Below are 72089 nucleotides of genomic sequence, written 5' to 3'. Positions count from 1 at the left end.
AATTTAAATAAGTCCTAATAAAAATCTATAATATAATTAATTTTATAAAAGAAATTCCTTTTTATATGATTAGTTTAGTGAAATATATTATTTACGCCATAAAAGTCAGTCAAGACCCCTAGAATGTTTCTTTTCCGAACCGGTGGTACTGTTTCAATTGATTTCTATATTAAATAGAGTAATTTGAGTTTGAGTTTGAGAGTTTGAGTTTCACACAAAAAAATATTTATCTATTATTTTTATTTATGTTGTTAAAGCATCATCGTCAGCTCGAAGTTACGAAGTTGGCACTTTTGTAGCGAATATCAATTGATAATTAAGTATTAAAAATTACTTTTATCTCTGTCGTTAGATCTTTTGTTACCACGCGAGCGGCGACTCGGGGCGGGCTAATCCTATTAGGCACAAAGAGAGCTGAATATGTTGTTTTTCCTGTAAGATAACGAAATAAACATTTTATTTTAATTATGTTATTTTTTCAGTGTACAAAGGGTTTGTTTGTAGACTGGGTAGAGCCGCCAATTCAATTTGCGGCAGTGAATCGAGTAGGAAAGATTAGAAATGAACGTATTAAATGTTTTTATAAAGATTTACTTGGTGGTGGAGCTTTGTGCAAGCCCATCTGGGTAGGTACCACCCACTCATCAGTTATTCTACCGGCAAATTACAGTACACAGTATTGTTGGGTTCCGGTTTGAAGGGTGAGTGAGCCAGTGTAACTACAGGCATAAGGGACATAACATCGTAGTTCCCAAGGTTGGTGGCACATTGGCGATTTAAGGAATATTTAATATATCTTTCAGCTTCATTGACTATGGGTGATGGTGACCACTTACCATCAGGTGGCCCATATGCTCGTCCGCCAACCTATATCATAAAGTTGTTTGAAGCAAACTTGAGCTCCAAAAAGACATACGCTACTGTTTTGCCTAGCACATGTCAACTAGCACCCTAAAATCCGGACGAAGCCGCGGGCGAGTGCTAGTACTCTAATATACTTGTCGGGAAAATTTAAAGGTTAAGGTTTTTGTCAGTTGTGCAATCTCTAAACACTAACAATGCATAATGTGTACGAAAACAACACCACACCGTTTTAATGATTATTCAACAGAACGAAACCTTGGACAGATTGCGAACACCCGTCGCGATGTCTGAATATGTAATAGATTGCATCAGCGCCGCACTATAAGATCTCACTCCGTTTCTCGCTCTTGAAATGAAAACGTTACTGTAATAAGCTGTTTTTACGGATCTATTAGGAACAATAATTATAATAGTCTGTAATACTAATAACTTTCTGACAATTCATTTACATTATTCAGTGGTGGGATTTGAAAATTTTATAAAATATCCCTACTAGACAACAAATCTCTGTAGATATTACCGGATGTCCGGTTAGGCATGTTGAATTGCAGGCTTATTTTTGTAACTGAGAGAACATCGAACGGGCCATAAGAGTTTACAAGCTATGGGCGTGGGAGAAAATAATAAATGAGATCGCTTGAGCCCAGTGGCGCTCTAGAGAGTAATGAGAAAATAATTGAAATGTTATATTCGGGGTGATAAACATAAAGAAAAAAATGTATTGTACTTCTTGGTAAGATAAATTATGGAAAAACATCCTCGCTTCGTCTCAGATCAACAAGGAAACGTAATCATCCGTGTCATGAATATGAAAATGTATTTCGACAACAGAATGGCTGTATAATAACGTCGCTGATCCGGGACTACGTGTCTTAACGCTTGTGTTCGGAAACCTCATTACGTCTATCGGTTTGGAATCTCACTCACCATATGATATCCAGTCCATACACGATTGTTTATTAAGCTATATCAATGTAAATATTTATTGTTAATACGATTACAATTTAGAATTACTGCGTCTTAGGCAGTTTAGCCAAAAAGTATAAAAAGAATTATAAACGCCTGTTGTATTATCGCATATGTATATGTGTGTATCTTCGACTGTTCATGTGTGGGTGAATTTGAAATGCAGAATATTGCATCATATAGTTCTCAACATTTTGCACTCATATTCGATCTATATAAGCAACGATACGACCTTATAATATAATTCAATGCGAAGTTGTCAGTAGAGTCCACTTATTTTACTACTTCTCTTGTTGGTTCAGAAAAAGGTAGTTGTTATAATTTTTTTACCTGTAACTTTACCGAAAATAGAAAATAAAAAATGTTTCAATTTTCAAGCAATCAGTCTAGCGTCGAAGATATAAATTGAAATGTCGGTTGCAAAATTGGAATCAATAAAGATTTTCAAAACTTTTGAATTTATATCCAATTCTACATTAATCAATCGAATCTATAATAATAGATGATCGGATAATTCTTGAGATTAAAGATTATCAAATGTGTTTTAGCGAAATTCAATGCGAATACATGCGACAAACAGAATACGCAGCGACTGCCGCAAAACGCAAACATTCAGCGCATTAGACAACATCCCCTCGTGAATTATTTACCGACTCCACCTAGATTTAAGCTGATGAAGTTACACTGCTGAAGCAAACACAACGCAACGAGTTTGCCGAAAGCTGAATGTGTGTTAATGAACCGCAATAATTATTTAATGTCATTCATAAGTTCACAGTCAACCGCAGTTATGTAACGTTAAGAGAACGTTTAAAGCGCGCTCTGAGCGAAATGTTAGCCTTAATCTGAGTTTAATGCGCGTTCTTCTCAAGTCTGGCGTGATACTTTCCAAATCGGTAGAAGATTATGGACGATGAATTATCAAGTCAATATTAAAAAAATGTATTTTGAATAAATGTTTTCACTGCGAATATTTTTTTTTTGTATGTATTACGTTTTGTGTTTATTGTTACGCGTATAAGTATGTACTAATCCTATAATCGTGCTACTCGGGCACGAGCTCCGGGAATTACAAAATTAAGGCTTAAGCTAAGTCTAACAGATTATGCTATTTGGATTATATATGAGCTTTTATTACAAGTCCTTAGGTAAAAAATGGGATCTGAGCACCATTTTTTATCTACATAGGAAGTTTTTGTACAGCTTTTGATGCTTTATACTCGTTAATGAATGATTCCATCACAGAACGGTAACATTATATTTGATATATTAGGCCAGTAAAAGTGATAGGACTATGAAGAAAATCTAATTAGCAAGAGATTGGAACTTTGCATAACATCATATTTAGATATTTCCTCAGAAAACACTCACTTGTCTATGCACATACATATGCGCAATAGTAATATAATTTACATTACACGCTAGCCATCATTACCATCATCATCCGTATCCAGCAAACGAGATGGACAAAATTGGGCTTAATGTTTTTGCAATGACACTGAAAATATTTAAGAGCTAAATGTTATTGTAGAAACAAAGGGATGGCAGCATAATTTTTGATCTGAGAGAATTGGTGTGACTTGCAATAAATCATCTCCTCGCGGGCGCTTTATCAGCTCGAGTCACATCGTCGAATGAAAAATGTTTGCTTCAGCATAACACATTATTTAGCCGGAATGGAATGAAAGCCTCGCTGCTGGTAAATTTGCCGCTATTCTTAATTGGTAAATTTGCACCAACCGAATAAACCGAATTGGTTTTCGCCAAGTACAATAATAATATTCTAAGGTGTACGATGTTTTATCTTCCGTCTGTTATGAAGGATAAGAATAAGAAAACCTTCACGTATTTCATTTTTATTTATATTGTTATAATGATTCGCGAAGGAACTTTGACATTGGGACAGACGAACAGTCCTCGAATTGTGTTTCTTATATAAAATTCTACATAACAGTGTTAAATGTACTAACTTAGTCGAGCGTATATCTTTTTCGGTTCCGAGTAAATATCCAAGAAACAAAATTCGTAATATATTTCATATTCCTAAAACAAGAACACAAATGGGAAATCAAGCACCTATCGCAAGGTTATGCATGAATTACAACACCATTAATAATAAATAAAATTTTAACAAAAAGAAAAACCGACTTCAAACAAAACACGATTTTAAAACAAATGAATATGCACGAAAAAGTAATAAAAATAATTGCGTATTCAACATATTTTTTAGAGTCTTCCTAAGTTAAATGAAATGAAAAATATTAGACTACTTAAAAGTCGATTAACGATTATATCATGTAGTTATAGTTATTGGTATATTTGGAGCCGGTGTCAGCCATGGTGCCCTTGCCCCAACAATCAAAAGAAAGAAGCGATACGAGCCCCTTGATTGATCCAGTATATTATTGTGTAAAAGGTAATTTGTAAAAAACATATTTGTTAAAGTATTCTCGTATTGTTTTTTGATAGATATACTGTGGGGTTTTATTGGCTGACACCGACTCCAAATATAACAATAATTATAACTACATGATATAATCGTTAATCGACTTTTAAGTAGTCTAATATTTTTCATTTCATTTAACTTAGGAAGACTCTAAAAAATATGTTGAATACGCAATTATTTTTGTTACTTTTTCGTGCATATTCTTTTGTTTTAAAATAGTGTTTTGTTTGAAGTCGGTTTTTCTTTTTGTTAAAATTTTATTTATTTTTTGATTTTAAGTGAAGCTGATGTTGACTAACTAATTTTTTATAATATGGATAGATTAAGCGTTCCGTTTATATGAGTCAGAAACTACTTCGAGGACAATTTCAAAGGAAACTTGCGAATAAAGCAAAAATAGACATTCGAAAATGCGGATTTAATACGTCACGCGGCGTAAACTACAAGGATCCCTCGAAAGAGCTGTAATCGAACTCAGCAAAAAAACTTTGAAAAAGACCAACTATATTTCGTACATCATATGACATCACATCACATACACAAAATTTGATTAAAGATAGTAAGAAATTCTGCCCCATATCGCACCCTAACTGCGAGCCGTATAGGAGTTCCATCACTACATAGTATAAAACAAAGTCGCTTTCTCTGTCCCTATATCTTTAAATCTACGCAACGGATTTTGATGCGGTTTTTTTTAAAAGATAGTGTGATTCAAGGGGAAGGTTTGTGTATATAATACATGAACAATATAGTAAAGAAACACTGATAATTTTAGAAGTTTGCGATGTGATGTCGTATATAAACAAATTCTGTAGTATATTTAGTATCAGTATCGCACCCGTGCGAAGCCGGGGTGGGTAGCTAGTTGATTATAATATTCGACTATGATAATTACATAAACATAACCACATTACGGAAGGTGACTCAAATATCCAAATAACCTATAAATAAAAGATTCGACCGAGTATCGCTAACGTGCTCCTCAGAATTGTTCCGTTCCCTTCCGTTCCGTTACTTTGTCATGGATCCTGTGCTCAGAACCTTACCAAACTTTCACCAAATGACCCTTGAAGTATATATTTTATAATAAAAAAAGAATTATCAAAATTGGTTAACGTGATTTTCAGTTATTCACCTATTTGTCGCGCATATACATACGGCAAATTTAAGACTTATGTCGTTTTCACATGGATACCATCATCGGAAAAAAAAATAAAAAAAATGGGACCCCACGGGAAGCACTACCTTTCAAACAAAAAAAAATTATCAAAATCGGTTCACCCAGTGAAAAGTTATGAGGTAACAAACATAAAAAAAAAAAAAAAAAAAAAATACAGACGAATTGATAACCTCCTCCTTTTGAATGTCGGTTGAAAATATACCTGGCATTGACATATTTAGTGATTCCTTGAATGCTTTTAAAAGAAAACTTTTCAATCATTTTAATTAAATAATTTTATCTTGTTCAATTTCTTTTTAGGTATTTTCTATTAGGTTTTAATTTTTCTAATATTATATAAAAAAATTTAATATATATGTATAATTGTTCCGTGTCGAGTTGTTTGCGAAAGTCATGTACGCTAGTTATTGATGTATATATTAAGAACATGATTGTCTACTACTGAAATTATGTAAGTGTGTTAAATATATATATTGTTAGCGTGCTCAAATAGATAAATAAATAAAAAAAAATAAAAAAGACATTACATGGTTTATATCTTCGAGGGTTCAAATTAAGCAGATATCTTTACTTTTGAAATGTCTACTTTTTAAATGACACATATAAATTTATCAACTTAATTAAACCTTATCCCACCAAAAACATTAAATGTAAAATATTAATGCCCCGAATCGCTTCGAAAAAAGATGGTATACGGCCGGGCCCGTTTTGCTCGAGACTTGGCTGGGGCTGAAATGGCCCAGTGGTTAGAACGCGTGCATCTTAACGGATTATTGCGGGTTCAAACCCAGGCAAGCACCGCTGATTCATGTGCTTAATTTGTCTTTATAATTCATCTCGTGCTCAGCGGTGAAGGAAAACATCGTGAGGAAACCTGTATGCGACAAATTTCATAGAAATTCTGCCACATGTATATTCCACCAACCCGCATTGGAACAGCGTGGTGGAATATGTTCCAAACCTTCTCCTCAGGAGGAGGCCTTTAGCCCAGCAGTGGGAATTTAACTGGTTGAAATAAAACTGGTTTTAGCACTTTACAGCGTTCGTGGTCACGGATAGACTGACCTACCGTGACCTACCCGTGACCACGAACGCTGTAAAGTGCTCGAAACGTCGGGATGTTAAAAATAATTAATATACGCGATTCAAATCCGTTAAAACCAGTTTTATTTCAATGACAGACTACGCTTGGCGAAAGCTAGTGTAGGTCTAAAATATAGGCACTTTGAATGAGAAATCCTTATAGAATGTCATGAAAGTAAAAAAAAATAAAATAGCAAAATATAAATAAAATTTGAAATTCATGTCCTGATTTGGTAAAATAAGGGATGAACTTCTTTATGGAAAATCGCCATTTCTTAACTTTGAAATATGGAATAAGGTATTTATGCACCTATTCAAGAGATAAGGACGAAGAAGGTTTAAGCATTTTAGCGTTATATATCCCCACTGACTAAATTGGTCTGAATTTTTTGGTCACTTTGACCTTAAAACTTTGTAAAAGTAGGCAAGCCGGTGAAATATGACTCATTTGAAACTTGAATATAAACGAGTGAGGGCGCGCTGTTTCCTCCGGCGGTTCAGCTCCGCTACACCTGAAGCGTCTCGCACGGCTTTGTACGTAAGGTCATGTTCTATTTCAGTAAACGCTTCTTTAATGGCCGACTTTGTGTCAACATCAATATAATTATACCTCGAAGAACTCGAAACTGGTAATGAGATGGTTCCCCATCTTATCACATATAAATATGTACAGTCGGAGTAAGAAAAGGTTCTATTTTCAATTTTCGTGTGTTCAGTATGATTGAGAATGACATATTGTGTCGCAATGATTTGATGGTTACATTGAAAAGGTACTAAGAGTTTATGACTTGACAAGTAAAAAACTGACGAAGGTTTTCTTACTCTGACTGTACAGTATAAGGCGAGTAGAGAGAGGTAAAAAATAGCACACACGTGAACAATTAAAAAAGGGAAATAATAGTTAAAATATTCTTTATTCAAGTAGGCTCATAAAATCATACGGAGTCGTGATATTACAATGTTTAATTAAATCAAATTTAATTAAGCTACCGGTTCGGAAAGTAGATTTTACCAAGAAGAAAAGTACAATAAAAATATATGTATGTCTTGAATAGAAATCAATAAATACGAAATTTACGCCTTTCATCTTCAATAAAAGTTTCTTTTTTTTAAGAATAACTGATGAGTGGGGGTACCTAACCAGACGAGCTAGCACAAAGCTCTACCACCAAGTAAGAAGTAGTATTTAAATTTCATTAATTAACATTCTATTTAAATGGTAGGGCTTTGTGCTATGTAGGTACGACCCATTCATCAGGTATTCTACCGCCAAACAACAGTACTCAGTATTCCGGTTTGAATGGTGAGTGAGCCAGTGTAACTACAGGCACAAGGGACATAACATCTGAGTTCCCAAGGTTGGTGGCGCATTGGTGATGAAATGGTTAATATTTCTTACAGCGTCATTATCTATGGGTGATGTTGACCACTCACCAACAGGTAGGTGGCCCATATGCTTATCTGCCAACCTATAACTTAATGTGAGTTAATATTAATATACGCGATTAAAATAAGAAATAACTAGATTTATTTAAATGTTATTAGTTTACCGTTCTTCCTCGTGTAGATACAATGAATGTCACCGTTTCTTTCGAAAATCTTTTTAATTATGAACGCACATAATTTCTATATAATATTGTTGTCAACATATTCGAAAGCAATTATTATTTTTTATATTAATTGCAAAAATCTGTTTCTCTTAGTATTACGTATAAAATAATTTCAGAGTTCATTGGATATTTATTCCGATTGAACAGGTCACTGGAGACAGCCTCAATTCTGTATCTAGATTATAGTTTTCTACAGATTTTGGCAAAATGCCGGAAATATACCAACAGAACCGGAACAAAATAGCACATCTGTTGTTGAGAGGTTGGGTTTGATCTCGCATTCAAATGCGGGTTAATGGATGCGACTACCTCCGGTTGGGAACGTAGGTTCTAACAAGAACAGTAATAGTTTCTGGCAATCACATAAGAGACGCACGAGTATTTATTTATCACATTTACAGACGTAACTCCACGCTCGATAAGACATGTTATAAACGTAATATGAATTTATATTCCAAATTCATTAACTAACACTAATTTGCGACGAAGTTTGTCATGACATAGTATAAAACAAAGTTGCTTGTCTGTCCCTATATACGATTAGGTTTTTGTATATAATATGGACAATATATTAAAGAAACATTAACAATTTTAGATGTTTCTAATATGATTGTAATTAAATAAATCCGAAGTATATTTAGTATCAGTATTATACCGTGCGAAGCCGGGCGGGGCGCTAGTTCTCAATAATGCTCACCACTTCCAATAATTAGTTACACATTCACTCACAGCGCTCGCGGCACTGAGTGCTATAAAAGTAGATACCAGTTAACGGAGCGTGATTTGTTAAATGCAATAACATCGCGAAACGTGTTATTACCGTTGCAATGAGCGCGAAAAGCTCATTGAAAGCAAAAATAATTCAACATTAAACATTAAATCATTTTCGGGGCTAAAGATAGTAAGTGCGCTTATATTTATAACAACATATTAAAAAAATACTTGGAATTTAATGTTTATATATATTTGTTCTGAGAGCTGAAATGGCCCAGTGGTTAGAACGCGTACATTTTAACCGATGATTGCGGGTTCAAACCGAGGCAAGCACCACTATATATGTGTGCTTAATTTGTGTTTATAATTCATCTTGTGCTCGGCGGTGAAGGAAAACATCGTGAGGAAACCTGCATCGTTTGCATGCTGCAAACATTCATCGAAATTCTGCCACATGTGCATTCCACCAGCCCGCATTGGAACATCGTGGTGGAATATGTTCCAAACCCTCTCCTTAATGGAAGAGGAGTCCTTATCTCAGCAGTGGGAAATGTACAGGCTGTTACTTTACTTTTACTTTTATATATTTGTTTTACTGACGTAGATTTACATACACCTAATTGAGTGACACTGTTTTATGAATAGACCACCACGCTTAATCTTTTGTTACAACCTGATTTCACAAATTAACGAGTTTCTAACGCAAGATACTGATAAACATCACTTATAAACGATTCCTTGCCGTGAGCGTCGAACGCAACGTCGAGCATTCACAGGAACGTTGCATGAAAATTCTCGAGGAAATTCTCTAATCTAGACTCAACTTTATATTGCATTACCTTAACCAAGACCATATCTTGTTTTTAGTGTTTTAGTACGTATATATGCTGATTTTTAAATATATTCAAATCGGATTTTATAATCGATTTTAGTGTGAATACATAAAGAGGAGGGGGTGTATATCGTTGTATGCTTGTCTTAAAAAGTATTATGTTTCTATACAATCAAATGTTTAAGATAAATCACAGAACACTCATCAACTCCAATAGTATTCAGTATTTCTCTCACACGCCGTATCTATATCTTCTTGTTGTTCCCGCGACGGTTGTAAAAAGATCCCCACCAAAGTTCTATAGCGCGCTATAAAAAATTGTCCCGAGGTTTATAAGAAGTTCACAAAATATTTAACTTATATATAGCATGGCCTCTTAGTACCTCAGGGTCGGTGACTTATTGCCTATGTAAGGAATTTTTTACATTCCTTACAATCTCTATAGATATGTGGTCGGTGGTGACCTCTCACCATCAGGTGGAAAATTTATCCACCCACTAACCTATTAAATAAATAAAAAATCAATATCTATTATAAGAAGCTGCGTTTATATTTTTATGTAAATACCTGGCAGTTCGTTTGATTTTTACATCAAACTTTGATAAAGTGGACGACGAAGATTGATTCTTTACTTTGATGCTGTTATAAGATTAAAGTTTTTAATTAAGATCCCGAAACTTGGTCCTTCGTTTTAATATTTTCGAACTAACATCGTTTTTAGGGTTCCGTAGCTTTAAAAGCAAAACTCGAATGACTATACTGTAATCGTGTAAAATTAACATAAAACCAAATACCAAAGTCTGTGGTGTCTTAAAGATTTGAAAAAGAAAACATCTGTCTTCTCAAATATATGGCCGTTTATCGCATTTCTCATACATTCAAAGGGAATTAAAACCTATAGGGTACTCTATGCCCTAAAATCATGAAACTTGGCCAGAAGGAATATCTTGTACAAAAAAAAACCGGCAGTCTTCGTTTCTCTTTGTCTGATTATCTGATGGTACGAAATCCTCAGTGCGCGACTCCGACTCAACCTTAGCCTGTGTTTGTATAATATTTTATACAGGTAACTTGATTAGAATCTCAGTTTCTTTGACGTTGACGGAAACGTCGGCCATTTTAAACTTTTAATAAAATGTTATCTGAAAAACAAATCAATTTAAAAAATAATATTTGCTTGAAAAATATATTTACATGTTTTTATATATTATACGCCAAGCACGAGATGAATTATAAACACAAATTAAGCACATGAGTATTCAGTGGTGCTTGCCTGGGTTTGAACTCGCAATCATCGGTTAAGATGTTTTAACCACTGGGCCATCTTGGGTCATATCTCGTACCAATGCTATAAAATATGATATCTATACAAAATAAACACAATTATAATTGTAACAATATAAACCAAAAATAAAAAATAATAGCCAGTAATTCAGATTCTGAAAACGAAACCTAAAAAGAGTCATAGAAAAAATATTTACTGATTATTCACAGATATTATGAATGGAACAGAGATACGAATGAATTAAAAGAATTTTATAAATATTTATTCGCGTTTTTTGTTCTCGCGAAACAAAATAATAAAGAAATCAAAACAACTCAGATCGGAATTAAAACACGAATAATACATACATGTATAACATACATCGAAAGCTTTACGATATAAATTTATTTTAATTATTACCAATAGTTTATTGCACGACATATAAATAACAGATAAGAAGATAATATGTCGCAGATTCACATGGATTGTAATCTAAAGGATCAGTTTTTGTCGTCCGACGTGTTGTTATTTTAATTCAGTCAGCACGCACAGTCAGTCTGGCGCTGCCGCTGTCCCAGGACCAAGAGATTTTTACAACTGACATCTTTCAACTGACAACCTATGAAACTTTAATCACGTTGTGTGTTATTGTCATCCTAATACCCGTGTAAAGTAATTACATTTAGCACATATATTTCTAAAATATGTCGGTTGATAAACACGATGATTCACCCAATAGTAATCCGTCACCGCTAGATAGCTCATCCGCTAGATATTGCCGCTGTAAGATATAATAAAGACTCCTTATGTCCTTACAACACAGCAGTGCGTACAAACTCTTGTTCCTGTAGTTGCACTAACGCCCTCAACTCACTTTCACTTTCGAAGTGAAATTAAAAATCAGTACTAAGTATTGTTGTTTGGCGGTGGAATATATTATAATATATAATGGAGTAGTCAGACGGGTTTCAGGTTTGCCCTTCCAAAAAAAAATTAAAAAATAAACCTCATGGGTATGATTAAAAGATTCACTGTGGAATATTGCTTGAGAACCGACAAGTGTGGTTATCACAGATTGAGTATTACGTACAATACAATGGCGAGGTGAAGCTGTAAATTACCTGTTTCTCAAGAGAGCTGAGTGGTGTTTGTGACCACTATTCGACGGAGTTGGGCGACAAATTTGGTGCTTCAATATCGCTTCGTTAAGTGCCACATTTCGTGCTGAGTTGATCTCAAATTCGTCGGAATTCCAAAGAGCAAAAAGCACCGTCATTTACATGGAATATTAATCAAAGCTGTATCAGATTGAGATCGAATCGGATCGGATATCAGGATTGGAAGGTCGCGGCAAATTGAGTTACAGGACGAATAAAATTCCTTTCAGATTTATACGTAAGTACAGAGGCAGGCTCTTTTACAGGCTGAGCAAATGTCTGACAGCAGTAAAGCCCTTTATTTATTTCCTTTAGGTTATAAAGAAAGTTTTGGATTTTATGTTGTAATGTTTTCTTTACAGTCTGATACTTTGAAAGTGTTTAATTGACCAAACGATACGTTAGCTATATTGAGGAATTCGATTTTATTTGATTTGAAGCCGCAATCTTCGGCTTCTATTCACGTCTTCTAGCCACTTCGCCATCGGTTTACTCGGATGAAAGTTCATCATATAGATAGCCACAATTCCACGTCTAAAGTTTGCAGCACTTTATCGCAAAAATATTGCAAGAATCGTATAACGTATAACGGACAGTGGGGGAAGATTGCGCTCGCAAATCATGCAGTTTATAACTCGTCGGGCGCTGCGAGCGAATAAACCAATCTTTTGATATTTTATATAACTTGTTTGCAGAAAATTTCATCGAGTGAGCGGAGGATCGCTTTGAGTCTCATTTATCGGTTATATCGCAAAGTGCAGCTTACGCTGTTACGCTATTTGCAGCTGCTCACTTAAATTATAATGTTCGAATGTTTTCAGTGCCTTTGACCTTGATTATAAAGCTAATTCTTAATCTTTAAACTGTTTTAAAAGAAAGTTTTCAAGGAAGATCATCATGTTATTCTAACATCTCGAAGTTAATTCATTTAAAATGACTCAGTCGACTAATTCAAGTAAATTATCGACATGTATAATGTATATAAATACAAAAAATCTGGTAGTCATAGGATCTTTGGCATATTATGTGGAATGTCGAAATTTTTACTATTAGAAAAGTAAAGCTACTGAAATAGTTTATAACTAACTCGTTGCCACCCGCGTGAGGAGAGGGGAGGGGGCGGGTGTTAGGCACATTATTCCGAGACTAAATGTTCTACTCGTATTCCAGACTACAATCTGTGTATGTTACAAATTTTATTCAGATCCGTTTAGACTTTAGTCGTTCATTGGAGTAACGAGTTCCAATCCAATCAAACTTTCGCTTTATAGCATTACCAGTTGTCTCCCGCGGCTTCTCTCTTTTTAGGAGGTGGTGGTTAGTTGTCATCTTTTAGGCAAAAAAGTAGCCTATGTCCTTCCCTCGTCTTCAAGTTTGCTTCATACCAAATTTCACCAAATTCGCATCATCGGTTTGGTCGTGAAGCGGCAGACAGACAGAGTTATCTTCACATTTATAATATTAGTAATGATCACTTTAATAGAAACCAAGTAGGTCTAAAATAAATACATTTTTAATATATATATAATGATAGTAGTAAAGTTACCATGTTATGTATGTGACCACCCTATGGAGGTATGGAGGGAGGACGACGGTCCGGTATCAGCAACCCTTGCTCAACATCACGCCGCCCAACAACGGACCACACCGATTTTTCCTTATATTTTCTGTGTCTTAGATCACCACCATGAGATCACCACATTACATAAAATTATAATATAAATAATACAATAATTGGTTCAGAGAGCATTCTGTGTTACAACCTCAACACATGAAGTAGTCTAATTAAGTTAGTATTAATAAATAAGTTTGTGAATTAAAATAAATTCAATTTTAAAGTACATTCGGTTTTTTTAAGTCCTTCGGCTGCGAATGACGTAATTACCACTTAAACACAAGACTGTAAACAGCGCAGCTGTTATTAATAATCATATCTTATCGATATAGACGACATTCTCATACCTGACAGCGGAGACGTAGCTCACATCGTGATGCTCTGGCTTTATACATTTCCGAACATTTAAAACTCTTCATTAGCAAAAATTAAATCATAATATGGTATCACATGTCAGACTATTTTCAGTTCTCTTCAGAGCGATAAAAATCGCTTGTAGTGTAAATTTTAAAGTACTAATATGAAAATATAAATATAAATTAATACAAATATAAATACAAGTTATTCAGACCGTAATGAAGGCACGACCCTAGATTATATAATAACTAGTTTTCACTCGCGGCTTCGCTCTCGTTTTAGGTTGTTGGCTGTCATGTGTTTGACAAAAAGGAAGCCTTGGATTTCAAGTTACGAAATTTCATAAAATTCGGTTCAGTGCTTTGGTAGTGAAAGAGCAGGCAGGCAGACAGAGTTACTTTCACATATATTATAGGTACTGATAATAATTAAAATCTATTTTATATTTATAAGAACCATTACAATAAGTATCCCTTGATACAAAAATGTAATAATATCGAATGATAAACCGTTACGTCGCAATGACATGACGAGTCCGAAATGGGTTCCCATTCGGCTTTCAAATGGTTCGTCAGCTCTGATTTTTAGAACAGCCCTTTGTGGTCGCGACGAGCTTTGACAAGTGAGATTATTGCGATATATAAGCTCTGCAAATCATTACATGGTATAAAACAAAGTCGCTTACCGCTGTCTATCCCTATGTATACTTATATCTTGAACTTTTTTTTTATGGTATAGGTTGGCGGACGAGCATATGGGCCACCTGATGGTGACTGGTCACCATCACCCATAGACAATGACGCTGTAAGAAATATTATTTTATTTTTTATTTATTTTTTTATTTTTTTTATTTTATTCGGGAAACAAACAGTACAAATTAACATAATTAAAAAAAAACATAAAATATAAATCATTGACCAATAAAGTTTCCACAATTAAATAATACATAGAATAATGCGAGCAAGTAAATTACAATTTAAAAAAAAAATCTAATACATTAAATAAAAAGTAATATCATATAAACAGAAAATAATTAATAATTATAGTAGAATTTACAAAAATATAATCATATTAATAATAAAATGCAAATGTAACTTAATATGAATAACAATAATTACTAAGAATTTTTCTTAATTTGTTCAATTAACTTTTGTAAGGAGCCTGTAAAGTAATCAATCAAACAGTATTCTTTGTTGTATAATAAACAAGAACGGTAAATGAAGGCATTTTGTGCATAATTAGTACGTGTAGTATGTAAATTAAATAAAGATTTATTTCGCGAAGATTGTCTTGGACATCGGAAGTTAAGACAATTAAGAAGAAATGGAGAGTCAATAATATTATGTAGTAATTTCAGCAGAAATGTTTGATTGAATATTAACTATTCTTTACATCGTCAATGTGCCACCAACATTGGGAACCAAGATATTATGTCCCTTGTGCCTGTAGTGAACTGGCTCACTCATCCTTCAAACGGAACACAACAATACCGAGTACTGTTATTTGGCGAAAGAATAACTGATGAGTGGGTGGTACCTACCCAGACGGGCTAGCACAAAGCCCTACCACCAAGTAACATATGTTCATATGTATAATACATGAATAATATAGTAGAGAAACTGATAAATTTTAGTTTCTAAAGAGATGTCGTAAGAGGTAGCGGTAGCGGACCTGAAAACGTTGTAAGACATACTGTAGTATATTTATAGTATAAGCATGGCACCCGTGCGAAGCCGGGGCGGGTCGTGTAGTATATATATATATGTATCTCGAACACAGAATACACAGCAGTGCAACGCCTAAGGAGATACGGTGCCGCCGGTTGCAAGACGTGATTACAGCGCCAAGGCCGGCCGGCTATGATTAAGCCGGCACCGGGCAGTTTGTCACGATTTACGAGCCGGATTAATGGGTTATTAAGTTGATGTTTATCTTTGCCAGTTTAATCTCATAACTCCAAAGATTAAACGAGGCTCGTGAACGAAGTTTGCTTGGACAAGTATCAATATAATTAAATATGTGGGATATAATGTTTTTAATTAAAGATGATCAATATTTATCCTGTGAATGAAACGATTTCGATATTAATAGCTTTATTTGATTGATGTCCAGCACTTGAAAACTTAAAGTGACGAGTTCATTCTTCAGAATTTTATATTTAACTATAAGACGAAGAGACTTAAAACCTTAAGTTATTTTGATTCGTATTATGTTTCTCTCTGTCATATACAAACTCAAACTCAAATAACTTTATTCAATATAGAAGCATTACACTTTGTTATTGATGGTCAATTGAAATAGTACCACCGGTTCGGAAAAGAAAATACCCTGAACCGGCAAAAGAAACTCAGCGAGTTTTTTTTGTTAAAACTCTCTACAAACTACAATTTTCAGAAAACCCTCTAATATATTACCTTCATAGGAAACGCGGGGCGAGTAAAATAACAATTTCATAATTGTTATTTTTGTATAGCATAACAAAAATGCTTTCTTTGATTATAAAATATTATCTTTTATATATTGATGCTTAGACGAGATGACTCAATTTACTTTTATATTAAGAAAAAAATCTTATTTAAGATAGCGATCCTGTACATACTTTGTCGAATGTACACAAGACAAGGGATAAGTCGGTACACAGCCTCTACTTTGTGCGTCCCGCGTGTTTGCGCCGAGCGTGGCAGCAATAAGAAAGATATAAACGTCACATATCTTAAGTTATCTCCCTCTTTATGCCAAAACATCGGCCGATAAAACCCTCTGTACACAGTTATTACACATTCAGTCGCCGCGAAAGTGGACTAACTCATCTGAAAGTGATTTTTTGTTATTGGAGGTGTCGATTGTTGTAATTTTAACTGTTAGTAGCCAAGTGACATAAGGCCCGATTTTACAGGGTTAGAAGGAACAGATAATTGTGGCTTTTAATTAAATTTTTCTTAATTTTTCGTAAGCTCCCGTTGCACAGTATACCTGTATATTACCGCCACAGTATTTAATACGCAAACTGTAACTATAACTAATTATTCAGTTACAATAGTAGTGAATAAGTAGTAAGTATGTTAATTACTGTGTAGAGTATGTAGATTGTTATTTACACCAAAAAGCATTTAAATAGTTTTACAAATACATATAGAAATGGCTCGAAATATTAGTATTATGGCAACTCCGATTCCCTTAATAATAATATTTGCTAGTCACCTTATGTCTATGTTGTTTTCATGTGCGATAAAGGATCTTCTACCATTGAGCTGTTTTTATTTGTTGGAATTAAACGAGGATGTAACCTCGAGCGCAGCGATCAGTCTCCTTCGAGTGTTCTCCATCTAACGTGACTTTATGAAATAATCTAAACATGGTTATCCAAACTTAACCATTAAACTAATCAAATCAAATCAAAATAATTTTTTTTTCAAGTAGGCTTTTACAAGCACTTTTGGATCGTCATTTTACAATTAAGTGAACCTACCACCGGTTCGGAAAGTAAATTCTACCGAGAAGAACCGGCAAGAAACTCAGTTGTTACTCTTTTTTAACATTTAAAAAATACAAAGTCATTTTAATTAAATACAATTATTTAATTAATATATCCTGCTTGGAAGTCAACAGTTATTAACTCCACGCTTTTTTATCATCTATAAAATCTTGAATCGAATAATATACTTTTTCTACCAATGACATCCGATTTAGTTTTATGTATAAGAAACGTTTATAATATAATTAAGAAACGTTTATACTATAAATAAGAAACGTTTCGACTTACAAATACAAGTTATTGAAATATGTTCGTATCGGGTTGTACCACTTTGCCCGAGTCACTTCTAACCACAACATTTTATTTATACGACCACTCACCGAGATAACACAAATCGTCTGTCTCGGTATGGGAATTATTTCATGTTATTTATGAGAGCACTAGCGGCCCGTTCGAATTCTGTACGGGACTTTTTTTTTGGAATTTTTCTATTGTAATAATAATAATCTTCATGGCCATTGAAATGTCACCTAGTTTTGAATTAAAACCATCCAGGGTCTCGTTCGTTCAAACTTTATGAGACTAAGTCCCCAGGCCGCGTTTCTCGATCTATATGATCGCGATAAACTCTAAAACTACGGAGCGGAATTTCATGCGGTTTAGGTTTAAGGGCGGGGAAGGTTTAAGTATAATTGATCAATAATTTTGTGTGAATGATTTGAAATAGAACTACACTTGTTAAAAATGTCGGAAAAGGCAACAAAAAAATGTAAACAAAAGGTAGAAATATAAATATAAATAAGAAACTTATCTACCCGTGGGAAGCCCGGCCGGGCCGCTAGTATAAAGAGAACCGAAATCTTTTGTTATATAGTTGAGTTACAGACACACGTGTAGAACATTTGTATGTATAAAAATGTACAGAGAGGAGAGGGCGCCATAATAAATGGGAGTAGTCGCAAAAAGGTTATTTCGGTTTTATGCTGTTGTACACTCACCGACGCAGACACTTGGTCATGTAAGTACAGTTATTATACTTTATGTTACGTACATACACATTTATAAAGATGAAATATAATTGAAATAGAAGTCACAGCTACAAAGACGACCAGTTCAAATTGCTCACATTTCTTCAGACTAGATGGTGATCTATTGAACAACAATTTGAACAGATCTGTTATAATCAAAACCTTTAGAATACAAACTAAAAAAAATCAATTAGTTTGTTGATATAGACGCGTTAAATTTGTTACACCCTTCAGTCCAGTTCGGGGGTTAAAAAAATAACCGGCGCTGTTACTATCACATTGATTTACTGTTCTGTGATCCTCAGTTTATTATTCAATCGGCAATATCCGGCTTACACGTGATCCCGTTGCGGCCTCGGCCCGGCTGCGGTGCCGTGTGCGCTACGCCTAATAAATCAATTGACGTCAGATATGTATTTACACGCGATAAAATAAGCTTGGACATTGGATGTTCGATATTGAAACTGTTTTTACGTCGATTTTAAATAAACTTTGGCTTTTCAATTATTTCACGTAAAGTTTTAACAAATTTTTATTACCAGTTTTAATTTAAATTTCGAATTCCAAACCCAAATCAGGAAAACACGAGATCGAAGGCTTCTTTGTGTTAAAGAGAGATGGAGTTGTTTACAATACGGTCACATATTGCTGACAAGTTCGTACCGAAGTTGATTTACAATGGCCAGTCTGACGGCGAATTATTTCCAGTAGAAGTACGTTGTGCTTAAAATGTAGTTTGTTTTTCTTAGTGTTATAAATCAGATGATTAACTCTGTACACTACGACCTGGAAAATTTCAATACAATCTATATCTATATCGATATGATTACACAATTTGTATTGGTCTGAGTAAGGCTCAGGGTTCAAACGATACTTAAACTAAAAGCTTAGACTTCTGTGTCGATGAGAATACAGTACTCTAAAGTCTTGACCTCTATTATATTATGAGAATGAGGGAATGCGCAAACACTTGCCTCTTATGTTACCTGCTCCTATTCGTCTTTGGAATTGGGCGCTATCATCAAAATTAATCGTAAAGATGTAGTTGCATTCATCTTACCACACGGCTTATGCTATTATTTGTGAATATATTAAAGTTATAAGTTACTAAAACTAGCTGCAGGTGTTCGCCTTTTGAAATGCACAAGTTTATGTTCAATATAAGTTTTCTATTCTTTCGTACACTTCCAATACGAACTTAGAGGACCAAGGCGCGAGAATGTACTTTCTTCTTGACTTTTGCAGAAACTTTCATAAAAATATGTGATATTGACCGGCATTTTATTTCTTAAAAAGTAGCCCCTTCATCAAGGAGGCAGATAAATACTGCTATATTAGAAACATACGACGCCGCAATAACAAAAACTGGTATTGCAAACAATGGCGGTCGTAATGCTGAGCTCAATTAAAAGCCGTTACGTTATTAAACATATTAAGTTAACGCACGAAATATAACCGTCGGGTATTTCGTTCTTAATTTCATTGTGTCGTTACATTTAATTGTTTCTCAGTTAAATGCCGCTCGCGGGTCGGAGTGAGGAGGTCCATAATGGAATACTGCCCGAGTTCCATTGTACGGAGCCTTAAGGACGTCCAAACCGGAGCCGAAACAATACTCAAACGCTTAAGCGATTTCACGAGGTCGATGGTAATGGAATTTCCAAATACAGAATTATCTAATGTAAATGGAATTCGCCACCTGAGAAAATACTTCGTGAAACACGGTTATCACATTATCTAAAGTGACGTTACGTCACTGAAGTCGTCAAATATATTTTTTTATAAAATGCCCTTCGCGTACATTCGTTTCGCGCACGTGTGGGTTGTAACGTGATTTTCTTCCTGAATTTTTCCCGGATATAATTTGGGAGTTTTCAAATATTGCGTTGAGGAATGTGTGTGGGTGGACCCGGTGTCTACGGACTGTGTAAGCTGCAATTAAATCTACCAAAAAAAGACAAGGAAAATAATTTGTATCTTTTTGACGTACCTTACGTGTAATCTAAATTAATAAGTTCCCTTTAAATGGAATGTTTCCTCAACGATGTTTAGGTGAAACCAGAGGGAGCCGCTAGCTTACAGCATTACAATACAAAACCTTTGTTAAACTTAGTACATTTTTCTTTAATCTGAAATATTAATTAATGATTTTTCTTTGTTGCTTCTTACATTCTCTTGTCAACTGACATCGCTTAACGACTTAAGATTGGTTTTTCTTTCAGTTTTCTTATATTGTATTATCCGATTATTATATTTTTCGTCCTAGATAGACTTTTATTAATGTAGTATTATAAATTTGTTTTGTAAATAAAAATAAAGGTTTTCCGTCAATGAAAGGAAGGCTCCTTATCTTTCAGCAGTAAATTTTGTGCCAGTCAAGTAGCCCGTCTTCGCAATCACTTATTTTTTGCCCAGACATTCACAGACATTTAAAAATACAGTTTCCATATTTTGCAATTTCGTTTGTAAAATTGCTGTAATACTAAGTAAAAAAAAATGTAAATAGACTTGAAAAATATTTTACATACTATTTTAACGGCGTATCCCCTAAGGTTTAAAAATGTTACTGTTACGCCTAACAAATGTAAAATATGAAAATCAGTGGTTCTGCATATCTCTAAATAGTATGGAACGACCTCGCTTTCTGCTTCTGTCTGTATCTCTACTCACTTAAACCAAACTTTTCAATACATTATACGGTTTTCGCAATTAGAAAAAGCATTAAACGTTTACTATATGTGTTTACTATACGTAAATATTTGGAACAAAATGATTGAACTATTACGGCGTGAAACTTTTATTCGCAGCGCTCACGTAGCGAACGCTGCTTAAACTGAAGGTTAATTTTTAATCCAAAATCAGATGAGGTAAAAGATTAGAATTATCATTTACACTATAAAATTAGAATACTTTAGAGCAAAAGAAAAGAAAAAATGTTGACTTTATTGAAACTATTTACAAATTCACACAAAAAAAAAACTACGACTTCACAATAAAAATATTTTACACATATACGTAAACTTGAAAAAGGTGTACTCGTATACGGGCGGCAAGCAGTTTGCTGTTACGGCATACAAATCGGTCCAACTATTTATTCATAATAATAATGACAAAAACATATGCGTATTATCAACAATACTATGTTAATATTTAATTCGCTCGATATCTATTAATTATCATAATGATTCTGTCAGATGATCCTTTCATTAGGAATTCATTCCATTCAATAATAGATGTTTCAATTCACGTCTGCCAGGCGCCCCGCGGTGATCGCATTTTATTGTTATTGTATATAATTGGAGTCCTAAGCATACACAATAAGTATTTATTTTATACACAAAGATGTAGACGCTTGCATACTAATTGCTTAAATAAATATTAGTGGCGGGCGGCGGATTAGCCCCGGGGGGAGGCCCGGCGACCTTAGTTCTATTATCGCCTTTGTTTAAGTTGTCACTCTATTTATCTCGTATACAATTCATGACGTCAAATGGGATCGGAAAATTTACAAGACATTATACATGTTAATAATATGTTTTCAAATGTTACATAACACCACTTATTCTTACAATTTGTGAGGGCTTTTGTGTTTTTTTGCGCATCAATCTTAACATACACTCCATGATATAATACCAAGCTACATACAATAGCTAGTAATAGAAAATAATTTAATCAATACAATATAAATAATTCGAAGGAATTGAACTCTTATTTTCGATTTAAACTTTATTTACTTTTGTCAGAACTTTTTAAGTGATGTGTAGGTTTGGTGGTTGTTTGTGTGGTACAGTTTATTTCATTATATGCAGGTTTCCTTACGTCATCCTTAAAAAATATACCCATGACCTATTTCGGATTTGTACCCGCCTTCGGATACAATGCACTTGTAACTTGTACGGTGACATTGGTATTGAATTTATTATTAGTACGAGTATAAATCGTCCTACAGGACATCGTAAGCGTACTCGTATTTTACCGCCGAGCCTTGAGTCTTGTTGTGATTTTTTGTGCGAAAAACACAAATAGGAAGGCAGCGCCAAGGATGGGGACTAAATACTGTAGCACAATTTGATGTGACATGGAGTATTTTATTATCAAGTATTTAAATGCGGTAAAATTTTAATTCAATATAAACATTATCATTAAAAAAAAATCAACGTACCAACGATTTCGAATTTATTTTTATTGAGAAGAATGGATAAGTAACTCAGTACTTTTATTTATCAATCATAAATATACGAGTACATTGGAAATTGGTTCCACAGACTACAACCGCACTAACAAGACAGAAAATGCCTTGAAAATCATGGATTTTGGACATACCCAGGTGATATAGGCAAGTAATAATCATATTAAAATATACCCTGTATTAAATAAACGAATACAAAACATGGGGATTTGTGAAATCTGATTAAATACCATAGACTTCTCATATATTTTTCACTACTAAACGGTTGAAGATTCATGCGGCGCTAATTTCGAGCAGTGGTATTCACATACCATCTATCCATCAAGGTGGCCTATTTTCGTTACCGTGTAACTATGCCAAAAAAGGAAAATATTTTTTTAATTTAGTACAGAAAGATGACTTTATTTAACGCAAAAACCGAGGCCGGTTTGTGTGGGCTACAAATGCAATTATAATAATTCATTGGGTTAAGTAGGTAAATTAAGTCGCTTTGCCACGCGGCAGAGTCGGGTCGTTTCTTTGAATCCCATAGTATGTAGGATTATGAGAGCAATGCAGTTTGCATTCATTACGTCTGGGGTAATTAATTTGGTTTAATTTAATGCGAGATGGGACGCGATGCTCGCGGAATGTTAAGAGCGCGTTTATGTTAAACCAACTTTATAAGAGGAGGAGGTCTTAATTCGGCCATTTTATTTATATGTGCTATATACGATAATTTCGCTGGTTCAGAAAATACTTTTAGGGCGAACATTAATAACCGTATTGGGTTTTTGGTGGTAGGGGTTTGTGCAAGCCGGTCTGGGTAGATACCCACGCATCAGATATTCTGCCGCCAAACAATAGTACTTGGTATTGTTGTATTCGGGTTTGAAGGGTGAGTGACCCTGAAATACAGGCACAAGGGACATAACAATGTTTCTTACAGCGCCATTGTCAGGTGGTGATCACTTACCATCAGGTGGCCTATATGCTCGTCCGCCAATAGCTAAAAAAAATAGCAAACAAGTTTGGACCTGATTCAACCAAACCAAGATGCTAGTGGATAATATTATTGTACTGATAACTGACAATTTCCTCTCCGACTCCGTTGGCAAAATTTTAAAGTTCAATATAAATCAGAAAAGTAGTTTTCCGTAAAACTGGAACAAACAAATAAAACGTAACCCTCTATAATATTTAATATATTATCAGTAAGCCAATTCCAAGGAACATATTTAGTAAAGTATTGTCCGCGCGATACGTGCGCAGATAATAAAGGAAAAGTATTCGGAACATGCGCTCGTATTACACGAAGATAATCTTAATGTTTGTTGGTAATGAGAACGGAAACTTCGAGAAACTTATTTCATTACACGAAGTTTAATCGCAAACTTTGGGTCAGTTATTCATCGCGCTTTTATGGCTCATTAGCGAAAATTCATTGGGAGCATTGTTATCATCGGTCTGAGGTAATTAGTTTGGCTATCATTTTGCAAAGTTGATAAATGATAAAATAAAAAATTCCATGCATAATTGCACATACATTTAAGTCATGAAGAAGGAGTTTCTTCTTTTAATTAAAATAAATAAAATAAATGTTTATTTCATCAATAACCAAGACAGTATAATACAATAACATCTCAAAGGTTGACTTCCTCTTCTGAGTGCCGTGAGCTCCCGTGCCAGAAGAAGTCGCTCTTCCTTAACACATTCACACTTTAATTCAAAGTTATAAGATGAAACAAGCTAAGAATTACAAAAATACATGTATATATATGTATATATATATATATATAATAGCTAAAGGTAGAGCGCGTTCGCGTGTTTGTCTCTCTCCGTATGTGTGTGTGTGTGTGTGTGTGTGTGTGTGTGTGTGTGTGTGTGTGTGTGTGTGTGTGTGTGTGTGTGTGTGTGTGGCTAATTGTATAGATATCCAATCCAATCTACAAAACGTGATAAAGTAATAATTCAGTATCATCATATTTGTAGGATGTCATTGCATTTATTATACAAATGCGATGCAAGATACTGTAACTGTGATTGAGCAAATTTTGTATGTGTCTGTATTTTCTTAGCAACACTAGTGTTTCTTCGCTTATTCATGTTTTTTGGGTTGTAATCTAATTTTGTATGCTTTTTTAATATTATATGTAATACGAAAAGCTTTCTAATGGAGAGTAAATCAGTTTCGGTGTACAGTTTCTGAGTTGAAAACCTACGCTTTTTGAAATAAGCTACCTTAAGTAGTGCCCTCTGTGCTCTTTCTATTTGAATTAATTTTAATTACGTTATATATTCGAGGATTATTTACTGATGTTGATACGGCTCGACTAGTATATTTTAGTTACTTTCATAGTATAATGTCCTACGGTATTATGCTTTGGGGTAACGCAGCCGCTATCCAAACTATATTTGTGCTGCAGAAGAGGGCTATTCGCGCAATCTATAACCTAGGAGCCAAGGAATCATTAAGGCATAGATTTAAAGAAATTAAGATATTGACTGTTGCTTCTCAATACATATTTTGTAATGTTTTGTATGTATGGAAAAATATTAATGTTTTTATGAGAAAATGTGATTCTCATAACATTGGTACAAGGAACAAAAACAATCTTGTTACTCCTGTTACTCGACTGCATAGAGTCAGTAACTCTTTTGTGGGGCAATGTATATGCTTCTACAACAGGATCCCAGAAAGCGTTCAAAATGCTTCTGTTGCCAAATTTAAAAAAATTGTCAAGGAACGCTTGTGTGCAAAAGGTTACTATACAATTAGCGAGTTTATGTTTGATAGCACACCTTGGGAATGAAACGATCGCCTCCTGGCTATTTCTAATCATATACTACTATGTACCTTATAAATTTGACAAAAAAAAAATAACAGAAAAAAAAGACCCGCTGAGTTTCTTTCGCCGGTTCTTCTCAGGTCAGGGTGTTCCTTTTTCCGAACCGGTGGTAGTGTTTATTTGACAATCAATAAGTAAGTGTAATGCTTTTATATTGAATAAAGGAATTTGAGTTTAAGTTTGAGTTTGAGTTTGATTTAAGGAAGGTTTATTTTTCTGTAATCGATACGTGGTGATCGGAGGATAACTCGTGTCGACATTGTGCTGAACGGACCTGAGGCCTTTCTCTCAGAAATCCAGGCACAGAGCCTTCGTGGGATATATTTATCGGTCACACACCATCGAGCAACGTCAAAAACGTAGTTTTTTTTCAAATTTATGTAGTTTGTTATAATTTGACTTGAATTTTAAATTACATATTTAAAAATACATCTAAATTTATCTTGGCTTATATTTTTGTATAATATAGGAGTCGATTGCATTTTCTCCTTTGGTAAAAAAGTAAAGCAAAAGTAGCTGAATGTATCAGTTAGCTGTTTTTATCGCGAGCTATTCGTTACGGCAAAGTGATTAAAGTGTACACCGGAAGCGCTCCACGCGCTTTAAGACTATTTAGTGACTTTAAAACACACAATCTCTTATGAAACTTTTCAGTTATGTTAATACCTATATATTATTTCGAACTTATATTGGCTCGCCTTGGAGGGACTCGTATGACGTGAAGGCAAAAATAATGAGTCACTCTCACGCCACCGCCACGCTCTACCTAATAAATCCTTGGTCACTAAATATTATAAGAGACTTGATTTATTAATGAAATTATCATTTTATTTATATAACTTTTTCTTAGATATAAACTTCTTCAAAAAGCATCAATTTCAATCCATCGCAAGTGACGGTCCCATTTTTTTACATAGTTATGTATTCAAATCACTTGATAGCGTTTTGTTTAAATTATAACATCATTCAAATTATTTGTACACTAATGATAATACAGTTATTAATATATAAATAAAAAACATGGTAAATATCCCATAGTAAATAACTGTAATAACAAAAATAACCTTGTTAATTTAAAATCTCATAATGATAATACAAACAAACGAGATTGGAAAATTTAAATAATCTTTATTAAATATTATTTTTGTTTTAATACGTGGCAAACATCGCGGGGTATCAAGTGCGTGTCGTCGGTGTAGTCGACGTGCGGCGGGGCGCGCGCGGCGCAGCGCTGCGGGCGCGCCGACACGCGGGCGGCCGCCGCGCACCAGCGCCCCGCCGGCCCGCACGCCGCCACCGACACTGTGCCCTCCGCGCTCGAGCCGGACCACCACCTGCACCCACAGGAGGTAACACACAATATGTCCTTATTCAGTGGTGTAGCTAGGGAAGGAAGGGCCCCGGTGCCAAAAAGAATCGGGCCCTCAGCTCCTCTTTAACTAATAATTACCCTTTAAAATGATAGACACAAAATAAGAAATCTTGTGCGCATGGTCGTGTTTTTCTAGCTTTAAAAGCTTAAGGTTTAGTTTAGAAGGCCCCCTGAACTCCGGGGCCCTGGTGCACTGTTCCATTTGCCCTACGATAGCTACGCTACTGTCCTTATTCTTATAAATAATTGTTTCCTGTTACAGTACAAATTTAAATCACCAAAGTAAAAAAAGTAGTAAAGTAGCAGCCTGTGCATTTCCCACTGCTGAGATAAGGCCTCCTCTTCCATTAAGGAGAGGGTTTTTGGAACATATTCCACCACGCTGTTCCAATGCGGGTTGGTGGAATGCACATGTGGCAGAATTTCGATGAAATTAGACACATGCAGGTTTCCTCACGATGTTTTCCTTCACCGCCGAGCACGAGATGAATTATAAACACAAATTAAGCACATATGTATATAGTGGTGCTTGCCTGGGTTTGAACCCGCAATCATCGGTTAAGATGCACGTGTTCTAACCACTGGGCCATCTCAGCTCATCACCAGGCTACTACTAAATTCGTCGACATAAATCTAATAGTTTCTGGAATTTGAACCCTTCGAATTTGAAGACTTCAAGATCTTCAGATTCTCAACTAGCTACTCGACCAGCGAAACAATAAGTCGTGCATGGACCAAATGTATCACATATTTTAAGCTATTTAACAATGACATTACATTGGAGTTGAATGCTTTATCAACTTTCCTCGTTGTTCCTGGAGGTATGTATATAATACTTAAATTAAATATTCTCACATCGCTGTGTACTCAATGTAAACGCGCGCACTAACTCCAGGCTGCAGAGTCAAGTTCGTCGGCCACAGGCGGAACTGTTCGCCACCACTCCAGCTGACTAGCAGGTCGAGTGTTGATAATGCTGATAAAATTATAACTATTATAATTCCTCATAAATTACATATTACAAAGTGGTATACAAGTCTTCCGTTAAGCTTCGGGTCTTATTCAGTTTTATGAAGATGTAGATTTCTCCAATAAGTTTTTATACTCATGGAATACAAGGTAAATTACAGGCACACTCATGTGCTTGCTGACTTTAAAGAGCTGAGAAATGAAAAATATGTATGAGAATAACGACATTATAATTATATCAAATCGAAGATTTGTATCATCGATCATGTAATGGCGTGTACCCGAAACGAACCCTTGCGTAATGAAATATTTACTTAGTTAAGCCCAGTTTAGTAAAGCAAGACTTATAGAGACTCAGTCATTTGTATGACCTAGCTCTTAAAATAAAGAAAAATAATAGTCCGAAAAAAAATTTTGCTACTAAATTTATCATTTAATACGACAATTAAGTAAGAAGATTTATAGTGGGGTTAATGAAGCGTTAATTTTAACATTATGTGACATCGTTTCATTCATGTCAAACTCACGGCTGGAATGCGAGACGGTGACGTAAGTCTTCCTGGTGCCCTCGTCGCTGACGTCACCGAAGTCAATGACTGCAGGTTCTGTCGTTACGACCGGATACTCAATTTCCAGCACGAGAGGTATACACTGTAAAACATTTCAATGCAATATAATTATGGTATGTTATTAACAATATATTCACGGTATCGTAAATGGGTTATACTACATATAACATCTGATTTTCTGACAACGTAAATAGCACAAATTAAATATAAAAAATACTTTTTTTTATATATATATACATTATAATATTCAATATATTTTGCACAATACCTCATATGGATTTTTCAACAAACAACAACAACACAACAAATCGTACCTACAATACTGTGAGTACGTTTAAGAAAATACTTACTAATGTACTTTACTTTATACTCTATTGTACACCACAAAAAGAAAATAAATGGATTGACAAATGGATGAACAACATGGATACAGTGTGAATAAAAGGGGCGTACAATTTTGGCGACCTTATCGCTACATAGCGATCTCTTCCAGACAACCGACGGTGTAGGGTGGGATATCTCATAAAATATAGGTGGGTAGATAGAATAATAAATAAACGTAAATGTATAATACACAACTTATATATTAAAAAAATAATTTTATTATCAATACATAATATAAATTACAAGTAAGTATAAAACTAGTTTATAACGGCTTTGAATCGCGTATATTAATTATTTTTAACATCCGTTCACACGAACGCTGTAAAGTGCTCGAAACGTCGGGATGTTAAAAACAATTAATATACGCGATTCAAAACCGTTATAACTAGTTTTATTTCAATGTGTAAAAATCGCGAAAATTTAAGACAATATTAAATAAGTATAAGTTTAGCATAAGTTTGCAATGCATATATTATAGAATAAAGCAATTAAACGTTTCCAACTAAACTATGCTAGGTAAAATAAGCTCAGTGTGTCAATTAAAACTGACAAAAGTAGGAAGTTGCTTGAACCCGCAAGCTAAACAGGAAGCCATGTCCAATTTCCCTCGCAGCGTCGGACGCTGGATCGTATCGACGGTAACCTCATTACGTCGGTCGGAATCTGTACGTTTCTTTACAAATTCTGTTCAGATTTATCTTCTTATGTTGGAGAGTAGTAAAAAGTCTGACTCGTTTTAACAACAAATGAATTACAAAAGAATGTCTTAAACCTAATAAACTACATGCAAAGGCTACGGCCTCACACCCGGCCTCACGCCCGAAAATCAATTTGAAAAAGTATGGCACATCCAAAAAATTACATCGGGATCAGAGTAATGTACGTGATGTACCTCGCGAGGGTAAGGTACATTTTGCGAGTACATTAAGTTAGATCTTGCGCCGATAGTGACTACATGTGTCGTTTAAGTATTAATAATACTAGTGATCCCTTTGTACAAGATCAAAAATGGTTTTAATTGATACTCTGTATAACAATTCATACTGCTTATCCAGATTATGTTCTGTGTAGGAGATAAAAAGTGCATGATATGATGTATGTGCAAACGCAGTTACTCAATCTATTCTCACGTTAGTATAGTTGTTGAGACGCCTAAAATAAAACAAGCAGAGGATGCCCAGAATCCACAGCTTAACCTGCATTTTCAGGCAATGGAATGTAGCACTACTGACTCTCTAACTCCAGCTGTGAATTTTTGTTCTCGGGCTCCGAGTAAAAGTTCGAACTTATAATAATTGCCATATATTGCCACTTTTAAATCACCAACGTGATTTTGAAAAATTTCGTCCGCATCAATAAAAAAACACTAATCTAGACTTATTTTAATGGAAATAAGCAATAATGTACCAATAACTTGACGTTCTCGAGTTCGAAGAAGCAGACAATAGTAGTTGACACCAATTTGGGTAAATACTTCTCGTTGCCCGCTGGCCAGACTGCGTTCGTTTTTAAAGATACTTCCGCCACCATCTGTATATAAATTTTCTTATGATTATAATAATAAATGTGATAATATGTACCAACACATCACGGCAAATGGGGGACCATCCATGATTGGGCCTGAAATGACACTGACCCAATTTTGGACAATACTCAGGAAATTAGATAGTGCGAATGGATAGCCTGATGTCGCCAGTGTCAAAAGTAGTATTGTAAGAAATGTTAATCAAAGATGTTAAGTTCTTGGTGCCAATAGTTTTCTACTGGCTCAATCACCCTACAAACAGGAACACAAAAATTACTAAATATTTTATATAATGATGTATGCGAGTAATCGAAGAACGGTCACAGTGATGCAATTGGAGAGGCTTAAGTCCAGCAGTGGACGAACATGATGATGATTGGCGGTAAAATATCTGATAAGTGATTGGTACCTGCCCTAATGGGTTTGCATAAAACCCTACCACCGGTGACCATATCTGATATACTGAAATGAACTGACTCTTTGAAAATGAAATATCACCCTTAATATAATCTTTAAATCTGAATATTATAATTTATTCAAGTAAGCTTTTACAAGCACTTTTGTATTTTACAGGATTATATTAAGTTAAAGCTATAGATCTGTTGACTCACGTAGGCGCGCGCCTCTGGGTTATTTGGCGGCGAGCAATTGTAACGAGTAACCTTCGTGCTGACAAGATGCCTTAGTGTGCGTGAGATGACTTATATAAAAATAGCACAACAAAGAGATTATAAATGTCATAATGACAATTTACCTCGCAGACGCGCCTACGTGAGCAAACAGATCTATACCGCCAGCTTAAAATATAAATTTACTGAAAAAAACCGGATATAAATTCAAGTTTTTTTCACCAATACAATAATTTATGTTGTCTTGGGTAATATGCTGTATCTAATTATAATTTCTTAACAAAGGCTAAAATTTATCAATTGTTAATAATATAGAGATTAGCGGCTTTTTTAAAATTAAATTATTTCATAACTAAGGAATCATTAACTTTACGAAGTTCTAATCTTGGTTTCATAGCCGACCACCTTGTCGCGTTTCAAGTGAATATCAAAGAATATTTAAAAATAATCACAATATAATTGTAAATAATACTACTAAGAATAGTTGTAAATATATTGCGACACAAATCAATAGGCCTTTAGACATAATACTACGAAAATAGCCATAATATACTTATCGAGAACTATCCATATTAGTTATTTTGTTGCTCAACGATAAATAAGTAATTAATAATAAATGACCCCTTTCTTAGGAAAAGCCGCTTTTCTCGACGTATAGATTATTATCTCGCTTGTTGTATCACACTGTTTTGTCTACAATTCTATTGGAAGGCCATCGAGGCAATTTTGCTACACCATCAACGAGCATCGTCACAATATAATGGTTACGTCCTAAAGGCATTGATAAAACTTTGCTAAGATGTCAATTCCCTTGTGCTTACTCATCATCATCAAACTGGAACACAACATTGCTTAATATTGGTATTTGGCGGTAGAATATATAATTAACGGATGGTACCTGATCAGATATCTTTGCACAAAACCCTACGGCCTACTAGAAAATTTGCTAAATGTGGTTACCACCCCAATGCACATATTTCTTTCTTCTGACATTCAATTTCCTTAGAAATGTTTTCGTTTGCCACGAGATAAATCATTGTCAATGTTTATTGCCGGAAGCCTCGGTTGAATTTGAATTCTCGTTTTGAATTGAATCATTATTTTAATCTAAATTATTTTTTAACTTTGAATGCGTGGCTGTGAATACGTAAAATTAAAATCTCACCCTATATGATTGTTTTCAAGCGTATTGGAGTGACCGAACCATACCATACATTTGGAAAAAAGCAGTGTAAAGCATGCAAACAAAGTTTTACACGCTGCGCAATCTGGACACATACATTGTCGAGTCCACGTCACAAAGCTGTATAAATTGTGCGTGTATCTGTCACATTAATTTGTGTACAGCGTCATTTGCATGCTGAGATGGCCCAGTGGTTAGAACGCGTGCATCTTAACCGATGATTGCTGGTTAAAACCCAGGCAAGCACCGCTGCCTAGACCACCTAGACAAATTAAGCACATGAATCAGCATTCATGTGCTTAATTTGTCTTTATAATTCATCTCGTGCTCAGCGGCGAAGGAAAATATAGTGAGGAAACCTGCATGCGACAAATTTCATAAAAATTCTGCCACATGTGTATTCCACCAACCCGCATTGGAACAGCGTGGTGGAATATGTTCCAAACCTTGTCCTCAAAGGGAGTTTTTAGCCCAGCAGTGGGAATTTACAGGCTGTTGTTGTCATTTGCATCCATTTTGATGATACCGAAAAGAACTACTGGCTCGCTTATTAAAATTCATTTAAATATACATAAGTAATATGGTTAAATGAAGTGACAACATCAATGTGATGAATCATCTTGTCACTCACCTCAGTAGAACTTCGAGGGGGAAGACAAAGTTTCAATCTATCCAAAAGTTCCGATCGTACTTTAATACAATGAGCGTCGCAGATTTGGCGAGCGACGTCGAGCGTCCACGGCGGTTCTGTCTCCGCGTAAATTTCCATTAGACCGTCCCCCACGTTTTGCAAGTAAAACCTTTTACGTACCCTGGACGACAAACAAAAAAAAAATATCAGAAAATTATATTTTCGTTAAAACAAAATGAATTAAAAGTTTGGTGTAGGCACAAAATAAATACTAGTGAACTTTGTAAAAATTAAAACCTTCGTAAAAATTCTTCTGCTTTAAACTGGAAGATATTGATTCAATTAAGATTATCTTATACCAACCTGAGAGTATCGTTATAGGGTAAGTCAAGTGCACATAATGTGACTTTTAACTCGGAGACCGAAGCTTGGAGGCAGGAAGTGCGCAGAGTTTGACGCAACTGTACGAACTGGAGTGGCGGGGCAGGGCGACACCAAAAACTTCTACGGTTACAAAATAAACATTATCTTTTTATCGAATAGGTGGGAAACAAGCATGATCGTTCATGGTGCTACCCCTGCCCATGGACATCTACAATATTAACGGGCATGCTGTTGCATTTCCGTCTTTTAAATTAAGCGTAGGCCCTTATTATAGGTTTCTTAAGTCTCAAATATTGATTCGGAAAAACCCTTCGTGGAAGTTGGTTCCATTGATTGGTTTTCCAAATTTTCTGACATGTAGATAGTGAGCATGAACGGCCATGTGCTGCTGGAATTAATCCAAATATTTCGTACGGAGTGATCGAACATCTCAGCGCAAAGCCTAAGTATTAAGCAGGATAATTTGAGTAACACACACACTTTAATACGGTCAAATTAAAGTCGCTGGTACTGGAGAGTCTCTACACACAGATGAGAGCAGTATTTTATGTGACCCTGAGTTTGCACCTTGTTTTGTATTGCTGAGCAAACCAAGCTTTTTTGATGCTAATTTGGTTTTAGCCCGCCGCAGGCTGAGACTTTGTTTAACAAATACTCGATTTCAAACACAACTTTATTCTGGTCTTTCTTGACTTGTTCTCGAGAAATATTGGTGTGGCTGGTGTATGAGGTGTCTACATATCGTCTAAATAGCAGTGAATAGTACTGATTTGCAATGTCAATGATATGCAGAAGAACCAGAGTAAGTCTTTTTCCCTACGGTAATAGTAGTTATTGGTTTTTATTCACGAGGAAGATATGTGTGATACTCAGGTACCTAGTATAGTACACCAGGATTCTTCAACTCTTCAGCAGGCGCCACGGGATTGCTCGGGCAAGCTACCGTATCAATTTATAAGCTTTGTTGAACACCAGAATTGATGAATTTTAAGTTAGAGCATACATCGTCGACAACGACCTTGATGCTCTAATCTGCCAAAAAACTAGCGATCTAGCATAATTTCCCGAGAAGCCCACGGGAAAGAATAAATATGCGATCGAAGGCTGGTACTGTCCAGACTGGCTAATTATGCGTGCCTCTTAGACCCATTTGCTTCCGTCTATTTATCTTTGTGTTAGGTTAACTAGAAGATCACCCACTAAGCTACTTCGACCGAAACCGTACTAACTACCAGCATCAGCTGGTGCCCTTCTACGTATAAAGTAGGTGTAATTAAAACAATTAGCACTTAATTAGTTCACGTAACAGTTTAGTAAAAGTGCAGACGATTGCACAGCTACAATAAAAAAATTAATCGCTGATATTATGTAACTCTTTTATACACCTACGTGTACGACTTGTACATAAAAAAATGACCTTTTATTTGAAGTAAAGTTAAGTCATGAATTGTTGAATAGTAGAAACAACACATTTGACTTTCTTAACACGCTTTTATTAACTTGTCACGTCAACGCGTGTTAAAAAAGTTCCAACTAAGCCTGAACGACAGCTTTCGATTCGGCAACAAAGTTTTATGGAATTTGTGGATTTGTTCTGATCTTCGGGTAAAAACTTGTGGGTCTCGAGAAAACCCCAGCGCTCAGACTAAATTTAACAATACTCTTGTTACTGGACATTATCATGACGACGTTGCGTATTTGGAACACGTGGGCGGACAGGCTTTCCTTATTTTCTATGAAACTTGAATTACGTCTCGAACCCTAGACCTTGGATGTAAGTTACTAGACTTGTTGTTGTTTGTTTGGCATAACTAATCCGTCTCTAATGCAAATGGCAGTAATAGATTCACGACGAACGCGATATGTCACGACGCCGTTTTACTTTAATTATTCAAAGTGCTTTTAGATTAAACAGATAAGTTTTATTTGCATTTATTGAGCGAAGTAAATATTTGTATACCGTTCAATATTTGTTGATATACAAGGTGTTTTTATTTATATTATATAAGGAACTTTAATTAGAAGAATTCAAAAAATAAGTATTTCGTTCGTAATAATCGTGTTTAAATATTTCAGTTACTGAAGAACAAAACTGAGTTTCTTTCGCCAGTTGTTCCCAAATATTCCCCAGGATAGTTTTTTTTCCGAATGTTGTGTTTAATTCGACAATCAATAAAAAGGTGTATGCTTCTATATTATATAAAGGAGTTTGATTTTCTTTGATTTTATCGTGCATTAGTTTCCATAACATTACTTAAAATAAATGTATTACTCTGGTATTACATTATGTAGTACATTTATAAAATAAATAATAAAAACAAATTATTGTTATTCCACGAAACAATTGACAATATTTAATTGCACAAAAATATATGATTTATTTTTGAAAGGAAAAAAAGCATAAAACAAATTGTACAAAATTTTAACATTCTAATTTCTTATTTTATTTGTAATACAATATTAATTTGTTATAGCACGAGATACAGCGTAGCAAATAAGCCCTACCTTTTCTTTGAAATGACAAGGATTATATTTTAGAATAATAATTAAGTACACTGATAAATCGCAAATATATCGCTTGGCTAAATCGCGAGCTTTATTCAATATAAAAGCACGCTTACTTATTGATTATACAATCTTCCACCGGCTTATTACCGTTATAAAATATAAGCGTTAATTGGCTCATTTCACAACTTCCCCGATTTGTTATTCATTAAAAACGAGGATTAGTCGAGTGAATATTGTACGAGGAATTGGAAAATACAGGTTGCTTGTTAGGATACCTTTTATACAACTTACTATATATACTAAGTTGTAAGTTAAGAACAGGTAACCGTGTATAATGTCATTAATTGAAAGTAGATTCTACCGAGAAGAATCGGCAAGAAACTCAGTAGTTACTCTTTTTTAACATTTAAAAAATACAACGTCATGTTAATTAAATACAATTATTTCAATTAATGTATCCTGCTTGGAAGTCAACAGGTATTAACTCCACGCTTTTTTATCATCTATAAAATCTTGTATCGAATAATATGCTTTTTCTACCAATGTATTTTTTACAAACGATTTGAATGTACTAAACGGCAAAGTTAAAAAAAATTGCGGAATTTTATTATAGAAACGGATACCTTGCCCCAAGAAGGATTTATTGACTTTGCGGAGTCGGAAACTTGGCGTTATAAGCTTATCCTTACTCATAGTGCACATACAATGATTATCACTGATTTTATCAAAGTGATCATTGTTACTGTGAATGTACATAATATTGTTGTAAATATATTGCGACGCAACAGTAAGTATTCCCACTTTGTTAAAAACATCCCGAAGAGAGTCTCTAGCTCCAAGATTATAAATAAACTAAAATAAAATAATATAAAATATGATAATTTGGGATATCGTACTTAATTCGAATGTGATCGGTATTACGAATTTTGGCGATGCTACATTTTAATTGCATCGTACTCAATTCGCTTCTATTGTCAAAAGATTTTGAAAGCCAGCTTAGATATTAAATCCTAGCCAACATGGATTGATACAATTTTAACTCGACGCGATCCAAACCGGCATTAAAGTTTGAGATACAAAGTTTGGCTTAACACACTATATCGGCTTAGGATACATTAATACTAAAACAGAATAATTTGATAACAAAACGGTTATAAGTACTTTTTTAATATTACTAGCGATCCGACCCAGTTTCGCATGGGTACAATGCTGATACTAAATGTAGTGGAGAATCCGTTTATACAGAAAAACCTTCCTCTTGAATCGCTCTATCTATTAAAAAAACCTTATCTAAATTATTTGCGTAATTATAAACATCTAAGCGTACATAGCTGAGATGGCCCAGTGGTTAGAACGCGTCCATCTTAACCGATGATTGTGGGTTCAATCCCAGGCCAGCACCGCTGATTCGTGTGCTTAATTTGTCTTTATAATTCATCTCGTGCTCAGCGGTGAAGGAAAACATCGTGAGGAAACCTGCACGTGACAAATTTCTTAGAAATTCTGCCACATGTGTATTTCATCAACCCGCATTAAAACAGCGTGGTGGAATATGTTCCAAACCTTCTCCTCAAAGGGAGAGGAGGCCTTTAGCCCAGCAGTGGGAACTTTACAGGCTGTTGTTTTAAGCATATATAGAAACAGCGGTAAGGGACTTTGTTTTGTATTATGTAATGATTATCTTGCTTTACGCACGTGGGTACATATTATTTTAATAACTATATATTCGTCTGAAATTTGTAGCGAGGATTCGTAGGCAGAAAGGATTTGCCGCGCACTGTTTTATCCAATGACGCCCGTACGCTCTGATACGTCGTAGCACGAACCGCGTATTTTGCAGACGGTTTAATTGAATATCGCGAAATATTTTTAAAACTTTCCGTACGAATTGTACTTTAAAAGGCTTTGGTAGGTAGGTTTATTAAAAATATTTTTTTACTTATTTTGAAAACATTTTATACTTTATCGACATTCAAAACAATTATTGTTGTTTTATTTTTAATTTTATATACTTTTAATATAAAAATGTTTTAATTTTGGATATCTAAAAATATTAAATATTACTTTCACATTTCACAAAAAGTTATGCACCATATGAATTACGTACTATTGTACGTATTACGTCCTGAAACAATAGCCTAAAATAATATGAAAATTCCATGTTTATCAAGCGTATAATATAAAGTTATCAATTTTTTTTTTCTTGTAAACCGAAAAAATCGAACTTTCTTACAAAATAAGCATGATGTTATTACAATAAGCTCTTATAGGGGATTTCGATTAAATGAACTGATGTGGTCCTTCAGTCCGATTTCGCCCAATGCTGTTAAGGGAGATTATCATTAAGCCGCTCGGGACATCAGCCCGATTACGGCCACGCGAATGTTGTCAGGCATATTTATTTATTTATGCTTTATTGCACCAACACTTAATGTCACATTTTTGCAACAGGGGGCTTATCGCTAAACAGCGGTCATCTCTTCCAGGCAACCTTTGGGCAGAGGACTGGTTGTAAAATAAATTTGGTACAATAAAACTGGGACAACAATACACTTAGTATTGTAATATCAACTTTTCTAAATCTGACTAGCATATCCTTATAATGATTCTATTCCTCCGTTCTTATCTCCGTCGTGACTAATTATAGTCGTAAAATTGTATATTTATTACACCCTGTACTTCATATAACTTGCGCTCAGCTAGCGCAAACACGAAATGAAACACAAAAAAACTTTTCTGTTTATATGTGTTCGCAACTCGGCTAATTAAATTTCCATCCCGAGTTTCAGCTTCAAAATATATTGCGACGACATTAATGAATGACAAAACAAATTGCAGCGGGACCCTCCACGTTTTTTCTCTTTGGCGCACTCGTGGCGCGGTGCAGTTTTTAATTTCTCACATTCTCTTAATATAAACAAGAGCTCACTAAAATAAACGTGAAGTAGGTCGCGTTCGATGTAATTATTGTGTAATGTTGTCGATGTAAATAAAACATATTGTTAATTAGCGTCGAGTTGCTTGCTATTGTATGATAATAATTAATTAATCCAAAGTGTGTTTGTTTATTTGTTATTTGTAACGCTTTCACGTAGCTGTTCAAGCGATTATCATGACATTTTGTGTAAACGATGTCAGGCACACAGAAAAAGACAAAAATTAACTGATTACTGACTCCTCTACTCACACGCAGAATGTTATCTTTGTAAAACAGCATCCAATTGTAACGATTGGCACATTACCCAGTTTGCTCGAGTGGTAGAGGTCGGAGAACCAGCGTCGCATGTGGAGCTAACTCATTCTTGGGCAGGAGACGCACTTTGTAATTCACTTTCTCAGAAGGTTTTATATGGCATTCGAGAGGCTCGACCTAAGGAAAATGTTATTTTAAAATACAATTCGTCTTTTCTACAAAACTAATGATAAAACTGACCATTTACAAATTAACTACAACCGCAAATAAATGAAAATTTAGTGCCCGGTATGATCGCTGCTTTTTCAGAGTTCTATCTGGTGGGATCTCAAGTTTATAAAAAACCGCTAGTATAAGTATACATTGCGTAACAATATTATCACTGTATTGGGTTGCGTTAAATCCTACTATAAGATTAATTAAATATACAAAAATTCAAATGTTAAACAATTTCGCCAATGTGTCACTAAGCTAAGATGTGATGTAATTTGTGCCTGTAGTTGAACTGGTTTACAACAATACTAAGAATTGCTGTTAAGCGGTAGAATATCTGAGTGAGAGGTATAGTACGACACAATTTACATGTAGCATCGGCGAATGCAATAAAACCGATTAATGCCAGTTGATACAACTAATAGAAATAGCTCCCTATGACGCCATAAGACGCTTTCGTCGCTACAGATTCTCGCGTCAGTGACGTGTCAAATTGACGAATATAGTAGGTCATATGATATTACAAGTTATATTACGTTTCTATAAAGATCATATTCACATAAGAAATAAATATTTATAATTTGGAATATGCGTACTTAATTCGCTTTTGCCGACGCTACATCTAAGTTGTGTCACGCTATACCTGCGCCGAGAGGCTTGCACCGACTGGTGAAAATTTATTAATATAAATAAGAAGATAGCATGCAGCAGTGTAACAGAGAGTACATAAATGTTATCCATAACAATAGTGGAGACAGTTACACGCATATTTTTGTCACTCTTCTTAAAATATAAACAAAGTCAAATTCGAATTAAATTACGGCGCTAACTTGGTAGAACTCTTCACTTTGAACGCCGCGATCTGAATCAAGATAGAGTTCCACACCGGTATCCATGTCTTCCCACAACGAGTCACACTCAGTAGTACTATCGGCTGTAAATAAAGCAAATAAAATATCATATAACGATATAAGATATTTGTTTTTTAAGGTAAACATACAACACATTTATAAAAACACACACACATTGTTAAAAAAATATGCTTTCTACACGGATTCCAGTTTATGTCACTAATCTTGTGAGACTTGTTCATTACCCATTTGAATCATATCTCCATGTTCAAACTCAAAGGGAGGGGAATCAGCAATTCAGCACTGAATATTTATTTCCTGTTTATAATTAATCCTATGCTCGAAGGAAACCATGACGAAATAAAAAAGTTGATGAGAAAAGGCCTTCCTCTAGCGGTTAAACAATTGCAGATTGAGACAGTAATACAGAAAAAAAACAAACGTTTTAATCTACAACTCGGGTGTAGAAGCGAAAACGTCATATGTACAGTCGGCGTAAGAAAAGGTTCGTAGCCTTAAGATCTATTTTCGTGTGCTCAGTATGAACGATAATCTGCTTTACCGCTCGAGTATATATAACACTGACAGACATATTTTCAGTAGAAGATATCATACCTAATTTAAAATTGGAATGCCTAATTACGCCATTAAAAGGATTTCATATTAATATAAAATTAGACGTAGTCCAAAGATGTTACAGTATTTTGAACCAAGTTATCATACTGTGTAAGTTTAATTTTGTATGTAGTTGTCAGTTTAGTGCTTTAGTTTCAAAAGGTAAAGAATTTAAGACTTGATAAAGGAATTAATTTGAAAACTGACGAAGGTTTTCTTACTCTGACTGTGCAACTGAACAGATTGATAGAACGAGTCTTTATTTATTTTTTACACATACGTACGTAATAATATGTACTCGTTTACAAGCAACTTCTATATACTATTCTGTTAAAATTTATTATCTAAATAAAATGTTTCATCCATTAAAAAAATAACAAACAAAATATTTTAATTTGAGAATACCTTTTATATTTTCAATAGCACCGAATAAGTTCGGCAAATATGTAATCAAAAAATATATATCGGATTGCCAGCGCTTTTTTGTGCAAAAAGTATTTTCATTCGAATTATATAATCCGAAATAATGAAATGATTGTTACGATTTTGCAGCAGAGCTTATTTCTATTTACTCTCCCAGTAATTTAATATCTGTTTCGATTTTTTTTATAATTATTTAAAATATATAAAATTTAAAATACTTATTCAGAGACATCTCTTACAATTGCAACGCACTGCAATTAGTATGCTGGTGGCTGAAGGGTGAGAGATCCAGTGCAATTACGGCCACAAGGGATGTAACATCTTAACACAACATTTTTGGAGGCACTTAGACAGTATAGGAAGTGTACTAGGTCAACTTATTTTCCGGTTTCCCATGTTCGTTACTTAATTATAATAAAATGTTATCGCTATCTGATTTGTGAGATGATCCAGTGGTTAGAGCGCGTGAATCTTAACCAATGATTGTGGGTTCAAACCCAGTCAAGCACCGCTGAATATTCATGTACTTAATGTACGATTAGTAGTCATCTCGCGCTCGGAAGGAAAACATTGTGAGGAAACCTGCATATGACTAATTTCAACGAAATTCTGCCACACGTATATCCCCCAAGCCACATTGGAAAAATAATATACTCTAAACCTGAGTGGGAAATTTACAGGCTGTTACTGTATTACTGTGATTAGTGAGTGTTTAAGGCGCATGAGGTTTTGACACTAACTATTGTTGATTGATTGCGAAGCTATAACACGACGTGACATACTCACAGTTAAACTTAGTGACGCACGGACACACACTCCGCGGAACATCGAACAGACGGATGTACAGGCGGAAGGGTAGGACATCTTGCGGGTAATCTTAAAACAGGAAAATCTTATGAAAGATATTACTATACAATTATAGAAATAGAATGACTGACTCATACTCTCTCTCTCTCTTAGTCTCATCAATACTTCTTCAACACTTCCCGCTAGGGCGAGATATTTGTCTATGTAATTAGAAAAATCAAAATCAAAATAAACTTTATTCAAGAGGGCTATTACAAGCACTTTTGAATAGTCAATTAACAATTAAGTGAAGCTACCACCGGTTCGGAAAGTAGATGATAGATAAAAAAGGATTTAATTAAAAAAAATAGGTATAGGTTCTTTTAAAAAAATAATTCTATATCCTTATGAAAGTGATTTCATTTTGATATTATATTTATTATTCATAATTTATTTAGTCTACATTCCAAACCACAATATAATTGAATTATGCCTCCTTGAATAAATCCTCATTACATTTTATGAATATTTACGATGTCCATCAGCATTACAGATGAGAATATGACGTCAGCATATTGGTCAGCTAGTTATTGGTTGTCATTATGTCCCAACTTGTGAAATTATTTGTCTAATTCTGATATTATAAATGTGACACTAACTCTATCTGAGACAAAATAATATTCAATTATTTATTATCAAAATAATGGACGATATTTTTATTTTAGAGTTCGTCATTATTTTCCCTCGCAACAAACACAAAGTATTACATTTCACATTTTAAAATAATATTATAAATATATTAAAAAGATTTTCTGAAAAGTACTGACGTCCCCGATGAATACATAAACAGTATATAATCCATAAAGCTTACAATATAATACGGATTTAAATATTCATTAAAGTCGCTCTACTCTTAGCGTTTGGTAGTCAAAGTTAATACTACCATTGAAAAAGAAAATACACCGAGATTTTAGAGGTGAAAAAACTTCAACGACCAATAAAAATAACTCGTAAAAACGTAATAAGGAAAACAAGTAAAAAAAGAATAACATTATATTCCATACTAGAAGTGCCCACAATTCCGTGAGTCTGAATATCACAAAAAAAGTTTTGTTCAGTTCGCAGATTTTACTATGACTAAATAACTCTGTATGCAGCTTTTGTGATGTAAAGTCGTTGGTAAGAGCCACCTGGCATGACAACGGAGTGGTGGCATATGCGAGTACAGTGTAACATGACTTTATTACTATTTTAAACATCATTTTAAAATAAAATTACCTTAGGTTACTCCTTATTTAATCAGCTACATGCCAGTTAAAGGCCCGTTCAAATTGGCCCAGCTTTTCCAGAGATAAGCCGGAACAAACGACAGACCGACAGACGAAAATTGTAATAAATATTTTCCGGTCTTATGTACCGTGTACACATACATATGCATTAAGTAAAAATCGTTTATTTTAATATAACAAACATACACTCAAATTTTATTATATGTAATAGAAGATAATAGATATATAATAGACTACATTTAAAATTATAACAAGAATTTGGTATTTCTGCAAATATATAAGTTAACGCTAAAACATTGTTTACTTAACGAACAAGACAAGCGCTACCAATTTTCATTAGTGGTGTTAATAATTTCAGTTACAAAGCAGAATTTATAACGTTAATATTTAGTTTCGTGAACATTTGAAATGAAAACTTTCCAGCTGAGTTATTCTGTGAGAGCTCACTTAACATCTCACTCGTAAACTTTTGAAAATCGAGTTACGGTAATACGCTATTTCGTTTCTTTAGAAGTCTTTTATTACGGTTCAATAGTTGCCCGCTGCGACTTCGTATGAATTGAATACGAGATTTTTTTAAAATAATAATCCTAGTTACTGCGCTACCTAACAAAACTCAACCAGACTTAAAAAATATATCAAAATCGGCTAAGCCGCCTGGAAGAACTGAGACCTACAATAAATACTCATAAAATGTTTACAATCTATACTAATATTATAAATGTGAAAGTAACGCTATCTGTCTGTCTGTCATTTTTTCACGACCAAATCAATGAACCGAATTTGATTAAATTTGTTGTAAAGCGAGCATGAAACCGAAGGAAAGGCGAAAAGATGAAAACTGTTCGCTGTTTTTTTTAGTGGATATTCCACTGTACTAGAAAAACTGTACACTGTACTAAAGGCGATCCTTCATATCCATGCCCATCATCAGCGACAAAAATTGAACTTAAAGTTATAATAATTTACTTAAAGTTCACTTTGGTATATTATAATCTACCGAAAAAATTGCGTTAAAATGTAAATTGTATAGTATAGTAAACAATAATTTGTCAGTTTTCAATTTTGGGACATAGATTATAATCTCTATAGATATCTCGTATCACTATTAAACATGTCACCATAACATATGCGGTGAGTTTGGAGTCTATTCTTACAGAATAGGTCCGCTGTTCTACGTTTTACATGAATTCGTGCAGACAATTTGATATACCCACGCTCGTCTGAGCTATTTCCGAGCGCTAGAGTGAATTTATTACTATACATTCATTGCTATACGTTGTCTGTAACTATTTATTTGTGTGTCAAACCACTTCGTATACTCGAGTTTTAAGTGTTTAGTTTTAAGCTGGGTACACACTGCGGTTAATGCCTCACGCTTATTACTTTATAAATCAGAGTAACTTAGTTCATATGTATTTATAAGTAATTTGTTATTTTCGAATTATATGTATATACATTACATCTATTATTATCATAAGCACACATATACATATACTATATGAGTATTATTAAAAATAAATTACTAAAGTTAGAAGACAGTATTGATGAGCTCCGTTAATATGGCTAGAAATAAAAAGTCATCCAAATTTGACATCATACCTTTCAGCGTTTGGCGTTGAAGAAAAACAGCGTGATAAAAATTCAGCCTCACCTTCAATAGGAGCATAATACTAGAATGTCTCCCGGTCTCAATATGTTATACATTTTGGAACTGTTATTCTTTTCTATTTATCAAGTTTTAGCCGTCATGTGATGGCGGTAAAATATGCTTTAATTGTATCTGTTTCCTTATAATCTATGACTTACCGTTATCCTTTAAGACATAACCGTAGACTACGAGCTCAGCTCGAGACGTGTTCTTGACGAGAACCATTCTTTCGGGGTCAGTACTCGACATCCTGAACATAAATCCAAAAATTTATAATAAACTTCAGAACATGTTAACCATTTAGTACTTACTGTTAAATTGTCTCATGACGCAGGTTGTTGATATTTCAACACTATAAAGATGAACTAGCTGAGATGGCCCAGTGGTTAGAACGCGTGCTTCTTGACCGATTGTTGCGGGTTCAAACCCAGGCAAGCATCACTATATATGTGTACCTAATTTGGGTTTATAATTCATCTCGAGCTCGGAAACCTGCATGTGTCTAATTTCATCGAAATTCTGCCACATGTGCATTCCACCAATCCGCATTGGAACAGCGTGGTGGAATATGTTCCAAACCCTCTCCTTAATGGAAGAGGAAGCCTTATCCCAGTAGTGGGAAATTTACAGGCTGTTACATTACTACTTTTTACAAAGATGAACATGGGATACTGGTAAAACCTTTAAAACAGGCATGGCAATATTAATTAATTAATTATAAAATAATAAAGTAAATAATATTTATTTATTTATTTATATATTCATTTATATCTTACCTAGGACCTCGAGCCTTTAGCCAGTATTAAATATGCAGACGATATTGTATTTTGAATCAGTTGTCAATAAATTTGGTACGGGGTTTCTATTACAGTAATAATTTTTTCGTTCGCGACTTATTTTATACCGTGACGAATGTCCCGTAAAAAGTACATTTTATTTCATTGTTACGAGACAGCGTGCGCCTATTTAACCTCGTATGAAAGGAAATGTGATCGTGAATCGTATTCCTATATTTTATTTTCCATGACATTCAATTTTTTTTTATTTCTTTAAACAGACAGCCAGATTGCTTTGCCACTCGATGATAAGTGGTCACCACAACATTGACACTATAGGCTTAAGTATGTAAGTATGTATTAGATGTAACTTTATTTATAGTTGTAAGACTATGTAATACACGACTTCTTTATAAAACAGACAGTATCATTTCAACGTACGTGTGTTTCAATACTCTCTTCCCTACAAAGATATAATAACCATCCTAGTCTTTCACATTTAATACTAAAATCTATTAAGCCCATTTTACTAAGAATTTCTGCATATTAATCCGGAGTTTTGAAGAAGGCAACGCAGCTTAATTAAACTTCCATCTAATATGCCACCCTTTAAGCAAATATTATGTCTCTTTAATTAATGGGATAATGTTACTCATTTCAACTAATTGATACTTCATCAGATAATGAAGGAAAGCCGCATGACACGAGAGGATTTGTTTTATAAGAGGTTAGAAAATATATTCGTACCAGAGCGTCGGCTGTGTTAGCTGATCAATCGGACGCAGCGCGAACTCCAAAGGCTCGCCGACAGCTTCGATCCAAACATCCACAATCAAAGGCTCCAAGTTTTCAATCTGTGTATTAGTATTTCTTGTAAATTTCATGTACATTTCATTTTCCAAACATTTTCCTTTAAGCTCAATTGGATATTGGTGAATAATAGAAATTTTTAGTAACCCTTTTCTAACTACCATTATTATTACACTTTTATTAAAATAATAATACAAGGAAAACAATTATTTCATAAATGTGTCTGACGGCGACTGCCATAGATCAGCGGCAGGCTCGTCATCAGAAGGATCTTCTGGTACAGGTTTCATGGATCTCGGGCAATTAATTACAAAGTTATAGTATGACATTGACAATTCTTGTATTTTATGCAGTAATTATTACATTACACCGAACTGTATCGCTTTAATAAAATTTAGCTTTCGACTCTCCGCTCTCAAAAAAGAAATAAAAGAAGGTAACAGTTGTCCCTTCAAACGATTCCAATCACGTGACTCTTCATGTCACAGTTTTCACACCTCAAAGTTAAAACATAATCATCCAAGTTAATAATGTCATTATGATACATTAATATTAATAAAAGTTATTAACAATCAAACAATGCAGTACTCTCCTCCTCTCCTCCTAAGTAGATACTGGATCTGTCGATGGCAATTATGTCATTGCGTTTGAGAAACAAAAATATTATTAATTTAAAGTTCTGAACATAAAGTATTGTCCCTTATCAGAATGAACTCAATTACACACCTCGCCCGATACTCGGCTTTGGACAACGGATAATTAGATTCGTTTGTTAATCGTCTTTATACGCTAACAGAAGCCTTCACGACAGGCATATTATTTGTACGATTATGACACTCAAGCAAATATAGAATCTATCTCCGTGTAAGAGAACACAATATTGTTTAATAATTTTTAAGATTTTCAGATCTGTTTTTCGCTGAACGAGAATAACTTATAAACAAATTTATGTAAATTTATTTCAAAGAATCCTTTTTGTCTGTGACGAAAACAAAATGTACGAATAAAGTAAAAATATAAATAATCGTAATAAAGAAATTCAGGACTCACTTTGTTTAGTAAAGTTAAAATACGTTTTTTATTTTTATTTTAACAAAAAGCAGCCGTCTAAATAAATAAAATAAAAAAGTCAGATAGATAAATAATTATTATCAACGACCCAGAGTATCCATTAATAGGAGCAAGCCACTCTTGCTTGGTATTCTATACGGGATTTGCGTTCGTATGAGTTTTGGCAATGTCGATAACACCTCTAGCGGCTCAACGACCCAGATTTGGGTAGTAGAACTATGCCTCAGCTGCTATTGGGCGACTATCACATTCGGAGACACTGGAACAGATTCGGACTTTGTCTTTTAACAAACATATTTAGTATAACCGTTTTAGGTCCTAGATACTAATTCAAGGCTAGTACGTATATTAGTAATATTACCGACACTTAAAATGTCATAATCTGAAATTATTTTTTAATTTTATTATTATAGTTTCTTTACAAATACCTAATAACGTTTTTACATCTTGAATAATAAATTGAATAAATGTGCCGATATTAAATATGTACGTATTCTATTGATAAACAGAGTATGGGTCTTTTTACTCGCGGAGGCGGTACGCACTTTAAATAAGAAATATAATCTAATTTGTGTTTTGGTGCCTTCCTCTGAGTCGTCTCACGCACACGAAGATGTCTTGTAATCACACGCCTCACTCACACCAATGCACGCCGATACTAATTTATTGCGGAGAAGCGCCTTCGCGAGAGAACAGATCTACACATTTGAGAGTTATGTTTGAAGAGTTTACCACAAAACATAAGTTTCTGACTTTATAACTCCTAACAGCGAGTTTATGATGTCGTTAGATTGACGACGGGGAATATTGAAATCAAATTAAACTGATGAATATTAAAGTATTTTAATGAACAATAATTAAAAGATAAGCAACCTTTTATCTTGTACTTCATATACTCGTACTTTCACCTATTGTGTATTTGGCAGCTGATCGAGTAAATTTGACGTGTATATAGTTAAATGGCTCGAAATCTGAGACAAATTTGAAATGTACAAGTGTAATGCGGCTTACCTTTATTTTTTTATTTATAAGGGTAAAGATTGTAAAGCTTGCTTGAACCGTCAATATTTTCAAAAAATCAAAAATCAAAATCAAAATAAACTTTATTCAAGTAGGCTTTTATAAGCACTTTTGAATCGTCATTTTACAATTAAGTGAAGCTACCACCGGTTCGGAAAGTAGATTCTACCGAGAAGAACCGGCAAGAAACTCAGTAGTTACTCTTTTTTAACATTTAAAAAATACAACGTCATGTTAATTAAATACAATTATTTCAATTAATGTATCCTGCTTGGAAGTCAACAGGTATTAACTCCACGCTTTTTTGTCATCTACAAAATCTTGTATCGAATAGTATGCTTTTTCTACCAATGTATTTTTAACAAACGATTTGAATTTACTAAACGGCAAAGTTAAAAATTTCTGCGGAATTTTATTATAGAAACGGATACCTTGCCCCAAGAAGGATCCTTGCGGAGTCGGAAACTTGGCGTTATAAGTTTATCCTTACTTCTAGTGCATATACAATGATTATCACTGATTTTATCAAAGTGATCAATGTTACTGTGAATATACATGATATTGTTGTAAATATATTGCGACGCAACAGTAAGTATTCCTACTCTGTTAAAAACATCCCGAAGAGAGTCTCTAGGTTTGAAAAACAACCTTCAGCCAGAAGAAACGGCATGAAACTCGCATTAGAAGATTTACAATGATATCAGTATTCACAATGTTTAATCAGTCCTGAGTTGGAGCCTAACCCAGGCATCATAATTCAAAAGTATTTTTTTAGTAAATAAGAAGCATTATTTATTAATCTTTTCTTAATATAATTAAATTTGTTATATTGATAATATTTCTCGCATCTTATTATTAATGAGTATACTATTGCCCAAAAACTTTTTGGTTATTTTTCTGTAAAATTGCTATCATAAATATATTTGAAGAAACGGCTTTAATTCACTATCTTTTTTTACATTTTCCACACATACATTAATAATGTTTTTTTTTTTTTTGTGTAAAAATTGTAATTTTATTTCACTCACCTACGGAATATTGGATACCGATTCACAAGGGGCTTTGTGCAGAGTCTGGGTAGGTGCCACCAAATATCAGTTATTCTACCGCCAAACAACATTACTCAGTATTGTTATGTTCCGCTTTGAATGGTGAGTGAGCCAATGTAACTACATACACAAGGGACATAACACCTTAATTCCCAAGTTTGGTGGCGCATTGACGATGTAAGGAATGGTTAATATTTCTCACAGCGCATTGTCGATGGGTGATAGTGACCACTTACCATCAGGTGCCCCTAATGCTCGTCCACCAACCTATACCATAATAAAAAACGATTTCCAGACTTCTAACATTGGCATGGCTGATTAGTATACAAAATAGTCTCCTAAATTTCATGCCATAGGGGCATGAATTTTCAAAATAAAGCTAACTTGAGAGTATGTGAACATCTGACGAATAATAACATCAGATGTGAAATATTATATTGATGAATACCGTTTTTAATATTTCTGTCATTACAAATGATGAAATTCAATACACACTTGGATTTGAAAAGTCCTATATGCTCATTTACATTCTCAAAGAAATTCCCCTGGGAAATCTAATCCCGTTAGATGAATCACTATTAACAGTGCGTTGTCAGTCGGTCACATGGTCAGATGGAAGTAAATTTCGACATTTCCATCGCTGCAATTAATACAAAAGTTGAAAAAGAGAAACTACCAAATAACAGTACTAAATGTTTGTGAATCTGCAAATTGAATAATATGTTTCAGAAACATTTCTTTCCATTTTAATGTGGTTACGCAAACGCAGGCAAAATAACAATTCGCTATTGCGATTTCCATTTTAATTAAATGAAAAAACTTTGGAACGGAAGCATATTATGAGTCAAACAAATGTAAAATATTACAACCGGTGAACTTGTAATTAATGATGACTATTCAAACCTATATATGTACCGATCTCCGTGGTCGAGTAGTGTGTACTACCTGGGTCCCGGGTTCGATTCCCGGCCGAGTCGATGTAGAAAAAATTGATTAGTTTTCTATATTGTCTTGAGTCTGGGTTTTTGTGGTACCGTCGTTACTTCTCATCTTCCATAACACGACTGCTTTAGCTACTTAACTTAGGATCAAAGTAATGTGTGTGATGTTGTCCATTATTTATTTATTTATATATCTAAATTTACATTTACTATTTTATAGAACTACTTAAATATAATAATTGTATTCTTACAATACTAAATACTAAATAATAACATGATTATGGCTTAGTCCTTATTGACTTTCAAGCAAATTATTTTATATATATTGAGAAGAATCTTTATCCCTACAACTGGTTAGAACAAATAAAAAAAGTCAAAAGCGCGCGTTGAATTAAGCCGTCATTATTTTCCTCTTGAGCGCGGACTGTGAGGTCGATATTGGCGCGACTTGTAATTTGTTAAAAGTGTTTTATTTGGATTTAAAATCTTGACTGAGTAAGTAGTTTACTTAAAAATATCTATCTTATGATAATAATAATAATAAACATTTATTGAGCAAATTACACTACTTTCACACAACATAAACAACGAAAAATAACAAAATATCACTTTTCCTAAAACACATCAAACAAAAATAAATAAATAATAATAACTAAAAATACAACTACAACAGAACAAGTTTTGAGAGTAATCTTGTATCGAATAATACGCCTTTTTCTCCAATGCATTTTTTATAAACGATTTGAATTTACGAGACGGCAAAGTTAAAAATGTCTGTGGAATTTTATTATAGAAATGGATACCTTGCCCCGAGAAAGATTTATTGACTTTGCGGAGTCGGAAACTTGGCGTTATAAGCTTATCCTTACTTCTAGTACATATACAATGATAATCACTGATTTTATCAAAGTGATCAATGTTACTGTGTATATACATGATATTGTTGTAAATATATTGCGACGCAACAGTGAGTATTCCTACTCTGTTAAAAACATTTTTTTTTTTTTATGGAATAGGTGGCAAACGAGCAGGAGGCTCACCTGATGGAAAGTGACTACCACCGCCCATGGACATCTGCAACACCAGGGGGCTTGCAGGTGCGTTGCCGGCCTTTGAGAAAGGAGTACGCTCTTTTCTTGAAGGTTCCCATGTCGTATCGGTTCGGAAAAACCGCCGGCGACAGCTGGTTCCACAGAGTGGTTGTGCGAGGCAGAAAATGTCTAAGAAATCGCGCTGTTGTGGATTTTCGGACATCAAGATGGTGCGGGTGAAACTTAGAATTTTGACGTGATGTCCGAAGGTGAAATTCAGCAGCCGGGATTAATCCGAACAATTCCTCGGAACATTCCCCGTGAAAAATTCGGTAGAAGATGCAGAGTGATCCAACATCTCTACGCAAAGCTAAAGGATCAAGGAGATCGGAAAGGGCTTGATCGTCGATAACTCGAGCCGCTCTACGTTGGATGCGGTCAAATGGAAGGAGCTGGTACTGGGGAGCACCCGCCCAGAGGTGAGAGCAGTACTCCATGTGAGGCCGAATTTGCGCCTTGTAAAGTTTTAGGCGATGGGCCGACGTGAAGTACTGTCTCGCCTTGCTGAGCACACCGAGCTTCTTTGAAGCCAATTTGGCTTTGCCTTCCAATTGACCGCGGAACTGAACGAGGCTCGAAATATCAACGCCAAGTATTCCGATACTACCTGTAGCGGCTATCGGGATGTTCTCAAATCGTGGAGATACGACAAATGGTGTTTTTTTAGTGGTTAACGCGCAAACTTGCGTCTTTTTGGGGTTGAAATGGACTAAATTTAGCTGGCCCCAGTTCGAGACTTCGTTTAACGAAGACTCGATTTCAGACACAAGTTTGTTCCGGTTTTCTTCGACGTTTTCCCGAGAAATATTAGCGCGGCCTATAATATAAGGTGTCAACGGTACTGTCGTCTGCATAGCAATGAATGTTCCCGATTTGCAACAAATCATTGATATGCAGAAGAAACAGAGTGGGTGATAGAACGCAGCCTTGTGGAACACCAGCATTGACGAATTTTAAGTCAGAGCATGCACCGTCGACAACGACCTTGATGCTCCGATCTGCCAAAAAGCTGGTAATCCAATTGCATAATTTCCCGGGAAGCTCATAAGAAGGAAGCTTCGAAAGAAGCGCTTTGTGCCATACACGATCGAAGGCCTTCGCTATGTCCAAGCTGGCTGCTAATGCCTCCCCCTTGCTCTCAACTGCTTCAGCCCACCTGTGAGTAAGGTAAACTAGAAGATCACCGGCTGAGCGACCCCGACGGAAACCGTACTGGCGGTCACTAATCAGCTGATTCTCCTCTAGGTACCACAGGAGCTGGCAGTTAATCAGGGACTCCATTATCTTGGAGAGCAAGGAGGTGATGGCTATAGGCCTATAATTGGACGGATCTGAGCGGTTGCCTTTTTTAGGGATCGAATGCACCAAAGCAGTCTTCCAGGAGTTCGGGACGACGCCTAATGCGTAGGATTGCCGGAAAAGACGCGTTAAGACCGGTGCCAACTCGGGAGCACATGTCCGTAGCACGATTGGAGGGATGCCATCGGGTCCACTCGACTTGTGAATGTCCAAGGAAAGAAGTGCTTTCCGAACTGCACTTTGCCGAAATTTAACCTCCGGCATCGTCGTATCACATCGCGGGATTGATGGAGGTGACTTTCCTTGGTCATCCAGAGTCGAGTTCGACGCGAAGAGAGACCCTAAAAGATCGGCCTTCTCCTTCGTGGTATGGGCCAATGACTCACTGTCCCTGTGCAAAGATGGAAAAGAAGGCTGACAGAAATTCCCTAGGACAGCCTTAGCGAGAGACCAGAACGCACGTGTTCCTGATGGGAAGCGCACCAGTCTCTCGCCAATTCTGCCAATGTACTTCGACTTCGCCTCAGCTATCACGTTTTTGAAGGACCTGGAGGCAGAGTTATATTCCTTTCTGAATGTGCTGGTGTTTGTATCACGAGACGCCGATGCGTTAGCCCAGTCTTAGTAGCGTTCCCATTTTCGGCGTGAAGCCGTCTTACAGAGGCGACCAAACCAGGGCTGGGACTTGCCACCAATGGGCACCGCAGAATATGGTATGAAAAGTTCCATACCCTGAAGCACCACATCGGCGACAGAGTCAGCAACAACGCTCGGATCATCCATCGAGAAACAAACTCGTATCCATGGGTAAGATGCAAAGAAGGACCGCATCCCATCCCAATCTGCTGACTTGTAGTGCCACACGCGACGACAGCCCGCGAAACGAGGTCGTGAGTATCGTGTAACTGGCACTGTACTCCGGACGAGACAGTGGTCCGACGAGCCCAGAGGGGGATCGACGACAATCTTATAGCCGTCCGGATGCGAAGTCAGCAGAAGGTCCAACAGGGAAGGTGTATGATCCTCCACGTCCGGTATTCGCGTTGGCGAGGTGACCAGTTGTGTCAAATCATAAGCCAAAGCGAAGTCGAGAACAGATCTACCCGCATGATCAGTGGTGCGTGATCCAAGCCACTCTGTATGATGAGCATTGAAATCGCACAGAATAATGATCTCTGCGGATGGAGTCTGCTGCAGCACGGAATCTGTAGCCAATTGAACGTGCTCAACCAGTCGGTCGGTTTCGGCATTACCGCTATGGGACCTATAAAGGCACGCGTAGATTCGCGGATGGTCGTCGCAGTCTACGCGCAGCCAGATAATTGATAGGTCCTGCCCTTCAAGGCTGCCGAGGCGTCGAGAGCAGATATCATCTCTGACGTAAACGCACACCCCAGCTCGTGGCACAAAAGTATGCTCCAATTTGTACCCGGGGTAAGAGAGAAAAGACGTATCGGCAGGAGAAGATATCTGGGTCTCGGTAAGAAAGAGCAAGGCCGGCTTCGCCGTCTCAAGGTGAAAGTGAACGGCATTCAAGTTGGAGTTGAGTCCCCTTATGTTGCAGAAGTCCACAGCGAGTGTGGTAGGGGTTGCCTTATGATGCCTGCTCCGCTTGCCCCGAACAGTGGCGAGCGCAAAATTGCCCCCCCCAGAATTCGGAGGGCAGCCTGGGCATCCCTGCTCAGGCGGTGTACGTCCTGAGCATGGATGCCCAGAGAGGGATTCTCCATCGCAGTCGCTGATGGTACCCTCCTGGGGTAATGTCACCAAATTCTGCACAACCATGTTTTGGGGGGAGAGGGATCGGGCCTCCGGAACTCTCACTTACCGGACGAAACGCGGTAGCATAGCTACCACTTCACGCCGATTTTAAGTGAGAGAGTGGTACTTCCCCGGGCGTGCCGGCCCATTCGACTGCAACCGAGAGGTATGCAGTGTGGCACTACCACTTGAAAATCCCGAAGAGAGTCTCTAGCTCCAAGATTATAAATAAACCGAATTGCTCTCTTTTGTAAAATAAAGACAGATTCAATGTCTGCAGCGTTACCCCAAAGTAATATGCCATATGACATAATACTCTGAAAATAACCAAAATAAACTAAACGAGCGGTATCAATATCAGTTAGTTGTCTAACTTTTCTAACCGCGTATGCTGCGGAGCTGAGTCTCCCTGTTAGGGACGACAAATGGGGACTCCACTGAAGTCCGGAATCCAATTCTATTCCAAAGAACACGGTAGTATCGGCTACATCAAGCGGGCCACCGCTTAAAGATATATTATAATTGTGCTTCCTAACATTGGGTAGGGTAAAAACTGCACATTTTGTTTTTTGAGTATTCAAAACCAAATTATTTACATTAAACCAATCTTGTATCTGTGATAAGGCACCGTTCACATCGTCATAGTCAGTTTTTTTGTGTTCAGTGAAGTATCGTCAGCAAACAATACTATATAACAAATACCTTTAACAAAGAAAGGAAGGTCATTTATATATACTAGGAATAGAAAGGGACCCAAAATTGAACCTTGTGGAACACCCATTTTTAGCGTAGATCCAGTAGACTTTATTCCATTAATGAAAACTTGCTGGATTCTTTGACTTAAGTATGAAGCAATGAGATCAAGAGCCCTACCTTTAACGCCGTAATATTTGAGCTTATAAAGAAGCGTCTCGTGTTCTACACAATCAAATGCTTTAGATAAATCACAGAATACTCCAATAGCATTCTGTGATTTCTCCCAAGCATCGTAAATATGCTTAAGAAGCGCAATTCCCGCATCAGTTGCTGATCGACCTCTTGCAGAACCAATTTGATTATCAAAAAATATTTCAAATAAATTTGCAACTTCCAAATCAGAATTTGTGAATTTAGTGCCTGTGTTTAATTTGATTGGTATACTTTCCTTTTTAGGTTTTCCACTAACACTTCCAATAATGTCCCAAGTGGCCTTTATTCTATTATCGGAAGTCAACATTTTGTTCTTTATGTATAAATACTTAGCATAAATACATACATCCTTTTTTAAATATTTTGGAATATTTATTGACATATCCTAGAAAGGCTTCGTTTTGATTCCACTGCTTCATACCATATAGGTCGTATAATTTATTTCTGCTTTTATATATACCAATAGTAGCCCAGTCACTAAACTTCAATTTTTTATTATTATAAAATGATTTCATTTTGAATATTTTATTAAATTCTATTAATATTAATTCAAAAAATGAATTATAAAGTTCATTTGGATCTGGTGTCGTTAGATCTAAATAAGCTAATTTACACGCAACAATATCTTTAAAACAGTTTACTTTATGAGCCGTTATTGGCCTGTACATTATTTATTTTGAATGAATAATTTATTTGTGTTCTAAAGAAAACTTCTGACCACAGTGATCAGAAGTTAAATTATTTATAATTGAAAATTCATATATTTCACAGTCACAAAACACATTGTCAATACACGTGGAAGTATCGTTGGTTATTCGTGTTGGTTCATTAATTCGGTGCGTTAAATTAAATGACCTAAACAATGTAACTAATCGAACACTCAGCGAAGTAGCTTTTAATAAGTCGACGTTAACGTCGCCACTTACAATTATATATTTATTACTTTCGCTTATCTTTTTAAGAACATCCTCCATAGTGGTCTCAAATAAGCAAAAATCTCCCGATGGGGGCCAGTACACGCATACTATAATGTACTGCGGAAATTCCACGCAGGATAATTCGATAGTACGTTCGACAGAGAGAGCCACAATATCTTTTCGAGATTTACAAACGATATCATTGCGTACTAATATTAATGAGCCGCCGCGAATAGCATTCCCTCTTACGAATGTACTTGACAATTTAAAGTTTGGGATATTAAATATGTCAAAACTTTTAATCCAATGCTCTGTGAAACAAAATACATGAGTTTTGTAATTTTCTGAAAATAATTCTATTTCATGATCTTTGCCACCTATGCCCTGTATAGTTTGATGTATAATATTTAAGTAAGAGGGCATAGGTTTTGTCATTTTATTCAGTTTAAAATATGAATTTTAATATCCTTACTTTTGTCAGTGTTAATGTAAATTAGGTTATTATTTTTATTATATACATGATCCTTGGTAACATTACACATAGAATAATTATTAATATTGTAAGCAATTAGGTTACCAAGTTGTCTTCTGGATTTAATTGGTAGATACATAGCACCCTCTGTCAACTTAAACCTATAAATTATTAATGTTACCGACAAATAAAATGTCATAATCTGAAATTACTTTTTAATTTTATTATTGTATTTTCTTCACAAATACCTAGTAACGTTTTTCTATCTTGAATAATATATTTAGTATAACCGTTTTAGGTCCTAGATACTAATTCAAGGCTAGTACGTATATAAGTAATATTACCGACAATTAAAGTGTCATAATCTCAATTAATATTTTTTAATTTTATTATTATATTTTCTTTACAAATACCTAATAACGTTTTCCCATCTTGAATAATACATTGAATAAATATGCCGATATTAAATATGTACGTATTCTATTGATAAACAGAGTATGGGTCTCTTTACTCGCGGAGGCGGTACGCACTTTAAATAAGAAATATAATCTAATTTGTGTTTTGGTGCCTTCCTCTGAGTCGTCTCACGCACACGAAGACGTGTTGTAATCACGCGCCGCACTCACACCAGTGCACGCCGATACTAATTTATTGCGGAGTCTTCGCGAGAGAACAGATCTACACATTAGAGAGTTATGTTTCAAGAGTTTACCACCAAACTTAAGTTTCTGACTTTATAACTGCTAACAGCGAGTTTATGATGTAGTTAGATTGACGACGGGGAACATTGAAATCAAATTAAACTGATGAAAATTAAAGAATATTTTTTTTTTCTTTTATCTTGTTCTTCATATACTCGTTCTTTCACCTATTGTGTATTTGGCAGCTGATCGAGTAAATTTAACACGTATGTTGTTAAATTGCTCAAAATTTAACCTGAGACAAATTTGAAATGTACAAGTATAATGCAGTTTACCCTTATTTTTTATTTGGAGGTTTGCAGTTGTAAAGCGTGTTTGAATCGTCAATATTTCAACTTTACCACCGTTTCGGAAAACAGCTTTCAGCGAAAAGAAACGGCATGAAACTCGCATAGTTGAACTTTTATTACAAAATTTACAAGTATATTAGTATTCACAATGATTGCGCTTAATCAGTCCGGAATTGGAGCCGATCATAATTCAAAAGTATATTTTTAGTGAATAATAAGATTTATTGATTATTTTTTTAAGTTGTTAAATAGTAAATTGATAATAATTCCTCGCATCTAACATACATGCGTATACCATTGCCCAAAAACGTTCTCTGTATCGTATGCAAACGGAAAGCAGAGATTACCGGTTTGTTTTTATTTCTAGTATAAATAGTATCTATATCAGCGTTTATAGATTTTTTTGCGTATTCTTCCGTAAAATTGCTATCATAAATACATTTGACTGTAATAAATTTTGATGTATAATTTACAATCATAAACATAAGATGAGTTGAAGCTGGCTAAAACATTATTACCTATACAGGTCAGTAAGAGCACATGGCTCTTACTGATCTGTATAAAAACTGAAGCGTTTTTTCCAACAACGACTTTTTCCGACTCATGTACAGTTAAAAAACACAACAGTTTTAATGTATTTTTAGTACCTTAGTAAGCCCTAGTCTTATTTATACTTAAATAAATTCGTCAACTATCAAATGGTTTGAGAAGTAAAATTCTCTAATTAATGTCACGACTGTAATAATTGAAAGCCTTATTCTTCAAACTATGGTGACGATACAAATAGGCGAATGTACAAGCTTGAATACATCCAAGCAGACATCAAACGTCAAACTTTTATGCTCTGCTCTGCTAATGCAATATCTCTTTGGTTTAAATACTAATAATAGCCCAGGGGTCTTGGTCCTCAGTTCAAGTTACATTTACAGGACAAATCCTTACTCTAAGCCCATATTAACACGAGACGGATAGCTTATGTAATATATTATATAGACGATTTACGCAAGACGGCAGGCAGGAGCTGGATGTGAGTAGCTAGAGAAAGACCACAGTAGCGTGCACTTGGAGAGGCCTATGTCCAGCAGTGGAGAAACTCAGGCTGTTGATGATGATGATGATATAGAATCAATACAAAGTGATAAATTTAGAAAAACCTCAAAGTTACGTAAACCTACGCTTAAGTTACACTCCTCAATCACACTTCAACGCTTTGAAAGCGATATCCAAACAGCGGGTAACAAGGCCCCCTAATTCCTGTCAGAGTCGAGGGACGCAATAAACGTGTACGTTACGGGGAGAGCATTTTGTTTTATTTTTACTACACTCTGTTTCAGTAACGAAATTTGCTTTTATTCTTAATTCGAAATAAATTCCTGACCCTTCGTTTGGCGTTCACGTCAATGAATGCTAATTGACTCGAAGCGCCTTAATCACGTTACACACTTTCAAGTTTATATAACTTGAATATTTAATTGAAGCACTCTAATATAGAAGCTTAATAATGTTTTTTTTTTTTTGTGTAAAAATTGTAATTTTATTTGACTCACCTACAGAATATTGGATACCGATTCACAAGGGGCTATGTGCAGAGTCTGGGTAGGTGCCACCCAAATGTCAGTTATTCTACCGCCAAACAACATTACTCAGTATTGTTATGTTCCGCTTTGAATGGTGAGTGAGCCAATGTAACTACATACACAAGGGACATAACACCTTAATTCCCAAGTTTGGTGGCGTATTAATGATGTAAGGAATTATTAATATTTCTCACCGCGCATTGTGTACGGGTGATGGTGACCACTTACCATCAGGTGCCCCTAATGCTCGTCCACCAACCTATATCATAATAAAAAACAATTTACAGACTTCTAACATTGGCAATGGATAATTTGTATACAAAGTGTCCTATATTTCATGCCATTAGGGCGTGAATTTTCAAAATAAAGCTAACTTGAGAGTATGTGAACATCGGACTGATAATAACATCAGATGTGAAATATTATATTGATGAATACCGTTTTTAATATTTCTGTCATTAGAAATAATGAAATTCAAAACATACTTGGATTTGAAAAGTCCTATATGCTCATTTACATTCCCTAAGAAATTCCATGGTCTCATGGTCAGATGGAAGTAAATTTCGACATTTCCATCGCTGCTATTAATACAAAAATCGAAAAAGAGAAACTACCAAATAACAGTAGGTACTAAATGCTTGTGAATCTGCAAATTGAATAATATGTTTCGGAAACATTTCTTTCCATTTTAATGTGGTTACGCAAACGCGAACGAAATAACGATTCGCTATTGCGATTTCCATTTTAATTAAATGTAAAAACTTTGGAACGGAAGCATATGAGTTAACCAAATGTAAAATATTACAACCAGTGAGCTTGTAATTAATGATGACTATTCAAACCTATATATCTACCGACCCCCGTGGTCGAGTAGTGTGTACACCGGTTATTGGTTTTTGTTCATGGGTACGCCGCTCCGAGGTCCCGGGTTCATTTCCCGGCCGAGTCGATGTAGATAATATTCATTAGTTTTATATGTTGTCTTGAGTTTAGATGTTTGCGGTACCGTCGTTACTTCTAGTTTTCCATAACACAAGTGCTTCATTGTACTTACATTGGGATCAGAGTATTGTGTGTGATGTTGTCCAATATTTATTTATTTATATATCTGAATTTAGACTTACTTTTTTATAGAATGAATTAAATATAATTCCATGCTTACCATACTAATGGGTAATACATGATTATATGTATATGACTATATTATATATTATGATTATGGCTTAGTCCTTTTTGACTTTCAGGCAGGATATTTTTTATTTAATTAGATTCTTTATCCCTACAACTGGTTAGAACAAATTAAAAAAAAGTCAAAAGCGCGCGTAGCTGAATTAAGCCGTCATTATTTTCCTCTTGGGCGCGGACTGTGAGCCGATATTGGCGCGACTTATAATTTGTTAAAAGTGTTTTTTTATTTGGAATTGAAAACTTGACTGAGCAAGTAGTATACTTAAAAATATCTATCTTATGACATCTACAGATTTGAACTGGAATGTCTCTTCCTATCTCCGCTAAAAATAACGCTATATATGACATCATCTTATCGCTAATAACATCTGTAATCTTTGTTTTTTATTATAGCTCTAAATGAACATACCTCTGACAAAATTCATGTTTTTTATTTTAATTTTTACGTGAGTATCTGAGTAAAATCGTAGCATATAAACAAACTCACATTTAAATATTACTTAAGATAAATTAAAGTATAATATTTAGTAAAAATGTTCACGAGTCACGTACTTGTATCAGTATCTGGTCGTAATAGAATCCCCAGCAGTCGGCGTATACGGACACCTGTATAGAGGATTTGCTGCGCGAGCGCAGATCGCCGCTCGCGGGCTCGCACTGCAGGATCACACCTGGAGAGTGAACATCTCCAATCCATTGCTCTGCAACACAAGGTACACTGACGGCTTAAACGGAAATACTAACAAAATCAATATACATCATACTGTTGAAAGTCACTAGCAGGAACAAATATTTGAGTGGATCCGAACTTTCCAAAATTAACTGTAAGAAAACACAACCCAATGTATTAAACAGTTTTTATATTTAAATGTCACAAATAAAACTCACACGGGACACCCTCTCATTCGCTGTCGCCTCCGATCGAATGACGTTTTATGCGTCTAGAACCATTGACAGCTCGCCGCCGGTCATCGTTCAAAAAACTAAACGCTAACAATGCTTTTTGGAAAAGTATTATACGATTCCAGACACTTCTCATTCCAAAATTATTAGTTTAGTTGTCTGTTTCATTTTGAGAGACGAAATATATTCCTATAAATAAACTTGTAACTATACTAATGTTAAACGTAAAATGTTATTTCAAATTTCTATATTCAAAAAAGAAGCATTGGAATTACTTTCTAATATTCAAATTACAATAACCACCGACTCATAAATTATAAATCTATATATTTTCATTAAGTTTAAAAACCCGTATTATATTTATAAACATAAATAAACAATTTGAAAAAAAAAATGTAACATTATATTCGAAGCCACATTATAATTTGATTGTCTTGTGAAAGAGTTGCACCAACCTCAGTCCTACGACGTAAAGTCTGTACACTCACTTAACTAAATTTCATTAATTTTAGTAACGTCAGCTAAAACAAAAACGACGCGGTACGGTAATAAAATGGAATTACAACTAAGAGTTTTGCTTAAAGGAGCTGGAAGAAATCCAAATTGGCATCTCGCGAATTTAATAAAACATAATCTTAAGTTTGTATGAAGTTGAGGTTTCAATAATCTCTAATGTAATAAGCTAATAAAATCAATCAATATATATCTTACAATGTGTGGTGTTACGCGAAAGTATAGAGTAAGGAATGACTACATAAGAGGAAATTTGAAAATGACACCGATAGCCGAGAAGTTATGTGGAAGGCGGCTGTCATGGTATGGGCATGTAATGCGGAGGAATGAGGAACACATTGTGAGGAAAGCATTGAGCATGGATGTGGATGGATATAGAGGTAGAGGACGACCAAGGAAACGATGGATGGACTGTGTGAAAGACGATATGGTTAGAAAGAATGTTACTTGTGAGATGAAGTCTGACACAGCAGTATGGAATGAGAAGACATGCTGCGCCGACCCCAAATAAAGTTGGGATAAGGGCAGGAGGATGATGATGATATACCTTACACGAGCACTATACAAGCACTTAAGAAGTGTCATCATCTAATATTCACTCTTCTAAATGTGGGTTTCATTGTAAAAATAGAGAATCCGTAGCTACTCTATTGTGCGATTTAAAGTCTATAAAATTAATTAATTTATAGTATTAAGTAATACTGTTGTATAGTTGTTTTTTAAAGTTTGTACAAGTAAGGTGGTTTATTTTTTGTATACGAGTGTATAACTATACTAATATTGTAAATTTGAAAGTAACTCTGTATCTCTGTCTGTCTCACACTTTTTCACGATCAAACCACTGAACCGAATTTGATAAAATTCGTTTTGAAGCAAATTAGAATTCCAAGGAAGGAGGCTACTATTTGCCTAACACATGACAACCAAAGTCCTAAAACGTGAGCAAAACCGAGGGCGACAAATAGTATATAATTATGTAATATATACGACACAGTGATGAGTAATAAGTATCTACATCCATCTGAGCGGTTACACTAACGGTGCTACTGACAAATTACCTCTTTACAAAACTTTTCAGCTTATAAACATAAAATGATCGGTCAGCAAAAATTTCCTCTCGTAAATTATCATTTATTAAACATTCAATTAGCAAATGTTTTATTTTGCAGATGTACTAAACAAAGAACTAATTATCTGCTATTTATATTTTCATTATTCATCGCTTTTACGCGTCGGTTTAATAATTAATGTCATTAAAAAATCAATTGTTTCTAAAACTATATTATAATTTATCCGTATGAAAGGCAATTTAACGAAAATAATTATGTATAATTATAACCAAATAGTAAATGGTAATAGTCAGGTGAATCAAAAATCAAAATAAACATTATTCAAGTGGGTTTTTACAAGCACTTTTAAATCGTCATTTAACAATTAAGTGAAGCTACCACCTGTTCGGAAAGAAGATTCTACCGAGAAGAACCGGCAAGAAACTCAGTAGTTACTCTTTTTCAACATTTAAAAAATACAATCATATTAGTTAAATACAATTACATAATATGTATGTAATGTATCCTGTCTGGAAGTCAACAGGTATTAATCCAAGCTTATTTATCCATCTACAAAATCTTGTATCCAATAATATGGGCGGTGCCATATACAGGTATAGCCTGTAGCCCTTCAAACTCAAAAACATCAATAATATCGCTGTTTACAAAAAAAAAGAAATGTATACACATAGTATACAAGTAATATATGCTGTTTTCTGGGTTTTGCTTTTACTGTTAGTGAAAACTGCATCAAAATCCATAAAGAGGTTAACAAGAAGAAGATATACTAATCTGTATTAATAATTATAAATATGAAAGTAACTCTGTCTGTCTGTCGTTCTTCCACGACCAAACCGCTAAACCGAATGTGATGAAATTTGGTATGAAGCAAATTTGAACTTCAAGAAAGGACGTAGTAAAGTAAAAAGTAAAAGTAAAGTAACAGCCTGTATATTTCCCACTGCTGAGATAAGGCCTCCTCTTCCATTAAGGAAGGCCTCCTCTTCCAATACGGGTTGGTGGAATTCACATGTGGCAGAATTTCGATGAAATTAGACACATGCAGGTTTCCTCACGATGTTTTCCTTCACCACCGAGCACAAGATGAATTATAAACACAGATTAAGCACATATATATAGTGGTGCTTGCCTGGGTTTGAACTCACAATCATCGGTTAAGATGCACGCGTTCTAACCACTGGGCTATCTCAGCTCTGGACATAGGCTAAATTTTTATTCAAACACATGACAACCAATACTCCAAAACTTGAGCGAAGTCGCGCGAGTTTTATATAATTTCATACAATATTGGACTCATACAATTTTGGATATGACAAAAGACTTCCTAGTATATAATAGATTGGAATATTTTGTATATGACGCAATCGATTTGTACGATTGGTTCAATCGAAGCGTGTGACAAATTCTCATTTGAAGTAGCGCATTCGAGTTCGCAGAGCGTCGGGACATTGCGGGAGGAAATTTAGTTCGACGTCGAGTACTTTGTTCAATATATTCATTTCGGATCAAATTATATTCAAATATCTCATAAATTTCTATTGAAACATTGACAGTAATATGATTTGTATAGTTCGTTATCGGCCCCTTTGATTTTAGAATCTTGTAATCATGTAAATGAAAAAATAAAACAGTCTTATTCGTAAGCTTAAGCGTACTGTGGAAAGATCTCGGTATTTCACTACGCGAATGAATTCATAATCATGAAATTGTTATATCTGTCCAGAAACAGAGCGGCCTCATCTATAATTTTGCCTTATTCAGAATATATTTTAAACAGATACCTGTAAATTTTTTTCCTAATAAATAAATAAATATAAATATTGGACAACATTACAAACATTATTCTCATCACAGTGTAAGTAGCTCAAGGACTTGTGTTATGGAAAATCAGATGTAGCGACGGTACCACAAACAGACAGAGCCAAGATAACATAGAAAACTAATGAACTTTTTCTACATCGACTCAGCTGGGAATCAAACCCGGGACCTCGGAGTGGCGTACGCATGAAAATCGGTGTAGGTACACACTACTTGACTCGGAGGTCGTCGAAATTACTATTCTGAAACCTACCTAAAAGTACGCCACTGACATACATTTACTGAAAAAAGTAAAGTAACAGCCTGTAAATTTCCCACTGCTGGGCTAAGGCCTCCTCTTCTATCGAGGAAAGGGTTTGGAATATATTCCAGCACGCTGTTCCAATGCGGGTTGGTGGAATGCACATTTGGCAGAATTTTAATGAAATTAGACTCATGCAGGTTTCCTCATGATGTTTTCCTTCACCGCCGAGCACGACATGAATTATAAACACAAAATAAGCACATATATAAAATGGTGCTTGCCTGGGTTTGAACCCGTATTCATTGGGTAAGATGCACGTGTTTTAACCACTGGGCCATCTCAGCGCTATTTACTGAAAGTTAAGTTGAATACATATTTGTTCAATTAAAATTCGCATTTTTTTATTCAAATTATGTTAAACATTAACAGTGACATTTTAATTTTCTATTACAAGTTAATAATACAATAAAACCTGAAAAAAAATGAATTGGTAAAATAAAATTAGATTCTGAAAGAAAATTTGCTTGATAGAAAGCTACATAATTCTCTAATAAAATTAAAAAATTGTATAAAATTATTTGTGAAGAGTTGAGCGATACCTACTTCGAAGTAATGCCTGCATGTTTCATTTACAACGAGCGCGTGATGATGGTTATATTGTGCGAAAGTTTTTTATTACACAGATAGTCGTTAGTTTTACGATAACCGCTACGCCACAAGCGTTCGGTGTCCGGTTGCAATGCGAATACATCGTTTAATTCCGCTGCTGTATTAAAAGCCGAGATGGCTAACCAATGATTGCGGGTTCAACCCAGACTAGCACCAATAAAGATTCATGTGCTTAATTAGTGTTTATAATTCATTTCGTACTCGGAATGAAAACATCATGAGGAAACCGGAATGGGTCTAATTGCATCGAAATTCCAACCAACCTGCATGGGAACAGCGTGGTGGAATATGTTCCAAAAGCTTCTTCTCAAAGGGAGAGGAGGCCTTAGTCCAGCAGAGGGAAATTTACAGACTGTTGTTTTTGTTGTTGTTACTGCAGTGTTATGAGTGTAATCGGCCAGCAGCCGCTTGGAATCCATGCTTGTTTTTTTCTTATCAGCAAACACAACAATGTATCCTACTCATACACAATTCGGTTCTACTCAATCATCATATGTTCTACCGCCAAGAAGAAACTTATTACTGTTGTTTTCTGATTTGAAGTGTGAGTAAACCGTTGCAAAGAGAGACTCGAGGGACACGCCACATTAGCTCCCGAGCTCGGTGGCTCATTAGTGTAAGTAATGCTTTACATTTGCCCGTCCTCCTACATCATTTTTACGGTACAAAACAAAGTCCTTTACCGCTGTCTGTCTCTGTGTAAGCTTATCTTTAAAATTACGCAACGGATTAAAATGAGATTTTTTAATAGATAGATTAATTGAAGGGGAAGATTTATATGTACATATAATACATGCACAATATAGCTGAGAAAGACTTATTATTTTAGAGCTTTCTAAAGCTATTTCGTAAATAAATACATTTTTATGCGCTTACATTGCAAACGCTGGCTTAACCTCACGAGGTATTTATTAAACAAGAAAGATAATAAGAAATGATTATTTATTCGAATATACTTTTATACCACAACTAGCGACCCCCCTCGGCTTCGCACAAGTTAATTTTTCTTCGTTCTTTACTATATTGTCCTTGTATTATATACAAAAATATTCCTTTCGATCTATCAAAAAATCGCATCAAAATCCGTTGCGTAATTTTAAAGATCTAAGCATACATACGTATAGACAGCGATGAGCGACTTTGTTTTGTACTATGTTATGATGATGGTCATATCAAACGGATGAAATTTAAATAAAATATTAGCGTTAACACTTCTTTCAATCCGTGGAACTGTGCGTCATTGTTTTGTATAAAAAAAAAACTCTGACGGGTTTGAGTTATTTGCGAGTCAATTTGGGGTTGACATGTATGTCATGTTGGTTGATAAACAAACCATTCAGACAGGTAGTGGTGGTTACAGGAACACAAGCAAACATATTTTTCTAATACCACCTTTTTATATACAACAACAGACTGTAAATTCCCACTGCTGGGCTAAAGGCCTCCTCTCCCTTTGAGGAGAAGGTTAGGAACATATTCCACCACGCTGTTCCAATGCGGGTTGGTGGAACCTTTTCATATACTTGTTAAATAATAATTATAAAAGTATTATATTATAGCACAGATACACTGAGGATATCGGTTTAACGACCTCCGTGGTCGAGTAGTGTGTACACCGGTTTTAATGGGTATTCCACTCCGAGTTCCCGGGTTCAATTCGAGTCCATGTAGAAAAAGTTAATGAGTTTTCTATGTTGTCTTGGGTCTGGGTGTTGGTGGTACCGTCGTTACTTCTGATTTGCCATAACACAAGTCTTTGAGCTACTTACATTGGGATTATAGTAATGTATGTAATGTCATCCAATATTTATAGTATATTTATTTCCTTATATTTTATATAACTATGGGAAATGATTATTGAAAGCACTGAAATTACCTGAATAGGCAGACTGAAGGCAAGCGAAAGATGAGAATATTCGTTTCGTACAAATAAAACTAACTTCTTCCGAGGCAAATCGAATTAAAACTTTCCTTTAGTTAAAATTCAATCTATTCTGAAAAAAAAGCTTGGAAATTCTAAACCCTTATTTGCGTCAGAGAAAAGGTTCGAAACCTTATAAATAAGCTTAACTGGACGGAGCCTAGACATCCAATATTTCCTTGAAAATAAAAGTTTTTAAAAATAAAAGGAATAATACTCCCAACGAAATAAAGGTAGGAATATTCTCCGTAGATACATTTTTGTTTGTTACCCGAAAAGCATTCTAACTCTGAGATTGTACTTTAAAACCGCGATCACCAAAATAATCTTATAAGAAAGATTAAAAATCCTCATCGAACACGGGTCTGATTGAGGTTCATACAAAGCAAAAAACATGAGACCTTTTTTAAAAAAAAACTTTTTGTAAACGTATTTAAAACTGGTGTATCATTCTCGAGAATTACAGCATCAAACCCTGGATACAAATAAATCTTATTGTCTTTTTGCCTTTCCAAATGAAATAGTATAGTACCACTTCATACAATTCCTTTTTATAGTTGAATTTCTATATATATATTTTTTTTTTATAAAGGGAAAATGTAAATTTTTTTTATGGTATAGTTTGGCGGACGAGCATATGGGCCACCTGATGGTAAGTCCTTTTATTTGGCGGAAGAATAACTGATGAGTGGGTGGTACCTGCCCAGGCGGGCTAGCACAAATCCCTACCACCAAGTAATATAATTGGGCTTAGACAGCCCAGTTATTTCAAAACAAGAATTTAACTACTATCTATAGATATCAAAATCAAAGTTTTATGGTCATGGGCAAGTTCTACTGAAAATTAATGTGCTTAATATATGTTTGTACATTTATCAAATGGGTAATATCATGTACCCAACGCTCAATAAAACAGCGTTGCGGATCATTCTCGAAACGTTTAAGAACGCGCCTTAAATGGCATTTCTCTGTAAGGCTATAAATATTACAGGAGTGGGATACAATGTGAGTTTTTATAGAATAACACCGCCGTAACAGAAAATAAAGGCAATTTTCGCTTTCATTATCTTTATTTTAATGAGAAATTCAGTAAGGTTTATTTACACGCGGCACGTGATAGCCCTGAGTGAATATACCTTAAAGCAAATATCAAGTTTAAAAGTCGATCTACGTAATTGAATTCCGTGAACGAAATATTTACTTACAGCGTTTGTTAAATTCACTACGAGCCTCGTTTCGCACGTATTCTTGTAAACAGAATACTTTTATTTGTTTGCCCTCTGAATAACTTCTCGAAACGCTTTAAAACAAAACAGGTGACTATTCACTACAAGGGACGATCGGACCAAGTGACGAACGAATAAAACTGTCTTGTATAAGATGAGTTCAAAGAAAACTCGATACATAACTAACAGCTCTTTATTGGACGTATGTATAGTTTGAGAATTTAAACGTGCCTGTACAATCAAATGGCGAAAACGGCGATTTTCGTAACAATTAAATAAGCATAGCTCGATTACTGTGTGCGTACCGCCTAGAACGGTAATATGTGGTCGCATACGTATACAATAGGTGGTAGGTGGTAGGTTGCTATGCTATTTATGTCAGTCGTTAAAACTGTCGTATAATAATAAGAAGAAGGAAGAAATTCGATTATAAAGATCTTTTACATTAACAACGTATTATATAAACGTATAGAGAATCCCAGGGTCTTTTGAAAGTTTTTCTTGACTAGTAATATGTATTTTTTATTAAATAATGCTTTTATCGTCAATTCTGTTAATTTAACGTTGAACGATTTAAATATTTAAACGTCGATAGAATGTTGCATCGAAACAAAATTAATTCAACAACAACCAATTTTGTTTGCCAATTTTTTAAATATCCCACCGGTGGGCTAAAGCCTTTGAGGAGAAGGTTTAGAACACATTCCACCACGCTGTTACAATGCAATCCGCATTGCTGGAATACATATGTGGCAGAAATTATCAAATTAGACACTTGCAAGTTTCCTCACGATGTTTTTCTTCACCGCCAAGCGCGAGATGAATTATTAACTCAAAATAAGCAAATGAATATTCAGTGGTGCTTTCCCGGTTTTGAATCCGCTATCATTGGTTAAGATTGTAAAATGACGATTCAAAAGTGCTTGTAAAAGCCTTCTAGAATAAAGTTTATTTTGGTTTGATACCAGCGCTCTAACCACTGGGCCATATCGGGTGTATATCTTTTCACGAAATATATTTTCAGCGATATACAGCGATTATAATTTTCATAGCTAACGATTTAAAACCATGCTATTTAAGTATAATTATTTGTACAAACACAAGTTACGGTAAAAGCATTGCAGGTACATAGATATAGTGAGGAGGGAATTGCAGCTCTGTAGTCATACATAAGTTAAAGTAATGAGATATCAAGTTATAGTCCTCATATAAGTTAAGCGATGTCATAACGTACTAATAAAGGATTTGGGTCAAACACAAAATGTACATTGGTGTGAAACTGTTGAGTTTTGAATTATTTAAATTACGTTCTGCTGACGCAAAATGCTTGTATATATTCAAACCTAACAGGGGAAAGAAAAGCTTATGTTTTGTAATAACGTACGTACATAAGTATTTACTTCTATCACCTAATCTAAATCTGAATTTTGAGGTCCTGTACTCAAATCTGGTTCAAACAAAATTGTTTTTTCAAACAAAAGTTTTTCTGTTAAAACCTTCAAAGTAGCCTGAAGTTTGAAAGTTGATAGTTTTAACGCTACGCTTTGGAAAGCACGTTAATCTGTCAAAACTCAGACTGTCGTCTCACTGGATTGTAGATAGGATTGAGGAACGCAGAGCGCACTTGTGTTTTTGATCGATTAAGTCTTGATTTATAAATATGATAAGACGTCAATTACAATGTATGATATAATGTTGTCTTAAATTTTCGCGATTACACATTGAAATAAAACTAGTTATAACGGATTTGAATCGCGTATATTAATTATTTTTGGCATAGACCCGTGTCTACCCGTGACCACGAACGCTGTAAAGTGCTCGAAACGTCGGGATGCCAAAAAAAATTAATATACGCGATTCAAATCCGTTATAACTAGTTTTATTTCAATGTATGATATGTTTAATTAGATGTGTATGATGAGTTTTATTAAGTCTACATTATGCCATCTTCTGTATTATAATTGTAAATTTACCAAAATCAAAAATATTTTTTATTCAGGTAGGTATAAAAGTAATTTTGAATTATTATGTAACATTGTTGAATAAATGTCAAACTACCATAATAAATTATACCGAGATAAACCGACAAATGAATATTTTATTTAATAGTACTTAATTTCGCTTCGCGTATTTTATATTGACGTAGGTTACTAATAACGAAATTACGTCTCAATAAAACAGCCACTTATCATCGAGTTGTATACGCTCGTATGCTACAGATATAATCACAGGAAAAGTCGAAAGGGGAACGGAAAAGTAAAGATCAGAAGACACATTAGGAGGATCCTCGTCTCCGGTGCGGACGCGGCAACTTCAAGCGAGAGGAACGACATACTGCAAAGTGCTCTAATCGTGTGTGATGCTCCGACCTCGAGACATTTACTTGTCATTATATTGTCCTCTCATCCATCACATTAACGAGATGGCCCAGTGGTGAGAGTGCGTGCATCTTTACCGATGATTGCAGGTTCAAAACCAGGCAACCACTGAATGTGTATAATAATGCCACATGGGTGTTGTGTATATGCGTCGCCGTAAAATTGTAAATACCGCTGTAAAATTGTGAACTGTAAAAACATTGTGAACAGTAACATATGTATATATTGTTTACAATTTAACGCATTACTTTTCAGTTAACGCATTACTTTTCAGTAGATTATAATCTATCGAAGTAAATTTCAGTTAAATTATAAAACCTCTAACTGTTTTTATAAAAATGTATGTATAAATCCAAATATACTTTCGAAGAGGCATTCTGAAGTAATATTGAAACGAAATTTTACAATATTGTAGGTATTCAATTCATTAGTCTAGTTAGCGCTTCGGATCATATAGATCATATCTAACTATAAGATAAACGGTTTTTCGCTTATGAAGTATCTACTTCATCATCTCGATCTCAATTAAAGATTTCGAAAAATATAATAAATATACCATAAACAAAGCAAATATCCATAAGTAATCAATCGTTTTAAATTACTTGCCTTGATTTAATGTTATGTTACCACACCGCTGGACTTGCAGCCCGAAATTTAGAAGTCTCTAAAACTCACAGGCCTCAGACTTGTTA

The 72089-nt window shown here is 35.0% G+C and overlaps 1 protein-coding gene across 1 annotated transcript; it reads right to left on the bottom strand.

Annotated features, from left to right (window-relative positions):
* Window positions 1-26746: 26746 nt before the first annotated feature.
* LOC124534209 lies at window positions 26747-61627 on the bottom strand. Its single transcript, XM_047109921.1, has 14 exons — window positions 61604-61627; window positions 61420-61477; window positions 61208-61356; window positions 46307-46413; window positions 44942-45033; window positions 41844-41933; window positions 39999-40102; window positions 39005-39132; window positions 33234-33374; window positions 32871-33051; window positions 30310-30432; window positions 28477-28600; window positions 27836-27956; window positions 26747-26942 (listed from the first exon to the last, which is right to left on the bottom strand). Exons 1-14 carry the CDS (start codon window positions 61625-61627, stop codon window positions 26747-26749), a joined length of 1638 nt encoding a protein of 545 aa, XP_046965877.1.
* Window positions 61628-72089: the final 10462 nt, after the last annotated feature.

The sequence above is a fragment of the Vanessa cardui genome, chromosome 12 (assembly GCF_905220365.1).
Source record: "Vanessa cardui chromosome 12, ilVanCard2.1, whole genome shotgun sequence".
In the NCBI taxonomy this organism is placed as follows: domain Eukaryota; kingdom Metazoa; phylum Arthropoda; class Insecta; order Lepidoptera; family Nymphalidae; genus Vanessa; species Vanessa cardui.
The sequence above is the reverse complement of the archived record's forward strand: the minus strand, read 5'-3'. Positions and strand labels throughout refer to the sequence as shown.

What these genes read in the sequence shown, in the direction of transcription:
- LOC124534209 (XM_047109921.1), bottom strand. Translation starts at nt 61,627, where the DNA reads ATGACCGGCGGCGAGCTGTCAATG. An exon ending in CCTGCTAGTGACTTTCAACA is followed by an intron (nt 61,357 to 61,419) that starts GTATGATGTATA and finishes CTTGTGTTGCAG; the next exon opens with AGCAATGGATTGGAGATGTT. An exon ending in CTAACACAGCCGACGCTCTG is followed by an intron (nt 45,034 to 46,306) that starts GTACGAATATAT and finishes ATTTATGTTCAG; the next exon opens with GATGTCGAGTACTGACCCCG.